This window comes from Helianthus annuus, chromosome 2 (assembly GCF_002127325.2).
Source record: "Helianthus annuus cultivar XRQ/B chromosome 2, HanXRQr2.0-SUNRISE, whole genome shotgun sequence".
Classification (NCBI taxonomy): Eukaryota; Viridiplantae; Streptophyta; class Magnoliopsida; order Asterales; family Asteraceae; genus Helianthus; species Helianthus annuus.
In genome coordinates this window covers 4,445,806-4,517,894 of record NC_035434.2, presented here as the reverse complement: position 1 = coordinate 4,517,894, position 72,089 = coordinate 4,445,806, and the positions used below count along the sequence as shown (strand labels likewise).

The following is a 72,089-nucleotide window of genomic DNA, read 5'->3' as shown; positions in this document are numbered from 1 at the left end:
GCAGCAGCAGCAACAGCGGGGCAACAGGGGATGTTTTCAGTGTGGGGCCGAAGGTCATTTCAAGCGTGATTGCCCACAGTTAAACCAGAACCAGAATCGTAACAACAACAACAACCAAGGCAATGGTAACAACAACGGTGGGAACAATAACTGTAATGAAGCTAGGGGTCGTGCTTTTGTGCTAGGTCGAGGTGACGCAAGGAACGATCCTAACGTGGTCATGGGTAAGTTTCTTCTCGATGACATTTACGTTATTGTTTTGTTTGATTCGGGTGCGGATACAAGTTATGTGTCTCTTAAAGTTAGCCAAATGTTAAAACGTGCACCAACTCCCTTAAACACCAACCATGTCGTAGAGTTAGCTAATGGTAAAAATATAGAGGCCACACAAATAGTTCAGGGTTGTAATCTTATCCTCGTTGGTCAAGCTTTCTCTATCGACCTTATTCCTATAGTTCTGGGTAGTTTCGACATCGTCATTAGTATGGATTGGTTATCCAAGCAGCAAGCAGAGATCCTATGTAAAGAAAAGATCATTCGTATTCCCCGTTCTGGTCAAGAACCTCTCGAAGTTCAAGGCGACAAGAGGGGTGCTGTGGTTGGCATCATCTCCTTCCTGAAGGCCCAAAAGTGTTTACGAAAGGGGCACACTGCCATTTTGGCACCAGTTACTGATGCATCAGCAAAAGAGAAAAGAATAGAGGATATTCATGTGGTACGCGAATTTCCTCAAGTGTTTCCTGAAGATTTACCTGGTCTACCGCCTCATCGCCAGGACGAGTTTCAAATCGAGCTAGCTCCAGGAGCAGCACCTATAGCTCGCGCACCGTATCGTTTAGCTCCAACTGAACTGGAAGAACTGTCTAAGCAACTACAAGAGCTTTTGGATAAGGGCTTTATTCGTCCTAGCTCTTCGCCTTGGGGAGCTCCAGTACTATTCGTGAAAAAAAAGGATGGCACATTTAGAATAGACTACCGCGAACTGAACAAGGTGACAGTGAAGAACCGCTATCCTCTTCCTCGTATTGACGACTTATTCGACCAGTTGCAAGGGTTGAGTTACTACTCCAAGATAGACTTTAGGTCAAGGTATCATCAGCTGAGAGTCCGGGATGAGGACGTCTCCAAAACCGCATTCAGAACTCGCTACGGCCACTACGAGTTTCTTATCATGCCATTTGGGTTAACGAACGCGCCTGTCGTATTTATGGATCTAATGAACAGGGTATGCAAGCCCTACTTAGACAAGTTCGTGATTGTTTTCATCGACGATATTCTGATCTACTCCAAGAGCCAGGAGGAACACGAGCAGCACTTACGTCTTATCTTGGAACTTCTTCGAAAAGAACAACTGTACGCCAAGTTTTCAAAATGCGACTTCTGGCTTCGTGAAGTCCACTTTCTAGGCCATGTGGTGAACAAGGATGAGATTCATGTCGATCCTTCCAAGGTAGATTCGATCAGGAACTGGCCTGCACCGCGTACACCAACGGAAATACGCCAATTCTTGGGTTTGGCGGGTTACTACAGACGATTCATCAAAGACTTCTCAAAGATCGCATAGCCGCTTACAATGTTGACACAGAAAGGTGTTACCTATCATTGGGGTAATACACAAGAAACGGCTTTTCAGTACCTGAAGGATAGACTATGCTGTGCACCTATTCTCTCATTGCCAGAGGGCACAGATGATTTTGTGGTCTATTGTGACGCATCGATACAGGAGCTTGGTTGTGTATTGATGCAGCATGATAAAGTTATTGCCTACGCTTCGCGACAACTCAAAGTTCATGAACGGAACTACACGACGCACGATTTAGAGCTGGAAGCTGTTGTTTTCGCGCTTAAGATATGACGACACTACTTGTACGGTACCAAGTGCACTATTTACACCGATCACAGGAGTCTCGAGCATATCTTCAAGCAGAAGGAATTGAACATGCGACAACGACGATGGGTCGAGTTACTTAATGATTACGAATGCGCCATCAAGTACCATCCAGGCAAGGCCAATGTTGTGGCTGACGCTCTCAGTCGAAAAGACACTCTACCTAGGCGTGTACGGGCCTTACAGCTCACTATTCAGTCTGATCTTCCTGCACAAATACGAGATGCTCAGGTGGAAGCATTGAAACCAGAAAACGTCAAGGCTGGAGCCTTACGCGGATCAAGGCAACGATTAGAACAGAAGGAAGACGGCGCCTACTATGTAACAGGATGTATTTGGGTTCCACTATATGGCGGTTTATGGGAACTTGTGATGTATGAAGCTCATAAGTCTCGCTACTCAGTACATCCAGGTTCGGATAAAATGTACCACGATCTTAAAACTACATATTGGTGGCCTAGCATGAAGGCCCACATAGCAACTTACGTCGGCAAGTGTTTGACTTGTGCGAGAGTCAAGACAGAGTACCAGAAACCCTCAGGCCTACTTCAGCAACCAAAGATACCGCAGTGGAAATGGGAAGAAATTTCCATGGATTTTGTTACTGGCCTGATTAGATCCCAGCGTGGGAATGATACTATTTGGGTGATCGTAGATCGACTCACAAAGTCTGCTCATTTCTTGGCTATCAAAGAAACGGATAAGTTCTCTACGTTAGCAGACGTCTACTTGAAGGAAGTTGTTTCGAGGCACGGAGTGCCAACTTCTATTATTTCGGATCGAGATGCACGATTCACTTCAGAACTATGGCAAGCAATGCACAAAGCTTTTGGCTCTCGGTTAGACATGAGCACAGCTTACCATCCTCAGACAGATGGGCAGTCTGAGCGCACGATCCAAACCCTAGAAGACATGCTTTGAGCATGTGTTATCGATTTCGGCAACAGCTGGGAAAAACACCTCCCTTTAGTGGAGTTCTCGTACAATAACAGTTACCACACCAGCATTCAAGCCGCTCCATTCGAGGCATTGTACGGACGTAAATGTCGGTCACCTCTCTGTTGGGCAGAGGTGGGGGATAGTCAGATTACAGGTCCAGAAATGGTAGTTGATGCTACTGAACGAATTGCTCAAATACGACAACGCATGGCGGCAGCTCGTGATCGCCAGAAAAGCTACGCTGATAAACGCAGAAAACCGCTCGAGTTCCAAGTTGGGGATCGAGTGCTACTCAAAGTCTCACCCTGGAAAGGTGTGGTTCGTTTTGGTAAACGAGGCAAGCTCAATCCACGGTACGTTGGACCATTCGAAATCACTGAAAGAATAGGCAAAGTGGCCTACAGGCTAAATCTACCAGCTGAACTCGGTGCAGTTCACAACGTATTCCACGTGTCGAATCTGAAGAAGTGTCTGTCAGATGAGACCCTCATAGTGCCTTTCAAGGAACTCACTATCGACTAGCGGTTGCAGTTCGTCGAGGAACCAGTTGAAATCACGGACCGGGATGTCAAGGTCCTCAAGAACACTAGAATACCTCTTGTACGAGTTCGTTGGAACTCCCGTCGTGGCCTAGAGTATACCTGGGAACGAGAAGATCAAATGGAACTCAAGTATCCCCAGTTATTCGAAAACCGTGCAACCACTACTGAGGCTGAAGCTACTACTTCAGAATTTCGGGACGAAATTCCAAATCAACAGGGGGATGATGTGACACCCCAGGAAAACCAGTAAACGATACAACTCACCTAGCTTCCTCAGTAACCGCATGCTAAATTTCAGGACGAAATTTCTTTCAAGTTAGGGATAATGTGACATGTAATGCCCATAAAATTTAAAATCATTATTCTAGAAATAAAAAGAATAATAGTAATTATAAACCACTAGAAAACCCTAATTAAGACACCCAAGCATGTCAATCAAGCAAGTAGGTAGGCATGTCAATCAAGCAAGTAGGTAGGCATGTCAATCAAGCAGGTAGGTAGGCATGTCAATCAAGCAAGTAGGTAGGCATGTCAAGCAGGTAGGTAGGCATGTCAATCAGGTAGGTAGGCATGTCAATCAAGCAGGTAGGTAGGCATGTCAATCAAGCAGGTAGGTAGGCATGTCAAGTAGGTAGGTAGGCATGTCAAGCAGGTAGGTAGGCATGTCAATCAAGCAGTTAGGTAGGCATGTCAAGCAGGTAGGTAAGCATGTCCCAAAAATTAGTATAAATAGAGGACATTGGGACTTGATCTGGGAAGTTGAAACGACGCTCATAAGTTCTGTGTACGTCGAGTTATAGTTAAATCAGTCCACAACACACACTAATTCACGAAGTGCTGCCGCAATCAGGGTAATAACTCGATCGCTATTACGATTCATTGTCCGATCAATCAATATATCCAATGGATGTTTAAGTGCTGCCCACATTAGGGTTATACTTTGTCTTTCGTCGTTAATTCGATGGATGAGTTTAAGTATCGTACTTTGTCGTTCGTCGTTAATTCGATGGATGAGTTTAAGTATCGTACTTTGTCGTTCGTCGTTAATTCGATGGATGTTTAAGTATCGCACTTTGTCGTTCATTGTGAGAATTTGATCTCGTGAGTTATCGTAAATGCTGTATTAAGTTACTAACCTAGTTTGTGTGCATGTTATTTAAATTAGGTTAAAAGATTAATCAGTAGTCTAAACTCTGCCCATATAAATCTAAAAGATTAGCACAAGGTAGCTTCACTTTGGAGTTATTAAGGTACGGATCCTTACCCCACTCTTTATTGCTTCATATTCAAATTGTTATAAAACCACTAAATTACTATATCTGTTAAAAACTCCTCACGTCTTTGATTATCGATTCATTTGACAGTCCGTTCGATTCCTATCCTAATCATTTGATTTAGCTTTCATGTCATGCGATAGTATTATGTTATACTCATTATCGCATGTTCCAATATATGTTCCGTTTTGTTATGAAAATAAGTTTTATAAGTTATGTAAATAAGACCATTTGTACTCTGATACCCTGAGTATCGCTTCTCGTGGAGTGTCCCACGAGCATGTTGTTGCGGCATCGACATCATGTGCTCCTTCCGTGACGGAGAGATCAGTTCACGGCGTCTCTTAAGTACAAGTGTGGTACATAAGGCTATTAGGAGGCGTATGGATCGATCCTAGGATTTAAGTATAAGGAGGTGGATAACGGGTATGCCAATTCGCCATCTCATGTGATAATTATGCAGGAGTAGCTACCTGTGTATTGTCACGTTTTAAGTTTGCTCATGGGTACATCCGTAAGATATGATTATGAAATTATGTTCTTGCATCGTATCATTTTTGCATAAAGTTCCATCCGGATAAGATTTCATATAAAGCATTATCTGTTATTTATGCCTAAAATTCCGTACTGAGCATTCGGCTCATTCCGTAAACTTTTTGTATATACAGGTCCACAGGTTACTTTGGAAGGGGAAAAGAGAAAAGAATAAAGCCTAGGAATAAATATGAAGATGTTAGTTAATTAAGATGAATGTCTCCGCTTGTAAATTAATCTTAATTTTAATGGTCGTGTGGTTGTATCCTTATCAAATAAATAAATGGAATTATGACTTTTGGTTATGTTACCGTTATTGTGACACGTCAGCCCTTCCGGGTTGGGGTGTTACAGCTATGGTATCAGAGCAAAGGCTCTTTCCTGTAGAAAACTTGAAGATAGTAATTAAGACCTGTGAGGAATGGGTAGATATCTATGATAGGATTCAACTTGATCTCTTATTTGGTTTAACTCCTATGTCTATTCTTATAGATGCCTCCTCGTCGTCCGCCACGTAGGAGTACTCGTACTAACCATGAACGTAACAACACTTCTTCGAATGAGACTCCAGTTGATCCAAACATAATTAATGCTATCAACCAGGCTGTTGCTGGGTTGCTTCCAAACCTTGTTGCTCAAACAGCTGAGGCCGTTATTCAACAAACTCGTCATCCAGAACGCACTAACACTAATCCAACCTCTGGTGGTGAAATTCGTGAGAATACCACGAACAATATTACTTATAGTATAGACATATGGATTAGTAAATTCCAAAAACAAAAGCCGAAATCCTTTAGTCACACTACTAATCCAGTCGAAGCAAGAAACTGGATAGCTCATGTTGAAAAGATCTTCAGAGTTCTTGGAGTTCCGGAGCAATACAAAGTTAGACTGGCTACCTACAAATTTGAAGATGACGCACAAACTTGGTGGGAAGGATATAAGCAAGTCAAAGGAGGGTATGATTTTGACGCTAATCTTTCATGGGTCGACTTTCGTAATATCTTTTACGACAAGTATTTTTCGACCGCTGATAAAGAAGCTTATATCAGGGAGTATGCAATAATTCGACAGGGGAGTGATGAACCAGCCTCTGAGTTCATTACTCGATTTTCAAGGTTGGCTAGTATTGTAGGAGATGTTGCAGGATCAGCAGAAGTCCAGGCAGAAAAATGCAAGTGGGCAGTTAATGATCGAATTCGGAAGTCGATCATGTACATGAAATTTAAGGATATCACCGAAGTTGCTGATGCAATCAAAACTTTTGAATTCGAAAGGAAAGAATTCCTATCTCGAACTGGGGATAATAAAGAAGAGAAATAGGGAAGAATCAATTCGTTCCTCTATACCCTAATCTATTCTCGCAATAGAATTTTAGTAACGGTAAATCTTACTCTTTGATATATGTTCATTTTCTGTTTACGGTCATTTATGCTTTACCTTATGTGAATATATTTTAGCTATGACTAAGCATATCTATGTAGGAAATATCAGTACTAATAGTCACTCTAAGTATCTGTAAGTATCTATTGACTTTTCGTACGGTAAGATATTTTATTAAGATACGTTATAAAAGGACCATTAGGGCACATATATAAGGTAATTGACAAGTATAGTCATGACCATAGTTATGAATTTCAGATACACATGTATGGTTAGGAGATTCTGGTTATATAAGTTAGTAACTCTGCTATAAAAGTTTCGTTTCTGTTACTTATGCAATAGGTTATATTCTTATTTGAAAAATTTCGAGGACGAAATTTCTTTTAAGGGGGTAATAGTTGTAATGCCCATAAAATTTAAAATCATTATTCTAGAAATAAAAAGAATAATAGTAATTATAAACCACTAGAAAACCCTAATTAAGACACCCAAGCATGTCAATCAAGCAAGTAGGTAGGCATGTCAATCAAGCAAGTAGGTAGGCATGTCAATCAAGCAGGTAGGTAGGCATGTCAATCAAGCAAGTAGGTAGGCATGTCAAGCAGGTAGGTAGGCATGTCAATCAAGCAGGTAGGTAGGCATGTCAATCAAGCAGGTAGGTAGGCATGTCAAGCAAGTAGGTAGGCATGTCAATCAAGCAGGTAGGTAGGCATGTCAATCAAGCAGGTAGGTAGGCATGTCAAGCAGGTAGGTAGGCATGTCAAGCAGGTAGGTAGGCATGTCAATCAAGCAGGTAGATAGGCATGTCAAGCAGGTAGGTAAGCATGTCCCAAAAATTAGTATAAATAGAGGACATTGGGACTTGATCTGGGAAGTTGAAACGACGCTCATAAGTTCTGTGTACGTCGAGTTATAGTTAAATCAGTCCACAACACACACTAATTCACGAAGTGCTGCCACAATCAGGGTAATAACTCGATCGCTATTACGATTCATTGTCCGATCAATCAATATATCCAATGGATGTTTAAGTGCTGCCCACATTAGGGTTATACTTTGTCGTTCGTTGTAACAACTCTCATTAAAATTTATAATTAGAATGATAATTAGTCAATAAGGAAACCCTAATTGAGACACCCAAGTAATTCCGCACTAACCCTAAAATTTTCAGAACAATCAGAATTAGGATCAGGGCCCCTAAAACTCAGGGGGGGGGGGGGGTAAACCCTAATTGATAATTATCAATAAAATCCGTTGTCACAATTGAAATTCGAATTTTTGATGATTCATGCAAGCTAGTCCCGTTTCCAGCTAGTCTAGGTAAATAGACTGCACCCTTTACGGACCGTAAAGGAAAATGCCTTACGGACCGTAAGCATATGTGCTTCCCTTACGGACCGTAAGGGTTGAAGCATACGGTCCGTATGCGGGGCTATTTTCTGGCTATAAATAGCCGACTTCGGGACTTGAAATTGGGAGTTAAAACGTTGGCCAAAAGCCTTCTGTACGTCGTCTTACAGTTATTATAGTACAAATTAAACACACACTGCACTCAAATCGCTGCCGCAAAACAGGGTAATTACTCGATCGTTATTACGATTCATTTTCCGAGATCAATATATCCAAAGAATGTTTAAGTGCCGCCCACATTAGGGTTATACTTTTTCGTTCATCGTTAAATCGATGAATGTTTAAGTATTGCACTTTGTCGTTCATTGTGAGAATTTGATCTCGTGAGTTATCATGACTGCTGTATTGATCACTAACCCAGTTTTGTGTGCATTATTATTACTATTAGGTAAACAAGGCTAAATCATATTCTGTACGTATTAAATCTGCAATGTGAGTCATTCTCTTTTTATCAACTGTTTTACAATACTCCAAATTATTTTCAGAATTATAATTACAGTGATTAAGTTGATGTAATCACCAAATTACAGCCAGTATGTGGGGTATTGTGCACATTACTACAGTTTAAATCATTTTAGGTGGGCGAACCTAATTTTAATTGATTTACGTCATTCATTGGGGCAGCCAATGGTGATATGACCACTGTCACAGATCCGGTCGAGTGACAAATACTGTGGGTAGTTGGTTGATATCAGAAACATGCGTAAAAGATCTTAACACTGTGAATAATAATAAAGGTGTCATTTTCAGTAAAATGAATGATTCACTCAGTATTTCCCCGCTGACAAAACCTTTTTCAAACATGTTTCAGGTGATCTACTGTAATTCAGGAAAAGTGTCGAGGAGCATTTCAAGCTTACGATAGTGGCTCAATATAAAATAAAGAAATATGTTTTGAAATAAAGATTGTCAGAAAAATCTTATTATTGTAAATTATCGGGGTTTTGTCCCGAATTGTGAAATGAAATAACCGGAAAAAAAAATTTTAGCTCTAAAACGATCCTGACGTTAAAATTCCGCTGCTAAACTCAATTAAATAAATATCACGGGATTTCTGTCCCGCGGCTCCTGAAACGGGTTAAACCGGGTCGGGGGCCGTGACAGAAATAAGGTGGTATCAGAGCCACTGAGTTAAGCTAATTAAGTATTTAAAAGATACTTAATTTTTCCTGATTAACTATTATGTGATTATGTGTTTTATTAAATTGACTATTTGTTAGTTACAGTATGGGTAAGCAAAAGTTGCAAGATATCTATCTTAAGTTAGATAGGTCAGTCTATGAAGAGGAAAGTTCATCCAAAACTAAGTTTTCAAAGCTCCCTACAATTCCTGAAGAAGGAATATTTGTGCGAAAAGCACAATATGAGAAACCGCTTTCTCCTAGAAAAAGGAGTATGATTATTAAGAAAAGTAAAGAGCAAATCCGAGAAAAGAGGATTAAAAAGGAAACCCAGGAGTTAATCAATAAATCACCTTGGGAAGACAAGCTAAATGAGAAATGGGCAAATTTATATATGCTAGCCACTGTAGCAGAACATGCAAATCTTTAAATACCCTAAGTCTAGTAATAACACTTCTCAGTAAATAAATAAATAAATCTGAGTGTGTTCTTTTCTATTATTTTGTACAAATAGTGCGCAATAAAACTTCGATGTTTATTTGTTAAACTTTGTTCCAAAGTTTTAACTTAGCATTTTTGTGCATTTTGCATATATGCTACACAGCATGAGCGAGATATCTGAAGCTTTTCAGAACCTCAATCTTTACCCGGTGAATATAGAAGTTTCCCAAGAGTTTACTTGAGACTTTGCTGATGTGGACCAAACTGTAGAATTCCATGCTCCACCTTTGACAAAGCCAAAACGAAAGAAAAAGAAGAATTACGTGTGGGGACATCGTATCCGTAGGAAAAAGCCAGTCCCGAAACTTCCTAAAATAAACAATCCTTTAGAAATAGCAAAAGAAACTGGTAAACAGCCGGAAATGGAAACTGAAGTCGAGAAAGATTCTAGGCAAATGGAGATACAGTTTGAGGAATATTCTAAAGAAATAGAAATGGAAGTAGGACAAGGTTCTAGACCAACTCAGGTAGAAATCGGAGAGAGCTCTAATCAAAACCAAAACCAGGGAATAACTTTTCAGGATGAAATAGATTTTCTATTAGCTAACTGTGAAACTATTCAGCCTGTCAATACGAATGTTTTTACCTATCCTAGTGAAAATCCACTCCCTATGAATTTTACACCAGCAATCCCAGAACCAATAGTCCACGCCCAACCTGTAGAAATGGAAGAATGGTGGACGAATGATTGGCAATTTCAAAATATTGTCAACTACCCTTATTCCTTCCTTCCGCAATTCGATCCAGAACCCCTACCTAATCCACCAATGAGCCATGAGAATATGGCTGAACTGCGCCATTTCGGTGAAGAATTGATGGATGCAGGGAACAGAATCAAGGAGATAGGGGGACAGATTGCCTGGAAATATGACGAAAGGGAACTTCGTTTCTAGATGACGAGTAACGAGGGATAGGAGGATGGTAAAACTATAGTTGTGTAATAGTAAAAGTAAATAGCAAAATCAGTCTGTAACATAACAAATAAAACATTGTAAAATATTGGTGTGTATTGATGCATACTATAACTAATATAAAATCGATAGTTTTGACTTTACATGCATTATGAATTTTCTGATTGTTTGTGTATAAATTGCTATTTATCAAGATACTAATTAATATATATTATCAGATGGCTAATAGTGGTAATGAAACGGTAAATGAAGCTAATCAGTCAGAGCAACATCCAGGGGATCAATATATGACTAGACAAGATATTGAAAATATTGTTGCTCAAGGGATAGCTAATGTTATTCCAGCATTTGTTGCTGCTGTGAAAAATCCAGTCGAACCGCAACATATTATTCCTAGTAAACATACTATTGAGGATAACTTCAGTAATAGTATAAACGGGGGTAATAATCATGCTAATCATGATAATGAATCCCAGCACACGCCACTCCCTAAGAAACGAAAGGCCGCAGCACCTGGTTGCACTTTCAAGGAATTTCTTGCTTGTAAACCCACTGAATTTGCAGGCAACGAAGGGGCAACTGCATCGCTGTGTTGGTTCGAGAAAACCGAAGCAGTAATTGCAATAAGTAAGTGTGCCAAAGATGATCAGGTCATGTACGCATCGAATCTGTTTAAAGAAGGAGCACTCGAATGGTGGAACACGGTGTTACAAGCTAAAGGAAGAAACAGGGCTTATGCTATGACTTGGGAAGAATTCAAGAATCTGGTAGAAAGAAAATTCTGTCCTGAGTATGAAAAGGAACAAATGGCAAATAAGTTCCTAACTCATCGGATGTTAGGTGTGGATTGTCGTGGTTATACTTCGACATTCTCTGAATATGCTAGAGTGGTACCTAACCTGGCTTCGCTAGAACCGGTACTCATTTCTCGCTATATTTGGGGATTAATTAGCGAAATTCAAAATATCGTTAAGGCTGCGAGACCTCGCACTATTGACGATGCAGTAGAATTAGCTAACACCCTAACTGATGAACTGATACGCACAAGGGATGAAGATAGGAAAAAGGAACTAGCTCAGAAAATTACCCAAGGATTTAGGATGGGTAATAGTAGTAATTTCAAGAAGAGAGGAACAGGGCAATCTTCAACTGTGCCATTCTGCAAAATTTGCCGGAAGAACCATTTTGGAAAATGTAATAGAATTTGCAACTTTTGCAAGACAACAGGACATCGTGAAGAAAACTGTAGAAAAAGATCCATAATTTGTTACAATTGTGGAGAAGCCGGACATTTCAAAACAGAATGTCCTAAGTTAGCCAACCCAGTAGATAACAAACCCAAGGCAGCCGAAGGAGCTACTAAGAAGAATGCCAGAGCATTCCAGCTAACTACTCAAGAAGCAGAGCTCATTCCGGATGTCATAGCCGGTACGTTTTTACTTCACAACGTTTATGCAAAAGTATTATTTGACTCTGGTGCAAACCAAAGTTTTATAAATACTTCATTCTGTCAAGCTCTTCAGTTACCCTTAACTACCGTTAGGCAGATTTTTACAGTCGAAACCGCAGATGGGAATTCAGTAAAAATCAATCAGGTTTTGCAAAAAGTAGAAATAGAACTCTCAGGTCATAAATTTGTTGCAAACCTATTGCCTATGAAATTAGCTGAGTTCGATATTGTGTTAGGAATCGATTGGTTAATAGCCAACCATGCTCAAATCATTTGTGATAGAAACTCTATAGAAATTCAAGCACCTACTGGAGAGGTAATTAAGATTTCAGGAGATAAACCTCGGAAGCCACTGAAGTTCATATCAGTAATGAAAGTTGCTAATTATGAAGGAAACAAGGAATAGTATATATGATTTCAGTAATCATTTGTACTAAAGGTAAGGAACTTAAGGAAATTCCTGTAGTCTCAGAATACCCAGATGTATTTCCGGAAGATTTACCAGGGTTACCACCAGATAGGGAGGTAGAATTTAGGATTCATCTAATTCCAGGAACTACACGATAGCCAAGGCACCCTATCGATTAGCTCCTACCGAAATGTTAGAATTAAAGAAGCAATTAGATGAATTACTAAGCAAAGGATTTATACAACCTAGTTCATCCCCTTGGGGTGCACCAGTGTTGTTTGTGAAAAAGAAAGATGGATCGATGAGAATGTGTATCGATTATAGAGAATTGAATAAGATTACAATTAAGAATCGATACCCATTACCTAGGATTGATGATCTTTTCGATCAATTACAAGGCGCTAAATACTTTTCTAAAATAGACTTGCGCTCCGCATATCATCAATTAAAGGTTCAAGAAGAAGACATACCTAAAACTGCTTTTAGAACTAGGTATGGACATTACGAGTTTACAGTCATGCCCATTGGATTAACAAATGCACCTGCAGCATTTATGGACATGATGAATAGAATCTGTAAACCATATTTGGATAAATTTGTAATTGTTTTCATAGACGATATACTTATTTATTCAAAAAGTCAGGTCGAACATTGTCAGCACTTGCATACACTCTTAACTTTGTTAAGAAAAGAAAAGTTGTACGCTAAATTCTCGAAGTGTGAATTTTGGCTACAAGAAGTGCAATTCTTAGGACACATGGTGAATCACGAAGGTATTCACGTAGATCCTGCTAAGATAGAAGCAATTACCAATTGGAAGGTTCCGCAAACGGCAATGGAAATTAGAAGTTTTATAGGATTAGCTGGATATTATAGACGGTTTATTAAGGATTTTTCCAAAATAGCTGTACCATTAACTAAGCTAACCTGTAAAGCCACTAAGTTTGAGTGGGGACCTAAACAAGAAGAAGCCTTCAGAATTTTAAAGCAGAAATTAACCAATGCTCCAATCTTAGCCTTACCAGAAGGAACAGAAGATTTTGAGGTATATTGTGATGCTTCAAAATTAGGATACGGATGTGTGTTGATGCAACGCAAGAAGGTAATTGCGTATGCTTCCAGACAATTGAAGAAGCACGAGGAAAACTATACGACTCATGATTTAGAATTAGGAGCTATAGTTTTTGCCCTTAAGATATGGAGACATTATCTGTATGGAAGTAAGTTTACTGTTTATACAGATCATAAGAGTTTAAGGTATATATTTGGGCAAAAAGAGTTAAACATGAGGCAAAGAAGATGGATGGAAATCCTAAGTGATTACGACTGTGATATTCAATATCACGAAGGAAAGGCAAACGTAGTCGCTGACGCCTTAAGTCGTAAGTATCATGAGAAGCAAAGGCGAGTCCGTGCCCTTAGAATAACTCTACAAGTAGATTTAATGGAACAATTAAAGGAAATTCAGGAAACGGCCATCAAGGACGATGCCGAAGGAATGAAAGGTTACCTAAAATAATTGGAACAAGGAAATGATGGAATTTGGAAATTCCACAAAAGCAGAATTTAGGTACCTAAACAGGGAAATTTAAGATCAGAGATTTTAGACGAAGCTCATAAATCTAGGTATACTGTACATCCAGGAAACAATAAGATGTACCAAGATTTAAGAAAGAATTTCTGGTGGATAGGAATGAAGAAGGATATAGCCGAATACGTATCTAAGTGTCTAACTTGTTTACAAGTTAAAGCCGAACATCAGAAACCTTCAGGTCTGCTACAACAGTTAGAAATGCCTGTATGGAAATGGGAACTCATAACAATGGACTTTGTTACTAAGTTACCCAAAACCAGAAAAGGTAATGATGCCATTTGGGTGATCGTAGACCGATTAACCAAATCCGCTCATTTTCTACCAATAAAGGAAACCTTTAACATGGAAAGGTTAGCCAAGTTGTACGTAGATGAAATAGTATCCTTACATGGAGTTCCACTCTCCATTGTATCGGATAGAGATAGTCGTTTCACTTCCCGTTTCTGGACAAGTTTCCAAGAATCAATGGGAACCCAACTCAATTTAAGTACTGCATATCATCCACAAACAGACGGACAAAGTGAAAGGACGATCCAAACTCTAGAAGACATGCTCAGAGCATGTGTAATTGACTTTGGTGGTAATTGGGATAACCATTTACCATTAATCGAATTCTCCTACAATAATAGTTATCACTCAAGCATTGAAGCCGCTCCATTCGAAGCACTGTATGGACGCAAGTGCAGAACTCCAGTATGTTGGGCAGAAATAGGAGAAAGTCAATTATCAGGTCCAGAAATCGTACAAGAAACCACTGACAAGAAAACACAAATCAAGGAAAGACTAAAGACAGCTCGAGATCGCCAGAAGAGCTATGCAGACAATCGCCACAAGCCACTCGAATTCCAGATAGGAGACAAAGTACTTTTGAAAGTATCTCCTTGGAAAGGAGTAGTACGATTTGGTAAGAAAGGAAAACTGAGTCCAAGATATGTTGGACCATTCCCAGTGATTCAACGAATCAGACCAGTTGCTTATCGCTTACAACTACCAGAAGAACTAGCTGGAGTACATGATGTATTTCATGTATCCAATCTTAAGAAATGTCTATCAGACGAATCCCTGGTAGTACCTCTTCAAGATGTGGAGGTAAATGAAAAGCTGAAATTCATAGAGAAACCCTTACAAATAGAAGATAAGAAAATCAAGTTTCTCAAACACAAGCGACTAGTACTGGTGAAAGTCAAATGGAATTCAAAGAGAGGACCAGAATATACTTGGGAACTGGAGTCAGAAATGAAACGGAAATACCCTCATCTATTTCAATAAATCTCGAGGACGAGATTTTTTCTTAAGGTAGGGAGGATGTAACAACTCTCATTAAAATTTATAATTAGAATGATAATTAGTCCATAAGGAAACCCTAATTGAGACACCCAAGTAATTCCGCACTAACCCTAAAATTTTCAGAACAATCAGAATTAGGATCAGGGCCCCTAAAACTCGGGGGGGGGGGGGGGGTAAACCCTAATTGATAATTATCAATAAAATCCGTTGTCACAATTGAAATTCGAATTTTTGATGATTCATGCAAGCTTGTCCCGTTTCCAGCTAGTCTAGGTAAATAGACTGCACCCTTTACGGACCGTAAAGGAAAATGCCTTACGGACCGTAAGCATATGTGCTTCCCTTACGGACCGTAAGGGTTGAAGCATACGGTCCGTAAGCGGGGCTATTTTCTGGCTATAAATAGCCGACTTCGAGACTTGAAATTGGGAGTTAAAACGTTGGCCAAAAGCCTTATGTACGTCGTCTTACAATTATTATAGTACAAATTAAACACACACTGCACTCAAATCGCTGCCGCAAAACAGGGTAATTACTCGATCGCTATTACGATTCATTTTCCGAGATCAATATATCCAAAGAATGTTTAAGTGCCGCCCACATTAGGGTTATACTTTGTCGTTCATCGTTAAATCGATGAATGTTTAAGTATTGCACTTTGTCGTTCATTGTGAGAATTTGATCTCGTGAGTTATCGTGACTGCTGTATTGATCACTAACCCAGTTTTGTGTGCATTATTATTACTATTAGGTAAACAAGGCTAAATCATATTCTGTCCGTATTAAATCTGCAATGTGAGTCATTCTCTTTTTATCAACTGTTTTACAATACTCCAAATTATTTTCAGAATTATAATTACAGTGATTAAGTTGATGTAATCACCAAATTACAGCCAGTATGTGGGGTATTGTGCACATTACTACAGTTTAAATCATTTTAGGTGGGCGAACCTAATTTTAATTGATTTACGTCATTCATTGGGGCAGCCAATGGTGATATGACCACTGTCACAAATCCGGTCGAGTGACAAATACTGTGGGTAGTTGGTTGATATCAGAAACATGCGTAAAAGATCTTAACACTGTGAATAATAATAAAGGTGTCATTTCCAGTAAAATGAATGATTCACTCAGTATTTCCCCGCTGACAAAACCTTTTTCAAACATGTTTCAGGTGATCTACTGTAATTCAGGAAAAGTGCCGAGGAGCATTTCAAGCTTACGATAGTGGCTCAATATAAAATAAAGAAATATGTTTTGAAATAAAGATTGTCAGAAAAATCTTATTAATGTAAATTATCGGGGTTTTGTCCCGAATTGTGAAATGAAATAATCGGGAAAAAAATTTTAGCTTTAAAACGATCCTGACGTTAAAATTCCGCTGCTAAACTCAATTAAATAAATATCACGGGATTTCTGTCCCGCGGCTCCTGAAACGGGTTAAACCGGGTCGGGGGCCGTGACATTCGTTGTTAATTCGATGGATGAGTTTAAGTATCGTACTTTGTCGTTCGTCGTTAATTCGATGGATGAGTTTAAGTATCGTACTTTGTCGTTCGTCGTTAATTCGATGGATGTTTAAGTATCACACTTTGTCGTTCGTTGTGAGAATTTGATCTCGTGAGTTATCGTAAATGTTGTATTAAGTTACTAACCTAGTTTGTGTGCATGTTATTTAAATTAGGTTAAAAGATTAATCAGTAGTCTAAACTCTGCCCATATAAATCTAAAAGATTAGCACAAGGTAGCTTCACTTTGGAGTTATTAAGGTACGGATCCTTACCCCACTCTTTATTACTTCATATTCAAATTGTTATAAAACCACTAAATTACTATATCTGTTAAAAACTCCTCACGTCTTTGATTATCTATTCATTTGACAGTCCGTTCGATTCCTATCCTAATCATTTGATTTAGCTTTCATGTCATGCGATAGTATTATGTTATACTCATTATCGCATGTTCCAATATATGTTCCGTTTTGTTATGAAAATAAGTTTTATAAGTTATGTAAATAAGACCATTTGTACTATGATACCCTGAGTATCGCTTCTCGTGGAGTGTCCCACGAGCATGTTGTTGCGGCATCGACATCATGTGCTCCATCCGTGACGGAGAGATAAGTTCACGGCGTCTCTTAAGTACAAGTGTGGTACATAAGGCTATTAGGAGGCGTATGGATCGATCCTAGGATTTAAGTATAAGGAGGTGGATAACGGGTATGCCAATTCGCCATCTCATGTGATAATTATGCAGGAGTAGCTACCTGTGTATTGTCACGTTTTAAGTTTGCTCATGGGTACATCCGTAAGATATGATTATGAAATTATGTTCTTGCATCGTATCATTTTTGCATAAAGTTCCATCCGGATAAGATTTCATATAAAGCATTATCTGTTATTTGTGCCTAAAATTCCGTACTGAGCATTCGGCTCATTCCGTAAACTTTTTGTATATACAGGTCCACAGGTTACTTTGGAAGGGGAAAAGAGAAAAGAATAAAGCCTAGGAATAAATCTGAAGATGTTAGTTAATTAAGATGAATGTCTCCGCTTAATCTTAATTTTAATGGTCGTGTGGTTGTATCCTTATCAAATAAATAAATGGAATTATGACTTTTGGTTATGTTACCGTTATTGTGACACGTCAGCCCTTCCGGGTTGGGGTGTTACATGACAACTCGAGTTTCCAAGATTCCATTTTTGCATTTATTGCACGTTCACTGTTTGTTTAATCGTTTACTTGCACATTTAGTTTGCTGTGAAACTGTAACGTTTTGATTCAGTTAAGTATATTGTATTGAGTATGGTTATGTGTTACTTATGAAAGATTTGTCAAATGTATGAACTTGGTGGTGAAACTGTGAATTATTTTGAGATGGTGTACATATGTAAAAGATAATACTTGGGGATGTATAGAGTAATTAGTGAAATCCTAATGATTCTTAACCCTAATCATTCACTAATCACCACACAAAAACCAAAACACGTATTTGCATATTCTCTGATTATCTCTGGCAATCATCACCATCATCATTGGCACAAGATCTTCATCACTTTTGATTTCCTCTCTTTATCTAGAATCAATCCAAGGTAATTGTTTATTGATTATTTGATTGTTATCAATTCTTGACTCTTGTAATTCTTGTAAACCCTAGTTCTTCATATGATGGTTCTGTGTTTTTTATTGATGCTAATTATTGTGATATGATGATGATTAGTTGTGTAATTGTTTGCTTGTTGTCAAGATATGTCTGATATGATAAAAGTGTTCATTCTTGATTTGGTTTCAGTAATGCATAGCAATGAATTAGGGTTTTCTTAATCGTGAAAATGTGATAACGTAACTGATACAATCACAATGAACTGGAATATTCGTGTGTATGACTGATTGTTGTCTGAGTTTCTTGTTTGAGGTTATGGTCCGAATTCTTGTTAGTGTAAAAGTCCGAACTTTATGAACAATATGTAATCAGACCTTTGTTAATTAATATTACTAAGATCCTGTCCGACTTTTAACATATATATGTGGTCCGACCTTTTTACATGTGATATAAGGTCCGACTTTTAGAATAATTATCAAGGGTCCGACCTTTAAGCTCTCATGGTCCGAATTTTCATAACATACATTGAGAAGTCCGATTTTTATTTAAGTATCATGATGTCCGAATTTTGCAACATTGGACACAAGGTCCGAGCTTTGTATCAGGCATGTTTGGTCCGAGTTTCACCAAAACCTCCATGGTCCGAGTTTCATTGTAATGCTTGTTCGAGTTTTAAGGTAGGGAAGCCCCCCACCCTTAGTCCGACTTTTGAAGGGGAAGCCCCCTTGTTCCTGTCCGAGTTTTATGGCCCCAAACCCCTCCCCTTTTGTCCGAATTTTGTAAATGAAACCCTAGGAGGTCCGAATTTTAAAGGGGGAACATTTGTCAGAGTTTTGTTGAGGCTTCATGGGTCCGAATTTTAAAGGAGGGAACCCTGAGTCCGAATTTCTGGTCCTGGAACATTGTCTGACCTTTTATTGTGTTGTTATGTCCAACCTTTGTGAATTAAACATGATGTTACCTTGATTGCATGCTAATAGTCCGAACTTTACAAGTGCTGTGTGTATTAAAGCTTGCTGTATGATGCTATATATGATTGTATGCTACTGAATGCAACTGTATGTTCCTGTATGTGTGAACAATCTCTTCATATCATTCTGTACACAATGGACACACATAACACAATTGCTTGAATATCAAGGACTTGTAAACCCTACTTGAATGTAACACTTACATCGTATCATGTGCAATGTATCCTAGGTCGTGTGTAATGGACTTAGACATTTAATAAACCCTAGAAGCAATAACATACCGAGCAAACCAAGGTGAGTTCACACAGCCAAGGCATGGGGTTCCCAGGGTGGGAATGGGTTTTTGGATTATTTACTTGTACTTACCTAGCTTATGGAACTTAGTTATATGATCCTCGGGTGAGGAAGGGTTATTGATAAGATACGACTAGACTAGTGATACTTATAGAACTGATCTTCGCACACACGACGGGGTTGGCCGCGATATTATGACTAATCTTCGCACACATGCCTAGGAAGGCTGCGAACTATACACTAAACTTCGCACATGTGCCGGGTGGTCGCGATACAAATATACCTAGTCTAGAATACTTGAGAACTTTCCTTAATCTTCGCATACATGCCTAGAGGGCCGCGATACGAACTAATACGATACATGACATAATGAACGAACACAAGGCTTACTATACTGTTACAATTACTGAACTATTAACTGTGAACTCGCTCAACTAGTTGTTGACTCTCTGCTGCATGCCTTGCAGGACCTTAGGTACATATGGAGCTTGCACAGGGAGGAGCAGGTCGTTGTGGAGCATGGATCGTGGATGTTATGTTAAACTTTATAACACTTGAACTTATTACATATATTGGGTTTTCATAATATGCTTCCGCTACTTAAACTATGTTTGTTTTGAACATCAATTGTATTGAATTGAGTTTTACGAACTACTTCGATTATTAATTACATGTTCAATATGATTGGTGGCTTGATCCTGGTCAGTCACGCCTCCAAGCGGTGGTAGTCCGCGTGTGGATTTTGGGGGTGTGACATTGACCAAGTAAACTGTCTGCCGAGCAACCCAAGGTAAGTTCACAACTATTAAAGCATGCGTTCCCAGTGGTTTGGGAAACGAAACTCAAACAACGCTATTCCTTTGTAAGGGATACAAACCTACTTTTCTCCCCTTGTATGGGACCCTTAGTTAATTACTATTTATATTGGATGCAACAAGCAATACTAAACGCAACTCTATCACTAAAGTCCCTACTACTTAATACCGATTAGTCGTCGGGGCCTGGAGAACGGGTTATTAGTTGATAGCGCTATTTAGGTCTTACCAGCCTCACACCGTGCCCGTGTATGGGATCGGGAGTGAACTAATAGACTCTGGCAAACCGTCGATGATGATAGAACATTGCCAAATAGGGCACTTTACGGAAACGTGCGGTCACATAGTATTCGGTATTGTAAAACCAGTTTAGTAGCTTACTTAAGGGCAAGCTCCCCTTGGTATAATATAAATGAGTAAATTTACTATTGAAACAAGTTTTTGGAATTAAAAACTGGACAAACTCGTGAACTCGCCAACATTAGGTTGATACCCTACTGCATGCTTTGCAGGTACCTAGTGACTCAGGAGCTTGCAGCTTGGGGATGTGTAGTGGTCGTCTTAACCCGTGTGTTGGGTTCTTTAATAAACTTAAACCATGAACTTTGTTTGAACTGTTTTGCCTATGCTTCCGCTACTTACCTAAACTACTATTCGAACTTAAAATTTATGAACTTTAATTATGATATTTGCTAACCCTGTAATTGGTAAATATTACTTCTGTTATTAATTAAATTGCTCAGTATAATTGGTGGCTGGATCCTGGTAAGTCACACGCCTCGCGGTAGTACTCCGTGTGTGGTTTTGAGGGTGTGACACGCACAACTCCTCCGCCACCTCTCTCTCTCTCTCTCTCTCTCTCATCGAGTTTCTCTCTCCCTATCCCTTCTCTGTCTGGTCGCTGCACGCCGCCTCTCACCACCACCGGATGGTGGTAGTCGCTCCAACTGTCACAAAACCCAACCACTGTTCACGAAGATGGGGGACTGAAACGAGATGGGGGAACAATTCCAAGCTCCAATTTGGGGGTAGTGAGCTTCGATTTGATGTTGTGGTGGTGGTGGCGGTTCGACGGCTGGGTGATGGTCGGCGGTGGTTGGTCGGCGGCGGTGGTTCTACGGTTACGGTGGTGGTTGGTCGGCGGCAGTGGTTCTAACAGTGGGTTAGTGGCTGGTGATTCTTCTAGTGATTCTTGGCCTGTGTTATTTTGATATGTGTTCTTGATATGTGTTCTTGAATGATGATGATGATGATACCGATGGTATTTTTGGTATGTGTTCTTGATTTTTCTGGGTTTACTTGATTCTTCTTGTGATTCTTTGGCCTGTGTTCTTGATGTGTGTTTCTTGAATGATGATGATGATACCGATGGTATTTTGGTATGTTGGCATTTTGATATCTGTTTTGATTTGTTTGGATTTGGTATGTTGGGGATTTTGATCTGTGGGTTTTGATATGGTCAGTTTTTGGATGGCGATGATGAAAAAAAACGTAGATTTAGATGACGATGGCGCGGCAAGGACGACGGAAGGTAGGTTTTTTGAACCTGCAACCCCACTTTGCAGCCTTCTGATTATCGCAAAATCTGAGCCAAACCCCGTTTTCATTCGAGGTGCACTTTGTTTTGATGTTGTTGTTTTTTTATTTTTCCCCCCTAGTCGATGATGATAACGATATATCTGAGACACCTCCCGAGTTTGCGATTTCTGAGTGCGTTCATTTTTGTGTAAAAAAGTTTTTGTAAAAAAACGTTAAACCGTAAACCTTTTTTTATGTAATCCGTAAACTTTTTTAACGTAAACCGTAAACTTTTAATTGTAAAAACGTAAAACGTAAAATGTAAAAATTTTAACGTAAAACGTAAAAATTTTAACGTAAAATGTAAATTTTTTTACATAATAAAACGTAAAAAGTTAAACAGAAAACTTAAAACGTAAAGTTTTTTAACGTAATTGACGGCGCGTAACGCAAAACGTAAAGCTTTTAACGTAAATGACGGCGCATTTAAAAAAACGACGCCTGAAAAAGCCGGGCGTAAAAAAAAACGGCTCTTCAAAACGTTTTTTTAAACAAATCTTAAAAAAATTATAATAAAAATTTGATTTCAAAAATTGTTTAACAAAAAAATATGTTTATAAATAAAAAATATTTAAATCAAAAAAGTAATTAATGAATATGAAAAAAAGGTAATTTAAAATTAATATATATAAAAAGACAAAAAAGACAATTTTACTTATATACCCTTTAAGAATAAAATATTAAAAACATAATAAGCAAAAAGTTTTTAATATTAATTTTAACTACTTTTAATCTCATCCATCCATCATCTTGATCTAATGGCCAGAAAGTGGTTCTCGTGATTTTTACAACTGGATGTGGTTTTCATTTTAGCGGTATATATATATTATAGGACAAAGATCCGTTAGGAACCACCCTTTATTGCGAGAACCGCGAGAACCAGTGTGAACACAAACAGTAATATCTAAAAAAATTTAAAAAACACCCAAAAATATTTTTTATTTTTTTAATATTTTTTATATAAAAATCGCTACTTTTAGTAGCAAAAAAAATTTTTTTTTGCTACTAAAAGTAGCGATTTGAACATAAAAAATAGTAAAAAAATAAAAAAAAAAAGTAGATTTTTTTTTATTTTTTTAGATTTTTTAGATTTTTTAGGTTTTTTGGGGGTTTAGTTTTTAGCATTTTAGCTTGGGGGGGGGGGGGGGGTGGGGGGGTTGGGTTTTTTTTAGGTTTTTTGGGGGTTTTAGTTTTTAGCATTTAGCTTTGGGGGGGGGGGGAGGGTTAGGTTTTTTTTTGGGGGGTGGGGGGTTTAGGTTTTTGGGGGGTTGGGGTTAGGTTTTTTTAGCTATTTTAGGTTGTATTCACATTGGTTCTCGCGGTTCTCGCAATAAGGTGGTTCTCGCATGAACCTTACCCTATATATTCGAGAACCACCTCTTATTGCGAGAATCGCGAGAACCAATGTGAACACAACCAAAAATGCCTAAAAATAGCTAAAAATCACCCAAATTTTTTTTAATATTTTTTATATAAAAACTGCTACTTTTCGAAGCCAAAAAAAATTAAAAAAAATTTATTTTTTTAAAAATTGTTTTTTTTTTTAATTTTTGGCCACTAAAAGTAGCGATTTGAGCATAACAAATATTAAAAAAAATTACATTTTTTTTTTGATTTTTTTAGATTTTTTTAGGTTTTTTGGGGGTTTAGTTTTTAACATTTTAGCTGGGGGTGGGGAGGAGGGGGTTTAGGTTTTGGTGGGGGGGGGGGGGTTAGTTTTTTTTAGGTTTTTTTGGGGGTTTTAGTTTTTAGCATTTAGCTTGGAGGGGGGGGGGGGCGGTTAGGTTTTTTTAGCTATTTTAGGTTGTGTTCACATTGGTTCTCGCGGTTCTCACAATAAGGGTGGTTCTCGCTTGAGCCCCTCCCTATATATATAGAGTAGGGTTTGCACGGAAAGTGTGTTTTTCCGAGAAAGTCTAGGAAGCGATCTGGTCCATCCGTTTGGTGTGTTTAAGGGTTGAGATTAAATCAATGGCAATCTTGTAATATTTGAGTTTAATTAATTGATTGTTTTAAATGAGTAGGGGCAATTTTGTCAATGACCGTGTTTTAAATCAATTAGGTAACCGCCCAGTTCCTAAATTCAAGCGATTTTCCCCCTCTCTCTCCAAACCCATCTTGGAAACCCAAATCCCTACCAAAAACAACTACAATCATGGAAGAAGATAACTTTAGAAACGATGGAGAGCACCGGATCAAATTAAAACACTTCTCCATCTCCACCATCTCCGATTTCATCATCACCATTCAAATATTGTTCTTATCATCTCCGTTTTCTTGACGATGTGTTTTAACAGCAAGCAAATTAATACAGTTGTGTTTTAGCAGCAAGCAGATTCATACAGTTGTGGTTTAGCATCCAGATTCATACAGATGTGTTTTAACAGCAAGCAGATTCATACAGTTGTGTTTTAGCATTCAGATTCATACAGTTGTGTTTTAACAGCAAACAGATTCATACAGTTGTGTTTTAACAGCAAGCAGATTCATACACTTGTGTTTTGGCATTCAGATTCATACAGTTGTGTTTTAATAGCAATCAGATTCATACAGTTGTGTTTTAGCATTCAGAATCATACAATTGTGTTTTAACAGCAATCAGATTCATACACTGTGTTTTACCATCTTTATATTGTGGGATCTATAAAAAAAATTGACTTTAGCCCTGTAAACTGTTAAAACACAACACCAAGAACATGCTGATAAATTTCAGTTCTTCTGAACAATGGAATATGCGATGTAATGTGACATGGAATTTTAGTTAATGAACACATTGACTTCCAGATTTGAATTCGAAAATAAAAAAAAATTCCGAAAATCATTGAATTTTAGTTAATGAAGATACATTCCAAAAATAAAATAAAAATGTGAAATTACATGATAGCCCTTGTACTTAAAATCCCTCAATGACACATGTACAATTCTTATTCCTTCCTAGACTTTCTAGGAAAAATAGACTTTCCACCCAACTCCTACTCTATATATATATATATGTGTGTGTGTGTGTGTGTGTGTGTGTGTGTGTGTGATTGCGCTAAAATAAGAACCATATCGAATTGTAAGAACCGTAAGAACTTTTTGATCCGGGCCGAGGTGGACCATTTTTTTTTTTTCATAAACGTGGATACGTGTATTATAAACACATTTGTAAAAAAAATTCAAAATAAAAAAATGTTGTGTGTGTAGTTTTGAGCACCACAAGTTTGTGTTTACGGTACCCGTAAATTTTACGGTTAGATTTACGGTACCCGTAAACACAAACTTGTGGTGCTCAAAACTACACCCACGACATTTTTTTTTTGAATTTTTTTTACAATTGTGTTTATAATACACGCAACTACGTTTATGAAAAAATATTTGGTCCGCCTCGCCCCGCACGGTATAGTTCTCACGGTTTTTAAAACTCGAACTGGTTCTTATTTTAGCGGTCCCCTATACATACATACATATATAAAATAAGTGTTCTAGTTTAGGTAAACCAATCCTAAGTCTTTATATATATTTATATAAAATAAGTCCGCTCACAACTTTCAGTTGGAAACACGAACACCCGCCCCCTATCTACACAAAACAAACTTTAGATGAAGTTCTCGATGATGAAGAAGGTGCTGCTGTCTATGGCAATTTCTTTTCTTTTGTACTCCAGTTTCGTGATGACACAATCAGCAAAGCTCGATCCGGGAGAGGGTAGGTGGTCATTTTGTGTTTTGATAGGGAACGAGGGAAGGACTGATTGTTTTTTTTTTTTTTTTTTTTTTTTTTGCAGCCATAACAATGAAAGAAATTTGGGGAAAGTTACAGCTAGCTGGGAGGTTAAAATTGGACGAGGATTTATGCAGTGCCGAGCCGATTGTTTACGTCATACTATGCAATTGCTCTTTCGTAAATAACACTGTGTGCCGTATCACTCACCTGTGAGTGTTCCCGATCATCTTATTTTGGAACTAAGAGGAATTTTGATGTTCCTAGCTTGGGGAAACCAAACCATTAAAAAAAATTGATGTTTGTTTCTTTCTTTCACAATCCAGGGCACTATCATCGTTGAATATTACAACAAATCTGCCATTAGAATTTGTCAAGTTTCGGCACCTGCAGTATTTGTAAGAACAATCTCTCTCTTCTTCTATAGGACATTAATCAAACTTTTTTTTTTAATTATATGTGTAATGATAATCATATTGCATTGCAGAGATTTGAGTCGTAATTACTTCAATGGAACTGTACCATCTGAATGGTCTACCATGCGCCTAAGCCTTATGTAGGGACAACTGTCTGTCTTTGCATCTTTGCCTGCCTTCTAATTAACATATATGTTGTGTTTATGCATGCAGCTCACTCTTGGGAAATCGGTTATCCGGGCCATTTCCAATCCCTCTCACTGGAATTACCACCCTTGAAGATTTGTAAGCCACATCATTCATTCACCACTTGTTGTTAGAAGAATATATATATATAAACATGATGCAGCTAGCTTTACTCAAATCTGATTGTGAATTCATTCATTTTCTTGTAGGGATATCTCGACCAACAATTTCTCAGGACCCATACCACAAGAAATTGCAAAACTCACTCAATTGAGGCTGCTGTACTATTTGCTTGTTACCTTTTTAGCTTCTGCTAGTCTCAAATTAAGGGCATGTTTGGCCAAGTTTTTCAAAATTAGCTTTTTGTAAAAGTTAGTATTGAGTGACTTATTGACTTATTGGTTTTTTCTCCTCACATACACCCTCATTGCCAAACATCATTTTGGAGCTTATGACTTATCAAAAAGCCAATAAGTTGTTTCAAAAAGCTTAGCCAAACATGGCCTAATTAGAGTAGAAATACTCACAATAGTTATAGCTTACAAAGATTACTGTATGTATTTGAGTAAACCACAAACAAGCATAGTAATAATTAAAGGGAAATAAATGAGTTAAATGCTTGGTTGGTCCCTGTGGTTTGCAAATATTGCAGATTTGGTCCTAGTGGTTTAATAATTACACACTTGGTCCCAGTGTTTGTAATTTTTGCACTCGAGTGGTCCTTATCATTAACCTAAGTTATATTTTATAGTTAAGTGTATGTGAAATGACATATTTGCCCCTCAACAATTAAGAAAACTAAAAATACATAAATTATAATTATTAATAAATTCAAGTGGGGGTGGGGGGTGGGTAGGGGTAGGAAATGGGACCCACCACTTGAATTTATTAATAATTATAATTTATGTATTTTTAGTTTTCTTAATTGTTGAGGCCAAATATGTCATTTCACATACACTTAACTATAAAATATAACTTAGGTTAATGATAAGGACCACCCTAGTGCAAAAATTACAAACACTAGGACCAAGTGTGTAATTATTAAACTACTAGGACCAAGTCTGCAATATTTACAAACCACAGAGATCAACCAAGCATTTAACTCGGAAATAAATACTATATGAGAACTCACTTCTTACATGGATCCAAGACTTATACACAGAACTAACATGAGTGGGTCTAGGATCATCATTCTAGCTATTTTAAATCTCATACAAATGCCCGCCCATGACATTTATGCCCATAATAGATCATCACTTTTTTCCTCTTTGTATTCCCAGGGACTTATCGTCCAATCGTTTCAGTGGACCATTGCCTGCTGCACTTGCAAAACTAACGAACTTCACGTTACTGTGAGTACAAAACTGTTAAAATATCCATAAAGAGAGAGAGGTGATTTTTACATATCTACACAATACCAAAATATCTTTTTCACTCTTTTGGCCCTTAAAGATGTTTAATCTCTCTTGTAGCAAAGTGGTCAAAAACAATGTATGTTGGTAGTGTACAAATCACCTCCCTTGCTAATTTAAACTATTTTTTTTTTAACTTTTGCGAGCTTGTTTTCTAGGAAGCTAAGCGATAACAACTTCACTGGGACGATACCAAAATTTATTAGCCAGCTTACACAGATAGAGACATTGTAAGAACCAACTTGTAGGGTAAATTACATAAAAAGGTAATGCATTTTTGGCGATTTCTATTTTAACCATTGAACTTTTAAGAAATTTTGATTTAAGGTAATCGAATTTCCAAAGTTTTAGTTACGTTTTCATCCATATATGTTGGTATTTTTTACCATGTGGACTTGATACCTTAAATCAAATAGTTTATATGTGGAGATGGAAATCCTTGTATGGTGCATTGGCTTTTTATTTATCGATGGAACTTGCTAACCATGTATTATCTAAAACCTGCGGTTCGATCATGATGCATGCAGGCATATACAAGGTTGTTCTTTTGAGGGACCCTTTCCTTCTAGCATCTCTGACTTAACACAACTAATTGATTTGTATGCCTTTTTCCACTAAGATTTTTCTTTCTTCTTTTTCTTGGCACTAATTAACATCTTTCTCTCTCTATTTATCCAGGCGAATCAGTGACTTGAAAGGTGATGCAGTTTCTCCTTTCCCGCAATTAATGAACACGTACCAAATTGTGCAGTTGTAAGCCTTTTTTTGTATGATGATTCCCTAGGGCTCTTTAGTACTCAAGTGAAGATATTAAATACAATCATCTTGGAATTATGCAGGGTACTTAGAAATTGTCACATCAATGGGACAATTCCCGACTACATTGGGGGACATACAAGTCTACGAAAAATGTTAGTAACTCACAACATGTTCCTAGCTAGCTTATCTTATGATTATCATCAAAGGTTTTCATTTTATAAATATAAATTAGTTTTGGCATTTTTCAACTTTTGAAAGCCAGAACACAAAAAGTTGGATGCCACTGTTAGCCTAATTATGATTAATCCTAAGTTAGTATTATATTACTTATAACATAAGTTAGAAATATTAGTTATATTATTATCTTATATCCTAAGTTTAGATTCCTTGTTCCCCAAGTAATCCCAACCTATAAATACCATATGTATGTTGAATGTAATGCAAGTATGAAGTTTGTATGAATTCTCTCTAAATCCCTGAATGATTATAACCCCGCAACCACTAACACTCACTGCTTGGGATTGAACCCAAAACCTTCCACTATGAAACAAGAGTCTCTACCAAGTGAGCTAGCCTTACATTGGTGTTAATTACAGTCTTGCAAGGATGTTTCTTTGTAATAGGCATTTTATGGATTTGTTTGTTTCTTCTGAAATATGGATTTGATCCCCCTTTTTGTCAAAGGGTAACACATTATCAATAATAGACATTAAAGGTATGGGGAAATTGGATTTTAATAATCCAAACTTTGACCCGTTATCCGACAATAATCTCAACTTAAGAAGTTCCCCATGACAGTCCCAACTTTCCTACTATTTTCCTCCCCTGAGACTTTTCTAACTGTGGTCTCAGTTAGTTTTTGGTGACGTGGAAGGTGATGTGAAAATTTCTACCCATTATATATATATATATATAATATACACACACGTTTGGTGACGTGGAAGGTGATGTGAAAATTTCTACCCATTATATATATATAATATACACACACAGGGACCTTTTCTTCTCTCTCTACTCTTTATCTTCACCACCCCACCCCCACCGCACAACCACCATCTTCAACCCCCTGTAGCACCTGCCATCGCCATTGGTCTCACTACCACAACCACCCACCTCACACTGCACTTCACCACCTCATCACTACCATTGCCTCGTTCCACATCAACCCTAACCCCCAAAATCGCATATGAACTCAACCCTGGCCCTGATTCGGTGGTGATGACATGACGGTGGTTTCTAGTTGGGTTTAGTTTCAGAAGAAAGATAGGGGAGGGTGGTGGTTGTGACTTCAATGGAAACCAAGGTGGTGACGGTTGGTGTGGTGGTGGTGCTTGTTAATGGTGGTGGTTTCTGGTTGGGTTTAGTTTCAGAAGAGAGGGTATAGAGATGACATGTGGCACTACTAGTATTAATGGAATCAAAGAACATTTTGGTCATAAAACACAAACTCTCATTCTTTTGTTTTTTCAAAATACAACACAAAAAAGTCCAAGTACAAAAAAATCTAGTGTAAAAACATATAGGACAAAACATGTAGTACAAATAATCTAGCACAAAAATGCTAATACAACACAACTTTTTGGGTTTTTTTAGTTGCCATATTTTATATAGCAATATGGAACTCAAATTAAAGATTAAAAGATGTTCGATTTTATGGTTCAATTTTTCTTAAAAAAAATAATGTCGTAAAAAAAGTCACGAACCTTTTAAAAATGGGGGAATATACATGTCTTGCATATAGAAATAAAAAGTCAACAAATAAGCGATTCCAAAAATACCCTTACATCCCACTTTTTTCCTACATTTTCATATTAGCCATTCATTTGAAAAACGAAAAATTAAGATCTCTTCTTATCCTACTTAGACAAAATCAACTTTTTATTTAATCCTATATATATATATATATATAGGATTCGGTTCAATTAAGAACCACCACGAGTTGTGAGAACCATGAGAACTCCTACTTCTCGCGTGAGTTGGGCCACATTTTTTTTACACAAACGTACATGAAAATGTTAAACACACATCTGGAAAAACAAAAAAAAATGTCGAGTCGGAAGTTACGTCCGATGTAAATTTTATTTACACCTAATGTAAAATTTCTTTACTGCTATTTAATTTTTTTTACATCCGAAGTAAATTTTTACATGCGACATCTTTTTTGCTTGAACAAGTGATTTTTTAAAAATAATTTGAAAAAAAACTTTTTGAACGCCTAGTTCTTATGGTTCTCACAACTCAAGTTAGCTTTCATTTTACCATTTCCCTATATATAAAGGGAAAAAGAGGGGTGTAAATTTATTTTTTGAATAACCTGTTTGTTGATCTTCTCTCTCTACAAGCAAGGAACATGCATACTCTCTATCTCCCCCCCATATTTTTAAACGTTCATAACTTTTTTTATACGAATTAGTTTAATAAAGAATTGCACCATGAAATTGAGAATCTTTTTATCTTTAATTTTAGTACGGTATTACTAGGAATATTTGATTTTAATAATCTAAACTATTCGAAAAAAGAGGGGTGTAAAGTTATTTTTGGAATAACGTGTTTGTTGATCTTCTCTCTCCACAAGGAAGGAACATGCATACTCTCCTCCTCCCCCCATATTTTTTAAAAGTTCATAACTTTTTTTATGTGACATTAGTTAGATGACAAGTTAGATGCCAAAGCAAAGAAGTACACGCTCGTTGGATATGGGTCTGATAAAATGGGATACATGGTTTGGGATCATGAAAGCAGGAAGCTAGTCAGAAGCAAGCATGTTGAATTCAATGAATCAGAGCTATACAAAGACAGGAATTTGGAGAAGTCAGAGGTTCAGAAAGAAGTGGTTGAGTTTGACACTGACGGTCAAAAGAATGAACCAGTTATAGAACCTGAATCAGATTCTGAAGATGATACAGCACCAGCGTTTGAAGGTGGATATAAAGAGACAGGAGAAGTCTCTGACAGTGGGAGCTCAGAGCATGAAGAAGAACAGCCTCCACATCAGCCTGGCCCGTCAGAAAATTGGGTCAGGAGATCCACCCGAGTTAGTAAACCGCCTAATAAATATAATCCTTCAGTTAATTATTTTCTCTTGACAGAAAATGGTGAACCAGAAAGCTACTCTGAGGCAGTCAAGATTAAAGATTTTCTCCAGTGGGAGCATGCAATGAAGGATGAGATGAGCTCTTTAGATAAAAACAAGACTTGGGTCTTAGTAAAGCTTCCGCTAGATAAAAGAGCTTTACAAAATAAATGGGTCTTCAGGGTAAAAGAAGAACACCATGGTTCTAAACGGTACAAAGTCCGTTTAGTAGTCAAGGGGTTTCAGCAGAAGGAGGGAGTTGATTATGATGAGATTTTCTCTCCGGTGGTGAAGATGACTACCATCAGGTTGGTTCTTAGTATTGTAGCCGCATAAAAGTTGCATCTAGAGCAGTTAGATGGGAAAAAACTTTTCTACATGATGACCTAGATGAAGACATTTATATGGCACAACATGAGGGATTCAAGGTTGTTGGGAAAGAGAATTGGATCTGCAAATTGAAGAAGAGTTTGTATGGTCTTAAACAGGCACCCAGACAGTGGTACATGAATTTTGATAACTTCATAGAGAGGTCAGGGTACAAGAGATGTCAGATGGACCATTACTGATATTTGAAGAAGTTCAACAACTCTTATATCATATTGTTACTTTACATTGACGATATGTTAATTGAAGGTTCCGATATGAAAGAAATAAGCAGGTTAAAGAAGCAAATGACCAAAGAATTTGAGATGAAGGATTTGGGTCCAGCCAGACAGATACTCGGGATGAGTATAACCAGAAGCAAGAAAGATGGCTCAGTGACATTATGCCAAGAGAAGTACATCGGGAAAGTGTTAGAGAGATTTGGTATGAACAGTGAGAAGACCAAGCCTAGAAACACGCCTTTAGGAAGTCACCTCAAGCTTACTAAAGAACAGTGTCCCAGAACAGAAGAAGAAAAAGCTGATATGGCTAGAGTTCCATATGCATCTGCTGTAGGAAGTCTAATGTATGCTATGGTATGCACGAGACCTGACATAGCACACGCAGTTGGAGTTGTCAGTCGCTTTATGTCAAATCCGGGAAGAGAACATTGGGAAGCAGTTAAATGGGTGCTTCGTTATTTGAAAGGTACATCAAAGATGGGGTTGTGTTTTAAAGGAAAGGATGTGGTTCTCAAGGGTTATACAGATGCTGACCTGGGTGGCTGTAAAGAGACATTTAAAAGCACTGCATGATATGTCTTTACAGTGGGATGAACAGCAGTGAGTTGGATGTCCAAACTTCAGAAAAGTGTGGCTTTATCTACTACAGAAGCTGAATACATGGCAGCAACTGAGGCCAGTAATGAAGTAGTATGGTTGAAAGCTTTTCTGAAAGAGTTAGGGAAGAATCAAGCTGACTACCTGTTGTATTGTGACAATGAAAGTGCAGTGAAACTTGCAAAGAATCATGTTTATCATGGGAAGACGAAGCACATAGGGATGAGGTATCATTTTGTCAGAGGATTGATCAGTGAAGGATCAATCAGTTTGAAGAATGTCCCAGGTGCTAAGAATCCAGCAGATATGTTTACCAAGGTTGTGGTGTTGGATAAGCTGAATAGCTTCAGCTGGCTTTCAGGAATAATGCTGAGAAGGTGGGGTAACTAGGGAGATTTGAAGATCAAGGGGGATTTTCATTTACAGAAGTACAGAAGAGATGGTGCAGTTCGAGGTCTGAAGACACCAAGTGGGAGATTGTTGGAGATGTTGTCTTCAGCCCAGCCCATTAAGGCTAGCCAAGAATTAGAGAGAAGAAGGGAAAGGGTTCGGCCGACCCTAACTCTAATGGCCTTAAAGTGTTTTAGGCCCAGATGTTTAGTTACTTGTTTAGCAAGGGACTAACCCTAATTCTAGCCTATAAATATATCTCTTGTACTTGTAATCATCATCACTCAATAAAATATAAACCCTAGTTACCCCCGTGGACGTAGGTTACACACTGTGACCGAACCACGTAAATCTATTGTCTATTTTTTCTTATTGTTTTTGTTTATTGATCGTGTGTGTGATCTAAATCCTAACATGGGTGGGGGTGAGGGGTTATGTTTTTAGGTTTTTTGTGGGTTGGGGTGGGAGTGTTTAGGTTTTTGGGTTGTGGTGGCGTGGGGTGGGGTGGGGGTGGGTGTTTTGGTTTTTGGTGATGGTAGGATGGGTTTATTTTATTGTGTTCACATTGATTCTCGTGGTTTTTACAATAAAAATGGTTTTCGCATTAATCTTAACCCCCCCCCCCCTCTATCTCTCTCTCTCTCTATATATATATATATATATATATATATATAGGATTAGGATCATGCGTGGACAACTTTTTAAGAGTGAACTGAGTAAACTAATCTTGACCCTTGATCATTTTTTAGATTAAAAGGGTAAGATTGACATTAGCCAAATACTTTTAATTAAAATCCCTTAATTTTCCGATCTCTTAACTCTCTCTCTCTCATTTTTAATTATTTCTCCATTATTAATTAATTATAAGATATTGAAGGGATAATGTTTCTTTTAAATAAACTCTTATGTTTCTTTTAAAATTAAATATTAAACCTAATTAAATTATGTTTTTTAACATATGTGTATACAGGTCAGTATATACAAGACTTATACACTTGTGTATTATTAAATCTTGTTTCCATGGGTAGGTATAATCCATATTTATACACTTATGTATTATTCAAGTACATATGTGTATACAGGTTAGTATACAGTTGTGTATTATTCAAGTACATAGCGTATACATGTCAATATATACCAGACTTATACACTTGTGTATTACTACATATTGTTTCCACTATACATCTTTTCATCAAACATTGATCTAACACATATATGTATAGAGAATGTAATTAAATATTGTTAGTCATCTTTTAGATGGAACAATATTTAATAATGTTTGTATTTTTTTTTAAATTATCAAATATTAAATTAGGTAATATGTGAGATAAAAAAATATAGAGAATGTAATTAAATATTCTTTTAATTGGAAAGAGAAATCAGGAAAAAGAAAAAAAATCAATTAATTAAATGAAGATAGAAAAATACCATTGTACCCTTGTGTCTATTAAAATACATGTAAGTTACAAAAAATAACTAAAATCTTGCCACTAAAGAAAAAATCCGGATCTACAAAATCAATGGTCAGGATAAGTTCATTTTGTTCACAAATAATATATATATATATATATATATATATATATATATATATATATATATATATATAGAGAGAGAGAGAGAGAGAGAGAGAATAATGTACAAAAGCCCTAATCATACTTCACGTAGGCGACTATCCTGACCGTCAGATCTTTTTTTATTAAAGCGTGATTATCCATGCGTAATTTTTAAGTTGATTATCCATGCGTGATTAAGTACCCATGCGTGATAAGTTGATACATGCGTAATTTTTAAGCCATGCGTGATTATCTCTGATCTAACGGTCAGGATTGTCCCGTACATTAAGTACGATTACTCATAATGTATGTTAACCGCGCTATATATATATAGGGGAAGGTTCATTTGAGAAGAAAAGTTAATTGAGAAGAAAAAAAAACAAAGGGTACAATTGTAAAACATTAAATACTTTTTCACTTATCTCATTTATTATTATCTTTGACTAATTAATTAGTCATAAAAACTATCATCCTTCACACTAATGTTTTTTAAGTACACACATCAAAAGTTATCCTACACCTTTCGAAAATTTACCCTACACATGTTAAAATTTATCCTACACAACCCGTAATTTATCATATACACATTGTAATTTATCCTACACTCTAAATTATTTTATTTTTATTTATTTTTTTTTTTGAAAAAATTATATAATTTGAAGATAAATTACAAATTTTAATATAGTTAGCTATTAAAGAGGAATCTACTAATTAATGATCTTTATAGTTTTACCATATTACCATTATAGTAATATTAAATACTTATATTAAATAAAGTAAAATAAAGCATTTTTATTGGTTAAAATTTCTTTTTACAAAAAGTTTCTTCTCATTTGAACTCTTCACTATATATATATATATATATATATATATATATATATATATATATATATATATATATATAGGGAGAGGATCATGAGAAAACTAGATATAAATGAGAAAACTAGAAAACTAACTAAAATCCACTAAAAGGGAGAGGGAGGGAGACTTTTAATGAAGGAGGGGGGACTTTTAATGAAGGAGGGGTAAAATTGGAACAAAAAATATATAAATTTTCAAACATTTCCCATTTCTCCATACGTTATCATTTTAAAACAAAAATGGCACCATAAGATCACAAATTTTCTTATCTTTCATTCAAGTATATTCGAGCATATTTTTTATGACATAAAAAAAGATTTATGGTGTCGTCTTGTTTTCTCCACTATTATTATAGTAGTGCACATGTGCAATGTAACATGTACTACAATTGCATTACATGCTTAAAATTAGCTTTTTGAGTCTAGTTTAGCTTTTAGGGTTAGTTTTTTTGGAGGTTTAGGATTAGGATTAGGTTTTTGGGTGTGGGGGGAGGGGGGAGGGGGGGTTTAGGTTTTTTTTGGGGGTGGGGGGGGGTGGGGGGTTTAGGTTTTTTTTTCGGGTTTATGTTTAGTGTTTAGTTTTAGGTTTTTGGGGGGTGGGGGGTGGGGGTTTAGGTTTTTGGGGGTGGGGGGTGGGGGGTTTAGGTTTTTGGGGGGTGGGGGGTGGGGGAGGGGGTTTAGGTTTTTTTGGGGGGGGGGGGGGTGGGGGGTTTAGGTTTTTTTCGGGTTTATGTTTAGGGTTTAGTTTTAGGTTTTTGGGGGGTGGGGGGTGGGGGGGGGGGGTTTAGGTTTTTTGGGGGGTGGGGGTGGGGGGGTTAGGCTTTTGGTGGGAGGGTGAATTTAGGTTTTAGGGGTGGGGGTGGGGGGGGGGGGGGTTTAGGTTTTTGGGGGGTGTCGGTGGGTGGTGGGTTAAGTGGTTTAGTCTTTCCGTATTAGTGCACATGTGCAGTACAACAAAAAAATTTTTTTTTTTTGAAAATTTTTTTCCATACATATAAAGTAGCGATTTTTTATTAAAAAATTGTAAAAAAAAAAAAAAAATTTTTGGTATTTTTTTTGGTTTTTTTTAGGTTTTTTTAGTTAGTTTTTTGGTTTTCTCATTTAAACTAGTTTTCTCATGATCCATCCCCTATATATATATATATATATATATATATATATATTCACTTTATGACTTTTGGGACTTAGAACCCACCATCCTTAAAAGAGAAAGCCTCTACAGGGTATAATACATCAACTTAAAAAGTATCGAACGTGTTTGGCATATATCAAATTTACACTATCTTGCGACTTATATTTGATATATGTTATTATGCAGAGATTTGAGTTTTAATAATTTGACCGGTGAGATCCCATCATCTTTTTCCAGTTTGAGTCATGCCGACATGTATGTGAATTATCTTCAGCTATATTTTCTCTACTTCTATTTAACAACTTAGATGGTTTCTCTTAAAAGGTGAGTATTTAATAGTTATTTTTTTTATTTAATAGTTACTTAACAGCAAATAATCTTACTGGAGCTTTGCCTGAGTGGGTCGTGTCAAGCTCCAAAATTTTGTAAGGAAAATCATTCCCCTGTAACTACCATTTCACTACATGATTTACATAATCAAATGATAAAAAATGTTACTTATAAATTATAGGTGATTGGAATGTTAATTAAAATAAAAACGACATGTAATGAAACCACATTAGACTCAATGTTTTGGGTCATAGATTACCACGTAGGAACGTTATTAATAACTACACTGCCACCCTTATTACTGAACGAGTTTTCTTGTTTGTGATTGTTCATAAAGGAAATGAATATGTTCGTGAACTGTTTGTGAGCACTTATAGAATGCAAATGAAAACAAGAACGCATGAACCTACATCAAAACAAACAATACAAACAGACATATAACATATATTCATTTTAGAATAAAATATGCATTTCTCATCACAAAGAATACAAAGATTCAACCAAAAATAAATAAGTACTTAACATGATTATCTGAACATTGTTGATATAATTGTCATGAACATAACTAACACAAGTTTTCCAAATTTTAACATAAACTGAAATTGAAACGGTCAAATAATAGATGTTGGCGGAGGCGTATAGTATAACTCGGGTTTCAAATTATATATAAAACCAAAACTAATAAAATAAAAATATAACTGTAGGTCCCTCTCGGAGGATCGAGAACAAACCTAAACCTTGTTATACTAACCCACTAGCGAGTGCGGAATCCAAGCTAGTAGGCAAACCGGGATGAGACAAGTATAAACACAAACACACAAAGATTCACCGATTAACACTAGTCGTATTAATGCAAATGAAGGTTTCGGTTACAAGCACAATGTTTACAAATCTAAGTTGTAAACTCTCAAAGTGTGTGTGTGAGTTTCCGGGCAGAATGCTCTCAAGCTTATCTCTCGGAAGTGTGTGTTCTATCTAACAAGTCTCACACTAACTCAACACATGCATGGGTATTTATACCCAAACACATCAGGTCTGCTCGAAGGATCCGATAGATGGTCCGAAGGATCATCTATCGATCACAACATGTTCGAAAGATGAGCATTGACCTCGAAGGATGATCCTTCGAGGTCTAATATTCGAAGCATATCTTTCGAGCACCTCGAAGGATCAACAGTATCCTTCGAGGCTATCCTTCGATACAGACAGATATCTTTCAACTTATTGGCCAAGTCAAACTAGGAGGATAGTTGACTTGGTCAACTTACAGACTACCAAGGACATCGTTTACATACAGACCGAATACAGACAAAGTACAGACACAAGTGCACTAACAAACTCCCCCTTGGCTGTAGCTTTGTCTTGATCTTCTAAAAATGTAGACTCGTCTTGAACTTCGACGGTCTTTGGTCTTCAAGTCTTCAAGACTCTGATGTCCTTTTAAGTCTTCAATGTCGGAGGATCTTCAAAGTCTTCACGTCTTGAAAGTAGAAAGTGTATCAACAAACTACCCGTATCATGTAGGAAGTGTGTTGACAAACTCCCCCTTAACATAAGCTCCCCCTTGAGTTATGCTCGTGAAAAGACTTTATCTTTATGAAGTGAGATCCTTGTGGTGTTGATGATGGCCAGCGGCAACTCGATCATCTTCATCTTTTGAGCGCCTTCTCGTCGTGTCTTCATTCCAATGCTTGTCATCGACCATGTTCTCCTAGCCTTTAGAATCTGCACATGCAAGAAATCTAAACGCATAATGAGAACAACTGCTTGGAATATAGTATAAACAAATGACACACGAATGACCATGTCACAATCAAACACCGTCCGACAGTTTGAAAGTTTAAATTTGTCAACTTTAGTTTTTAACTTTCAAACATGCAAATTTTTGACCGTTTATGAAGATTTAGTCAGTTCGGTTTTCAGTCAGGTTTCAGGTAACGAAGGCTTGAGCTCCAACATCGTACGATCGAAAATAAAGCAGAAATAAAATCTTTTTGGCTTTTATAAAGTTTATATTAAAACACTCCTAAAATCTTTTTGGTATTTTTGAATGAATTAAAAGGAAACAATTTTAATATCCTTTGAGTGTTATCAAACGACATCACCGCTAATGTCGTGCTGATATGCACCAAACGACGAAACTGTTTAAAAGAAAAAACAATAAAAGTTAAGCAGTAAATAAATATATACAGACATTCTTTTTGCGAGTTTCGAGGGTAAGAGAATCATATCAGTGTACGGTCATGCCATAACGCTCTTGTTGTTCAATTAGTTAACATTAAGATAAGCATTCTATAACGATTATCGGTATTGTTGTCCACTTAAGCTCAACTTATCAGATGTAATCATGTTTAGGAGATACGTTAATGTATGATTTATACTTACCGACCGGTGTTCATCCACATCACGACACATTCCCGTATCAAGGTATGCACGAGGGTTCATCTTACCGGTGAGTATACCGATTATCATCTGTTTGACCGTATATAGATGTGAGATTCTCACTTATTTTGATTTGAAAACAAGCCCTTTGTGATATAATCACTTATTGAGGAACTTGATTTTCATATGCATGAGGGCACAGGTGCAAGTCCGTGAACAGGTCAGTACTTCCATACAGCAAAGAGACGAACTTGACACCCGGATAAATGTGATATTTTATCACTTATTTGATTTGGACATGTGATTGTTTATCACTTATTGAGGTCGAATGCAGTATGTAATATGTACACGTATGTATAGTATCATGGAAGATCTAGACTTGCGTCCCCGTTATTTTTCGGTAAAAGATGCAACCATGATACCCAGATGATAAGCAGCATAAAGACCGAATATCTCAGAACCTCGGCAATCTATCAAACGAAATTTCGGTACTAAGACCATATGCCAATGAATGGTTCCCACCTGGTCTTCAGTCGATTAAGATTTATATCACCCTGCACACTTTAAAATGATTGTGAGCCTACCGATACATCTTATATAGAGCTGCTTATCGTTTTTCATTTAAGGTTTAAAGAGGTTTGGATAGACCACTGATGTACTATCATTTTCTCTTTTGCTCGCCAGGAAACTCATTTTTGTTTTTCTATTGTTGTTTTTTTTTTTTTTTTTTTTTTTGAATTTTTCGATGTTTTTGGATTTTCAGATTTTTGGATTTACTCCCCCTAAAATCAATAAACTAAGACAAATTTAAAACACAAAGGTATTTACAAAAATGATTTTCCGATGTTGATTTTACTCTTGCTTGACCTTAATGCCGTTTACCAATAATAAGAAATCAAATCTAGATTTGTCAAAAGCTTTGGTAAATAAGTCGGCACGTTGGTCATCGGTGTGGACCTTAACAACATCGATTAGCCTTTTCTCAAAGCAATCACGTATGAAGTGATATTTGATTTCGATGTGTTTGGTCTTTGAGTGCTGCACAGGATTTCTAGTGATATCTAAAGCAGCAGAATTATCAACGTAAATAGGAGTAGTTAGGAATTCAAAACCGTAGTCCCGCATTTGTTGTTGAATCCAAAGAACTTGGGAGCAACAACTTGAGGCAGCAATGTATTCAGCTTCGCATGTTGATGTAGCTACACACGTCTGCTTCTTGCACTGCCATGTGACTAGGCGATTTCCTAAGAACTGACATCCAGCCGTTGTGGATTTACCGTCGATTTTGCATCCGCCAAAATCAGAATCACTGAAAGCTACCAATTCAAAGTTATTATCCCTAGGGTACCACAGACCGGTGTCAGGGTACGCCTTCAAATAACGAAAAATCCTTTTAACAGCAGCAAGATGTGAGGCCTTCGGGTTAACTTGATATCTGGCAAGCAGGCACGTTGGGTACATTATGTCTGTCCTTGATGCTGTGAGGTACATAAGAGATCCGATCATAGCGCGATAGTTTGAGGGACTAACAGCTTCTCCCTTCAAATCTGGAGTAATTCCGTGATTAGTTGGCAATGGGGTACCAATGGGCGTTGCATCAGACATCTGGAACCGGCTCAAGATGTCACCAACATATTTAGTCTGATGAATGAATATCCCAGACTCCGTTTGTTGCACTTGTAGACCCAAGAAGAAGGTCATTTCCCCCATAGCACTCATCTCGAATTTATCCTGCATGATGCGCTCGAATTCCCTACACAAGACATCATTAGTAGAACCAAAAATAATGTCATCAACGTATACCTGTACCAGAAGAAGATCTCCATCTTGTTCCTTGATGAAAAGAGTACAGTCGATAAGACCTCTACGAAAACCGTTCTCCAGCAGATAGTGAGATAAGGTTGCATACCAAGCTCGCGGTGCTTGATGAAGACCATAAAGAGCTTTGTTGAGCAACCAAACCCGATCGGGATGGATAGGATCTTCAAAACCTGGAGGCTGTTCGACATACACCTCTTCTTCAACCACACCATGTAAGAATGCACTTTTCACGTCCATCTGATAGACCTTGAATCCTTTGTAGGACGCATAGGCTAGAAAGATTCGAATTGCTTCGAGACGTACCACTGGTGCATAGACTTCGTTGTAGTCGATCCCTTCAATCTGACGAAAACCCTGAACGACTAAACGTGCTTTGTTTCGGATAACAACTCCGCGGTCATCCTTTTTGCATTTGAAAACCCAACGGGTACCAATCTTCTTGTATCCAGCAGGTTTCTCCACGAGCTTCCAGACACCCAGCTTCTGGAATTGTTGCAGTTCTTCCTGCATTGCTTCAACCCAAGCATTATCTTTCAAGGCTTCTTTCCACGTTCTTGGTTCTTCCTGTGAGACATAACACGCGAAGGACCAGTCGTTTTGTTGCCCGGATTCTCGAATAGCTGCATACAAGCCTGCATTGTTGTTGTTTCGCAACATGTTTCTTGTTTGAACGCCACTTTGCACATTTCCAATGATGTTTTGTTGAGGATGGGTATTATGAATCCTTGTTTCTGGATTCTCTGGAACTGGAACATTTATACCCAGGTTGTCAAGATTAAGATCAACAATCAATTCAAGACCCGGAATTGACGAAGAGGATGATGCAGTAGCCTTAGCTGTTCTATGGGCATCTACTGGAGGATACCCTCTGAAGTACCATGAACTGCTGTTGTAGGAGCTTCCTGATCTGCATCTAGAAATTCATCATCCTCTGAAGATTCGTTCAACTCGTTTGCATCATGAAAATCCTCATTGTTGAGAGTATTATTGTTCACCGAAGAAGATGGTTCTTGATTAACAAGAATTGGACGAACCACCGGTGAAACTGTTGCATTGTCACTCTCGAAAAACATCCTAGCCGCAGCATTTTCTTCAACGGCTTCAACATTGATCGAATTGAAAAAGTCATCGTACTCAAACATCCAAGGTTGACCCGGATTTTTGACTGGCAAAGTGTGCCTTTGTACTCTGACCTCAGACCATTCCTCGACCCTTTTAGTCTCTAGATTCCAGACTCGTAAGTTAGGGGTGGCATACCCAAGAAAGTATCCATCAATTGCTCTTGCCCCAAACTTTCCATTAGGATCGATGATAGTGCATGGAGCTCCAAACGGTTCGAGATAAGACAAATCTGGTTTCCGTTTTTGTAGAAGCTCAAAGCAGGTCTTGTTGTGTCTTTTGACTGTAAGGACTCTGTTCAATGTGTAACATGCAGAGGCCACAGCTTCAGTCCAGAATGGAATGGGTAGCTGCGACTCTACCAACATTGTCCTAGCAGTCTCGATCAATGTGCGGTTCTTACGTTCAGCGACACCATTCTGTTGAGGAGTATAAGCTGCACTAAACTCATGAAGAATACCCTTTGAAGTGCAGAACTCCGCCATGGAATGATTTTTAAATTCAGTACCATTGTCGCTACGTATCCGCCTAACCTTCAACTTATACAAATTCTCAATCTGAATGATCAAGTTTTTGATGATGCCAAAGGTTTCACTCTTGTGTGCCATGAACGCAACCCAAGAAAATCTAGAATAATCATCAGTAACCACGAGGCAGTATTGATCACCTCGAATACTCTTGTGCTTGACAGGACCGAACAAATCCATGTGCAAGCGTTCAAGAGGAACTGCCACCGTGTTGATCTTCTTTGTAGGGTGCTTCTTCTTTGTTTGCTTTCCTTTCTGGCACGAAACACAGATGTCTTGAAGATGGAAATTTTTGAGGGGAACACCATTCACCAATTCATTTGAAACCAAATGATTCATTTTGCGTAAGTGAATGTGACCCATTCGTCTGTGCCAAGAGATAGTGTCTTTTTCTGTGGCTTTAGAAACGAAACAAGTTGCTTGTGCAGACGTAGTAATAGCTTGGCTCATGTCAAGGACATACAAATCATTTATCCTTGGAGCCGACAAGAGAATCCATTCTTTTGGAATTTTGAAGCCGGGTTTCAGCACATAACATCCATTAGCATCAAAGTGTACTGAAAATTTCTTGTCACAGATTTGAGAAACACTGAGAAGATTGTGGTCAAGCTGCTGCACAAAGTTGATCTTGTCAAAGCTGACAATCCCGTTAGATATCATTCCTTCACCCGTTATATATCCACCCTTATCTCCAACAAAAGCAACATAACCTCCTCTAATAGATTTAACGTCGTAGAGAAGCTTCATGTCGCCTGTCATGTGCCTGGATGCTCCACTATCAACAATCCAATGACTACTGATAGTTCCTCCTGAAGCACCCTGCACATGAACTCAAATGAATTAGTTGGAGATGGGGACCCAAGCCATTGTGGTCTTGGGTCTTCCATTTTCATCAATGACAATAACTTCTTGTCTTTGATGGTTGGTGAATTGTGATGGTCCCCCTGATTCAACAACCGTTTTTGGTTTCCAAGTCTGTTTGGTTTCACCAGTGTTTTTCTTTAAAATTTTAACTTCTTGATGATTTGAAGTTTTAGAATTGTCTGGTTTTACAACAACAGATTGTTTTTGAACCACATCGGTTTTAATCGCTTTTTCAATCTTTTTGACCTGTTGGCGTTTCTGTTTCTTTTCCCTTTCTTTTACAAGGCGGGGATCTTGTTTTGTGGGAACAGTTGGCTTACGGTCAGTTTTGCCACGGGGATCATCAACCTTTCCTTTCTGCTTATGAAGATATGGGCAGTTTCTAATAATGTGCCCAATGGTTCCACACTCAAAACATGATCTTCGTTCTACAAACCCCGAAGAATCATGTGATCGTCTAGCCGATGATGTCGAACTTTGTGAACCCGAGGTACTAGGCTTTGAACTGCTTGGTTCATTTCTTTTCTCGACAATTGTTTTCTTGACAAAATCTAAGTTAGATTGATTTTCAAACTTTTCAATTTTGTCTGTTCCCGTCGATTTCACAAAGTTAACATTCTTCTTCTTCTTTTGGTTCGGCTTCTTGTTAGCTTGAGCCGGTGTTTTACCTTTGGGTTTGGTGTGATTTTGCTGTGTTGGCACTGTTGGTAATTTCTTGTTACCAAATTGTTTTCGAATTTCAGCCTTTGGAATAGGAGGGCACTGTGTAACTGTAACACGTGGTCCTGTCTTTCCCAAAAACTTACTTGTCGAATTTTCAAAGACTTTGCAGATTAAGGATTGATTAACATTCTTAATGGGAAAATCTTTGTCTGAGTAAATTTTATCATCACCAACTAGAGTGTACAGCAAATTCACACTCTCCGGCTCTTCTGCAGATGAGGACTCAGTTGCAATAGTCTTAGCGGGTTGTACAGGGGGATCACATAGAATGTGATTCTCAAGAGGTATGTCCTCATTTTTTACTACCGCATCAGACTTTGCTGGGACAGTATCATCAGATTCATCATCAGACGAATCAGCATCCTCAATCACAACTGGAGGATCTTGATTCTGTTCAGCACTCACAAATGTATCTGCTGACACATCTGAATCTGAGGATACTTCCTTTTGGTATCCGAGTCCTGCAGCAAACTCCTTAACATCTAGAGGCACAGAAGGTTCAAAGAAAACCCTGTCCTCTTCATCAGGCATGGCATCATAATTATGTCTCACTGGTGGTGGACACTTCTTGTAGCCTATGCATGTGACATCTCTCTTTTCCTTCTGAACATCAATGATGTGATCTAACACATAGCTAGAGCTCAAATAACTGTCTAGCTTGAGTTGGATTGCATCACTTTCGGTTTTCACACAAGCCATCTCTTTTTGCATACTCTCAAGGCGAGATATATACAAATTAATATCAGTTTGTTTTCTTGAAACCATTTTAGTCAGTTCAGTTTTATCCTTCTTTAATGTTTCAATTACTGACTTAAATTCTTTTTCATGGTTTTCATAAAACATGTTGGCTTCTGTGCATTTAGAGAGATCCACAGTCAACTTCTGATTGTGGATGAATGTCACATCATATTTCTCTTGCAAAGCCTCATGCTTGCTTTGCAAGTCACACCAATCAGCACTCAAGGAACTATGTTTGTCTTGCAAGTCAAACAAACTAGCTTGTAAAGCATCATGTTTGGCTTGCAACTCAGACATGTTTCCTTCCAAATCAGCACACCTAGCATGCAATCTATCACATTCATCACAGTTAATAGCAGTGGGTTCATCGACACATACCTGACTTGATGAACTGTCGACATTAGCCATAAAGGCTGAATGGAGAGAAGACGAAGAGTAAGCAGCCTGATCCACCAGAATAGATCTTCTTTGAGTTTCTGCTACAGCTTCCCCCAAGAGTTCATCAATGTCAATATCATCCGAAACATTAGATGTCTCACCCACATGATCATCACCAGAGTTGGATGATTCTTCATCAACACTCCTGCTGTATCCAGAGGAGTCTTCATCTTCAGACGATTCATCACCACTGGCAGAAGATTCTCCACCACTGGTGTGAACTAGCTCCTTCACAATCTGAGCAAAACATGCTGTTCCATCAGGAGCATCACCACCCAACTGGATTGACCAGTCACAACCTTCATCCACCTGAACTGCAAGTGCTCGGTTGGTTTGGTTATTGACAGGCACCAATGTACGATCATTGTTTCTGTTCTGCTGGTTGCCTTGGTTTCTGAAGGGGTTTTGATTCCCGTGCTGGGCTGGCTTTGTGCACTCCCTTTTGAAGTGACCCCGTTCACCACAGTTGAAGCACTTTACAGCTTGCTTATCGAACCCATACTTGGTGTCTCGCTTACTTTCCAAGCTGGTTCTGCCAGTACTTTCCATCCAATCCTTTGCTCTTCTCACAGCACTCGCAAAGGCCCACTTGATGTCCATCAAGTCCATCTCTTCCTTATCAATCTGCCTGTAATCTTCTTGTGTCAGATTAATGTTTCCAATCTGACCTTCTATCAACCCACAGTACGCGCTCACTACAGTGTTAAGCAGCTCCATGTGTTCCTTAGCTACTTCTACACTGATTTTAGAGAAGCTTGACGTGTCGAGCTGTACTGTACTTGACTTTGATTGTTGACCTGCAGCAGATGATGTTCCTCCATAACACGCATATTTTGGTTGTTGAGCAGGAGGAGGAGGAGGTGGTTGTATTGGATTTCCATACAGATCTGTGGTTGGAGGCGGCTTTACAGGAACTTGCACTGGATTGCCATACATATCCGTGCTTGTGACAAACGCCGTTTGAAGTGGAGCATGTGAACCGGCTTTTGCAGATGAAGAAGTGGAGGTGCCATAATACATCTCTGGATTCTGTGGCACTGCAACTCTCTTTGCCTTCAACGTTTCTTCCTGATCCTTGTTCTCCAGAAGTTGCACGAAATCGTTGATATTTGTAGTTTTCAACGTTCCGTTGTACTTCAAGATTTCCAGGAAGTTATTCCATTGAGGAGGCAATGCATCGGCAAACTTCTTTACCACCTCTGTTGGAGTCGTTGTGACTTCAAAGTTGGTCAGCTCAGTAAGTAGGTGATAGAAACGGCTTGTCATATCTCCCAAGGACTCTTTATCCATACATGTGAAGCCATCGAATTCTTTCTTCAGTAGATCTCGTCGCAGTTGACGTGTGGCTTCATTACCTACTCCTCTTGTCTTCAATGCATCCCACAGCTTCTTCGTAGTCTTGAAACTGACGAACTGATGATAAATATCCTTGCTCAATGCTTGAGTGAGAATCGCGTATGCTTTCTTTTCTAAGTCATACGTCTTCTTTTGATCATCAGGAAGATCGGCAAATGTAGCTGTCGAAGAAGCAGCAACCTCGATAGATTGATCGAATTCCGTAGTGAACCGCAACCACAACTCTGTATTTTGACCAAGAATGTATGTATGGAAACGGTCAACCCATCCCGGATATTCATTAAGATGCATCAACTTTGGAGGCCTGTTCAAACTTCCGGTTTCACTTTCGCTTAGTAGAAGACTTTGAATACTCGGAGTTTGATTTGAAACAAACGCCCATTGACCAGCTGGAGTGGCATTTGTTTGTGAGGATGTAGATGCCGGAGATTCGGCCCATGATGGAGATTGACTGGTATTCATGTATTTTCCACTGTCTGGAACCGGATTTCCCCACCAACTCGGATTCATCTTTGACAAGAAAAATAAATTCTATGTCCAAGTCACGAAAGATGATGAGCCCCCGAAAGATCACACACAGTCGAAGGACCCTAGTTCGAAAGATCTAAAAAGAAAACAGAAACTTGTTAGCAATAAAAGACCACACTTCGAAAGATCAAATCTTGTTCGAAGGATCAACAGTGCTCGAAAGATCACTGTTGAATCTCGAACAATGATTTCGAAAGATTCAAGAACACGAAAGATTCCCTTTTGAAAGATCCTTATCTTTCGTGTTAAATCCTTATCTTTCGAACAACAGATCTCGAAAGATTCACCAATACGAAAGATCCTTATCTTTCGGACACTGGTCTTTCGAAAAGATTCCTTTCTCGAAGGATATGTTTCAGACTTCGAAGGATGGGTTGAAGGATGGTAATCTTTCGAGCCTTCCTTGATCGAAAGATGGTCTTTCGAAGTCGAAAGATATCTTTCGAGACCTCTGACACAAACTGATCTGATGTGAAAGGTTGGTGAAAAGGTGACAGGTTGGTAAGTCAACTTTCGACAAGATGGTATGTGCAGGCTGTCCTTTCACCACCAACTTTGAAAATTTTGCCAAAAATGATCAACCTTATCTTCAAACCAGTCACCGGAAGTTTAACCGGAGCTTTCGCCGGAAAACACAAAGTTACTCAAAAACAAGTTTTCAAGTTACCCAACCCCACTTTAAACACTCCCGGTTAGTTTAGACACGTTTTTTACTCAAAGAAAATGCAAGAAACTCAGTAAAAACAGGTGCAAAACCAAGTGTTTCAACACACCAAAACTTGTAAAAACCCGGTTTTAAACAAGGTAAAGAGCCAAGCTCTGATACCACTTGTAGGTCCCTCTCGAAGGATCGAGAACAAACCTAAACCTTGTTATACTAACCCACTAGCGAGTGCGGAATCCAAGCTAGTAGGCAAACCGGGATGAGACAAGTATAAACACAAACACACAAAGATTCACCGATTAACACTAGTCGTATTAATGCAAATGAAGGTTTCGGTTACAAGCACAATGTTTACAAATCTAAGTTGTAAACTCTCAAAGTGTGTGTGTGAGTTTCCGGGCAGAATGCTCTCAAGCTTATCTCTCGGAAGTGTGTGTTCTATCTAACAAGTCTCACACTAACTCAACACATGCATGGGTATTTATACCCAAACACATCAGGTCTGCTCGAAGGATCCGATAGATGGTCCGAAGGATCATCTATCGATCACAACATGTTCGAAAGATGAGCATTGACCTCGAAGGATGATCCTTCGAGGTCTAATATTCGAAGCATATCTTTCGAGCACCTCGAAGGATCAACAGTATCCTTCGAGGCTATCCTTCGATACAGACAGATATCTTTCAACTTATTGGCCAAGTCAAACTAGGAGGATAGTTGACTTGGTCAACTTACAGACTACCAAGGACATCGTTTACATACAGACCGAATACAGACAAAGTACAGACACAAGTGCACTAACAATAACATATAAAACCTTTAACGTAACAAACACAAAAATATAACATATAAAAACCTTTAAGGTAACAAACACAAATGAACATAAAAGAGCGAACATAAATGAACACATTATCAAACGATCATCATGAACATAAACAAACGAAAGCATCTTGTTCTTGTTCATTAGTTTAGCTTAATGAACGAAAGTTCTTGTTTGTGTTCAACGAACGTACATCAACAAACTTCATGCCAAACGGTTCACGAACTATTCATTGAACGTTTGGCTCATTTACAACCCTAATGATAATGATTAATTTACAAAATGGTCCCTTAACTTTGATTTATATGTAAAAGAGCTCGGTTAGAAAGACTCAGTTGAGCAAAATAATTTGAAATACAGGACTGTTCTAAGAGTTTTTTCCCAAACTAGTGTAGTTGCAAAAATTATTTACCTTTTTGGTACTTTGAAAAATATTTACCAAAATGGGTAATTTCCTTTATCTCTTTTAATTTTCTTGAAAACTTATTTGTCGTTCTCTCTTCTAATCTAATTGGACAAAACCTAAATTAATGATAACATAGTATTGCTATTTAATAGACTTATATTTTTGTAAAAAAAATTATCTTACGTTATGTTTTGAATTTGTAATAAAAAAACCTCAACTTTAAAAAACTAATATAATCATTTACTCAATTTATTAATAGAGTAATCGTGTTCTATTTATTCTTTTATATATGCTATAGATTACATAATTATGCACTAAACTAAAAACAAATAATTTGTTCATAAAGTGAATCAAACAACAATTAAGTTGAACAACTATACACTAAGTTAAAAAGCACAATTACAAAAACATAAAAGCATATACATATTTTTGCAAAAACGTGAAATAAAAACAATATAACAATTTACGTTGAGCAATTATGTTTGGAATATTATAGATTAAATGATTATACAGAGATATATTATTCTTAAAATAAAAGCCAAACTAAATACATGAATTTTTACTTTTAAACTTGATGTATTTTTATTACAAATTAAAAACAGATATATAAATTAAAAAATGGAACATAAAAATAATAAATACATAAACATAATAATTTTATTTAACAATACTATGTTATCATTAATTTAGGTTTTGTCCAATTAGATTAAGAAAATAAACATTTTTTTAAGAAAAATAAAAGAGAAAGAAAAGTAACTATTTTGGTAAATATTTTTTAAAGTAACCAAAATAGTAAATACTTTTTGTAACTACACTAGTTTGGGAAAAACTCATTGTTCTAAAGAATATCTTAAGTTGGGACTCATGTTCTAAAATATTAAAGAGTAAACTTCAATTTTCGTCCTTGTGGTTTGCTAATTTTAACACTTCCAGTCCAATAGTTTAAACATTGCATTTATCATCCATTAGGTTTCCTGATTTTAACAGTTTCAGTCCATTTAAAATCAGGAAACTAATGGTTGATAAATGTAATTTATAAACTATTGGACTGAAAATGTTAAAATCAGCAAACCACAGGGACGAAAATTGAGGTTTACTCAAAATTAAAAGATATATAGTCTAATATGATGACAAGTGTCTAAAAAATTGTTTCTTTTATTATATAGTATAGATGTAGATTATAAAACTTAGTTTATGCACATGTTATAAAATTCAGGCATGATATGCCAAGAAAAAGATGAAATTCTTGTGGATAGAACCTGTTTATCAGCCCAATTAACAGTAAAATGCTTATAAAAAAGAACTATTAGAATTGAGAGATCGTATCATAAGTCTATTAAAATTAGAAGTTAAAACCCAAAATTAATTAAATAAAATAAAAAGTAGTACTATTCACAATTCTGGATTGTTAGCATAGTTATGAAAAGCGATCGCTTTTCCCGCCTAGGCGAGATTTCTGGGCGATGCGCACAACTAGCGCTTCTTATTCCTAGGCAATTAAATCGCTGTCAATGTTAATTGATCCAGGTTTTTTTGTTCGGTTGTTAAAAACTTCCACCAAATAAGAGAATTAAAGAGCTATTAATTTGCAATTAAAATTTTTTAATCCAATGTTTTATTTGTTTGGTTGTTAAAAACTTCCACCATATACGGCAATTAAAATTAAAAGAGCTATTAATTTACAATTAATATTGATTAATCCAGGTTTTTTCTTCTGTTGTCAAATACATCCCCGTCTATTTATTTATTTTTTATTGAATTTACCCAAATTTAATTGATAAATTCATGTTTTGGACTTTCATTAAGTTTTGTTTATCTGATTTGAAGAAAGTATTATTTATCGATACATCATAATATATTATAAATATTTTACATTTAATAATGGCGCGGCTTAATTCTTCCCATGCATAATTAATGATTTATGTTTTTTATTTTTTTTAATTGATAATTTCCACTTTTTTCTGCAGTATTTCTAGGGCTTTAAGTTTAAACATATGATATCAGTTTATTATCACATTTTTCAGTTCGAATTATCAAATTATTCAGTTCCAATTATCAAAATTATTCAGTTCTTTTGGCTTTCAAGTTTCACTCATTATTACTTTAGTGAACCTTTTGTTTTCGAGTTTGAACATTTTGGTTTCAGGTATTTTGTTATCTGAGACTTTTTAAGTGCTATGAACATTTTGGTTTTAAGTATTTTGTTATCTGAGACTTTTTAAGTGCTAGTATGAACATTATTGTTTTGGTTTATTCCCTTAATGAACTTTTTAATTTTTTTATTTAAGTGCGCTTTTTTTTCTCGGGCCCACGCATTTTTTGCGCCTATCGCCTAGGCCCTGATCGGAGCCTATGCGCCTAGAGTGCACTTCGCGCCTTTAATAACTATGATTGTTAGTATACTAGTATTATGCGCCGCCCGCGTTGCGGGGCGCTAAACCGAATATTTTTTAGTTTAATAGCATATACGCGTTTATTTCGGTTACTTGCTACTTGTAACACGATCTCAAAAAAAAAAACATCGAGTCAACCAATTAAGCCAAAACACTACCGTAGTTTTGCCAAAAAAAAAATAACTAAAACGATGGCAAGCATGTAATTTATAGCTTGGGGCAAAACAATAATTTGTTAGGACCAATTAGCGAGTGCTCGACAGCTGTTTGGCACAAATAAAAACTACACTGAGTCAACCAAGTAAAATAAAACACTACCATGGTTTTGTAAAAAAAAAAACGATGGCAAGATTGCAATTTTTAACTGGGGTAAAATCGTAATTTTGAAATTGAGGCAAAATCATATTTTGAACTGAGGGCAAAACCATAATATTATTTTTAACTGGGGGCAAAATCGTATTTTTTAACTGAGGGCAAAATCATAATTTTAAGCTGCGGGCAAAACCAAAATTTTATTTTTAACTGGGGCGAAGTCGTAATTTTAAACCAGGGATAAAATTGTAATTTGGCAGGATCATAGCTGGGGCAAAACCATAACTTTATTTTGAGCTAGGGGTAAAATCGTAATTTTTAACTGAGGGCAAAATCGTAATTTTAAGCTGAGGGCAAAACCAAAATTTTATTTTGAATTTGAGACAAAATCGTAATTATAACTATTATATGCTAACTTAAAAAAAAAAAAAAAAAAAACCTTTGTTGGTTTTCGCCATCTTTGGCCAACCGGAAAACACAACTATTCCCCATCAGGGAAAATGTAAATGGAGTAAATACATTATTAAAATTAAAGGATAAAAATGTAAAATAAAAAACAGTAATATCAGATATATATATATAGGCTTTGGTTCAAATGAGAAACACCACGAGTTGCGAGAACCGCGAGAACTAGGCTATCCAAAAAGGCTTTTCGAATTTTTTTTTCACAAAAGTCGTAAAAATAATCACTTGTTTCAGCAAAATAAGAAAAATTGAAAAAAAAACGGTCGCACACCCACATTTACATGAGAGGTAAAAAAATATATTTATCTTCTTTCAAAATTTACGTCTGTCGTAAAAAAAAACTTGCATGAGTCAAAACTATCGACTCGACAACTTTTTTTTTTAATTTTTTTTACAGATTTGTTTATATTTTTTTCATCTACATTTGTGTAAAAAAAATTTGGCCCAAATCGTGCCAGATCAAATAGTTCTCGCGGTTCTCACAAGTCAAAGTGGTTCTCATTTTAACCTTTCCCTATATATATAGACACACACACACCCACCCACCAATCACTACAAAGAATTTTCGCAATAGTGGCGACTTTTGTCGTCGCTAAAGGCTTTACTAATAAAAAAGTACTACTATTCACGATTTCAATTGTTAGTATATACAAAATTTTAGTGTTGGGTTCTCTTTATATGAATATGTTTTAAACATGCCTTTACATGCATATATCTTTTGTAGTGATGTTTCATTCAATCAATTTACATGGAATGCTGCCTCTGGTCCAAAAAAGTGCGAACAAGACCCAGCGTAAGTTGTTTTTCATGATCATTGTAAAAGGGTATCGTAAGTAAGATTTGGGTTTGGTTTTATGTTTGTCATTTAAACTTTTCACTATTTGACTCAGGCACGTGGTGGAGAGCTATTCTTCGTCAACAAATAAACAGTAAGACACATGATATTTACTTCTTCATCTAAGGTCACATTAACTACAATGAATGTTAACTTAGTCCTAACAAGGCCTAGGCTCGACCCTAAGGTAGTTGCTAAAGGGCTAACGCTCCGTCATAGAGGTGCAATTGTGTTTTTTTTTTATAACCGAACAAGTTTCAAACTAGTTTTTCTATCCACGGGTTCCTAGTGAAAATTTCGGGTTAAAACCAGTTTGGTTTTGCATAGGTTTGGCCAGCTTGAAAGACTGATTTCAGTTCGCTTCCTAAACTAGTTCGTACGTGCACATTTATTTTTTTAAGACAATTTTTTACCTAATATTCAACGTTTATTAATTTTTATGGTTTTCAAACTAGAAAATAGAAAAATCAAATAAAAAAAACATAATTATAAAAATTACAAATATTAATAATGCATTTTCTAATTTCGTTTTTGGTGTTTATTCTTCACCTGAAATATTGTTTATGCGAATTGATGCATCGTATGCGAGTTCATCCTCAGATAGGGGTTTCACTGGGTTGGAGAAAACTTCCACACCTTCTACAACGAGCCTTTTGAGTGTCATTTGACATTAGACATAAATCGAACAACCGATTTTATTGTCTGAAAAATTTTGGGGTTCCGAGTCGTTTCCAAAAGGCTCACAATGGTTGGCTCGTCTGAGGAACCGACCCCTACATATGTTTGTAATTTAGCACTTCGTGAATCCATAACTAATAAGAAAATAAGTAAAATGAATATAAGTGAGTTTATATGAGAATTGTTTTTTTGTGTTTACGAGTGCATATTTGCTTTATCGAGTGTGCATTTGCGTTTACGAGTGTTGTGATCAACCCAACACATCAAAAATCTATTTATACCAACTGATCAGGGGGCAAAATGGTGCTTTTTGGTTGAGAAAAACGGTCCAAAATGGCCAGATAACGACTACATAGCCGTTTCTGAACGTTCAAAAATTCCCAACGTTTCAAACCAGTTCTTTACATAGGTTTCAAAATGGTTGTCCCCAAAAACTGGTCCAATTCGGTTTTTCATGCAGGGGAAGGGGACTTGTCTCGAACCTACGGTCTATAAAACCAATTTGGTTTGGGGTATCGCTTTGGAACCAAAACCGGTTTGGATCAGTTTGGTCGATTTCGATTCCCCTAACCGATTTTTCTGTGTACCTCTACCCCATCATATGTTTGCAAAAATAAAATGAATTGGGTTGGGCCTGTCTCAATGGTTCTAAAATTTTTATAATTTTCCCAATATTGTTTATCTATATATAAAGTTATACTATAGAGTAAACTAGAGGGTCCCCTAGCGCTTTGCGGCGGGCATTCAGTCTTTGTTCGATAAAAAGTGGGATCAAATACAAACGAAATGTAGAGAAAACCCACTCAAACGAACTCTCGTTGAACTCATTCCAGCGGTGTTGGAACTGGCTCGTCGAACCCTAAATAAATATATCTAGGGTTTAGCCTTTAAGGTTTTGGGTTAAGAGTTAGAGTTTCTGGCTAGGGTTCGATGAGCTAGTTCCAACACCGTTGGAATGAAACACATTGGTTGGTGTACCGAAACATACGTTGTGTGTGTGTAGGAAGGGATATATTACTTTGAGGCTCAACCGGGCCATGCTATTTAGGCCAGAGGACCAAGACCCACTTTGGGCTCACACAAACCACATGTAGCGTTGTGTAAGCATCAAAAATGACTTGTATGCGTTATGTTTCTTGTGCAGAAATGATATGAATCCATGTTTGAGGAAAGATTTCCCATGCACAAAAAAAAAGTCTGAACGTAAGTAAAGTTTCTAAGTATTACATACAGCAGTTACACAGTGACCTCCTCTAATTATATTGCAACTGAAATGCAATATTTCTTATCAGAATACTATTCTCTACATATCAACTGTGGGGACGAGGAAGTAAATATCAACAAAACCAAATACGAAGCAGACACACTGAGAAGGCATGCATTCCACAACGAAGGAAACTGGGCGTTCAGTAGCACAGGAAACTTCCTTGACGGTGACCGTGAGAGCGAACTCTATACTCTTTCCAACACATCTAATCTCCACATCTCCACGGAAGATGTGAAGTTGTATCAAAAAGCACGAACGTCTTCTATTTTGCTGACTTATTATGGATTGTGTCTGATGAATGGGCTATATACTGTCAAACTACACTTTGCGGAGATTGTTTTCACTGATGACAACTCATTTAATAGCCTCGGGAAGCGTGTGTTCGATGTTTATGTTCAGGTAGGTGATTCAAGTTTTGAATATAATAGGGTAACTGCACAAAGATGCGACCAACTTTTGCATGATTTCTATTTAAGGTTACCTACCTTAAACATGAAGGACTTTTGTAACTAATTAAAGCAAGAGGTAGTGAATGAATCAAAGAGGTTGTTGGTTGCTTTTTTATGCAATTAGCCCTAACATAATGGATACAAATGCAACTGTGAAAGGTATATTAACATCTTTCAGAATTTCTTTTTTTTTTTTTTTATAGGGAGAGTTAAAACTAAAGGATTTTGATATAGTAAAAGAGGCTGGGGGTGCTGGTATTGCAGTTATAAAGATGTATCCTGTTAAAGTGAAGAATAACACACTCAAGGTTCAACTTTACTGGGCTGGAAAAGGCACCACAGCAATTCCGTCTGACGGAAGTTATGGACCGATTATATCAGCTATATCAGTTGATCCACGTAAGTGATTATCCATTTGCCACGGCCCACATTTAATTAATATGGTATCTGTTCGCATTCCAGAAGCTGTAATCTGGTGTCTTTTCTTTTGGTTTTGGAGAACAACTTTGCAAGGCTTGCTTAGGATATTCAATGCCTTGGAAGTGACTTAACAACCGTGGTCTTCAAAATAAACATGGCTTTGATCCCTTACTTGTTTATTGCCTCGCTCGTAGTCGTATCATTCCTTGGCTGTAACCTCCCATAGATCTTGACCTTGTAGGTACACGTAGATCATGCGTTATAATTCTGGTTGTTAACGGAGCCCACCGAACCCGTAATCAACCGAATCAAATTAATATTTTTCCTGGAAAGAGCGGCATCAATATTAACGATTTGTTTCCAAGTGCCTGCTAATGATAACTTCCTTGGGATAAAAACCCAAGACCGAGACCCACTATGGATTGCCCAAATGACATTTCTCCAAAGCGCCACTTGCTCCGTTTTGAACCTCCACCACCATATATATAGCTAGCGAGCATCGCTAGATTAGCATCACTTAGCGACCCGAGCCCAACTCCACCTTGATCCAAAGAAGGATCACCTTGTCCCAAGCTACCCAACCCATTTTGTCTTTATCCTCACAACCACCCCAGCCTTAAACTCTCTAGACGCTTGATGACTTTAGCCAAATTTAACCGTGGCGGTGATGGTTGGTCAGGGCTCCCTTAAAAACTCATTCCTTCATTCATCTTGGATTAACCAAAAACTCCATTTTCTCTTTTTCCTAAGACACAATCAACATCTATCCTTTCCTAAGACACAATCAACATCTATCCTCTTTTTGTTTGTATTTTTTAAAGTAGTGTTTAATGTCATTCAAAAGATAGTACAATGTTTTAACATCACTTAAGTGTTGCCTTCATTACCTTGTTTTGTACAGGATTTAAGCCTAGGAAGTTTACAAAAAAGAATAAGATTGGTTTAATAGCTGGGACGGTAGGTGGAGGGATCCTTTTTCTTTCTATAATCGTCATTTTTATATTGTGGAGAAAAGGCTACATTTTCGTTCCAGAAGAAACAGCTGGTAATCTTAATTTCATTATCTTATTATGATATGATGGTACTTACGTTGTGGGTGGCAATGGAGTCGTTAGATTTAGAGTTGCTGGTCACATCAAAAGCTTTAGCTAAAAAAAAAAAAAAAAACCATATATATGTAATCAATGCCTGCAGTCATTTCTAACTAATTATGGTGTCTCAAATCTTTATTAATGCGTCGTTGACCCTTTATAATTTAAAAAAAAAAAAAATCAGACAAAAAGTGTCACCTAGCCCTTTTTACCCCTACCATAGTGACTCAATCCAATCTGTTACCCATCTTGCCACTTCTAATTTTGATTTCTATGTATCTCATATAAGTAAGTATTACAACAACTAGAAACAACATTTTTTGTTTAACAGAAGAACTCCAAGGTATAGATCTACAAACTGGCAAGTTTACCCAAAGAAAACTTGCGTACGCAACGAACAACTTTGATCCATCAAACAAGCTTGGAGAAGGTGGTTTTGGTGCTGTGTACCAGGTGGTGTTGATATGCCAATTGATCATAACACAAGCCCACACAGACTCAAAACATTGCATTACTAATAAAACGTGTGTTATGCAGGGTCGATTGTCGGATGGAACAATAATTGCAGTAAAACAACTGTCATCAACGTCTAGACAAGGAGCCCGTGAATTTGTCAATGAAATCGGCGTGATTACTGCACTACGACACCCAAATCTTGTCAGACTTTATGGATGTTGTGTAGAAGGGAACTCCAAGTCTTTGGTCTATGAGTACATGGAAAATAACAGCCTAACTCACACCCTTTTAGGTGAGCTAAACTCATATACCAAGATGGACAGGTCAAAACAAAATACAGTTGTTTTTAGTTCAAGAATTTTTAACATAGATACATATCATTACAACACTAATTTAGATATTTGAATAAAACGTTTTAAGAAGAAGGGTTTGGGTGACTTTACCACTTCCCCATTTAGCTATTTGACCAGTTTGAGATAAGCACAACTGTTCCATTAATCATCATATTATATATATAACATTTCTTAAAATGTTTTCCACTGTACCATCTGTCACATCAAGTGTGTTTTTTTTTTTTTTCTTCTTTTCTTTTGTCTTCTTTTTTTTTTTCTACCCTCGATATTTAATATTGTCACTTACACCCCTTTGTTTTATAAAAACTTTGTAAAATGTCATTTTGAACGCCTTTGAGTTTTACGTGCTTACATTGATGTATGTGGGTTAAATATAATACGTTTTAGAGCTTATTTTATGTATGTTTTCGGTTGGTCTATGTTTTGTCAATACGTTTTCATGCTTACTTTTATGTATATTTTCAGTTGGTCTACGTTTTGTCATATATAACACGTTTCACTAGGCGATATATAAGTTCGACTTACTTTACGTTTCAAAGCCGCCACAACGTGCGGTACCATTATTTAACTTACAAAATACTATTTTTCTTAAGTGCTTTATTTAAGTATGTTTTGGTTTAAATCCAAGTTGGCTTATATTTTGACGTAAATTTTTCTCTGTAATGAGTCAGGTCAAATGTGATATGTTTTCGTGCTTATTTTATGTTTGTTTTTAGTTGTTCTATATTTTATGTAAGTTTTGTTTTAATGCGAACGAATCGGCCAAATATTTGATGGTATAACTTCATGTTACTTTTAGTTTTGACGCCCCCGCAACGCGCGGCGGGTAAAATACTAGTTTATTTTAATTAAGAAACGATCATGTTCACAATAATGTTGGAAGTTCAAGTTGTCGTTATATTTTTCAGGGGACGATCAAGTTAAAAAGTCTATGCTAACATGGCCCGTGAGGTTTAATATACTTATAGGAATAGCTCGAGGATTGACTTATCTTCATGAAGAGTCCGATCTGAGAATCATACATAGAGATGTCAAGGCGAGCAATATTTTGCTTGATGAAAATTTCAATGCGAAAATATCTGATTTTGGTTTAGCAAAGCTTAATGATGATGGAAATACCCATATCAACACTCGGATTGTGGGAACGAAGTATGTTCTCTAATTACCCTTATTTCTACAAGTCAAAATTGATTAGGGTTGAAATGGGTTGTTCGGTTTCCCCACAAACACTTCTTTGCCCGTTTTGTTTAAAAAGATAATAAATAATTAATGCGTTCATTATGATAAAAAAAAGAATATCGTATACAACAAATACTTAAATCTTCAAATAAAAACAGTTCAAGAGATTAGCATGTTTGACACGTTCCACTTTTAGCTAATTTTTTAGTTTGGCTTATTTGACTCGTTTGAGATAAAACACAACCCAAATTCGCTCATTCCTAAGTAACTTTCTGACTACACATATTTATTAACTTTTTTTTTTGGTTCTTAAGGGGTTATATAGCTTATTTATTTACTTTTTTTTTTTTGTTCTTAAGGGGTTATATGGCTCCAGAATATGCCATGCGTGGTCACTTGACTCCTAAGGCAGATGTTTTTAGTTTTGGAATTCTGGCACTAGAAATTGTTAGCGGAATAAGCTGCAACAAATACTTCAGCTACGAGACTGAAACATCTATTAACGTTTTTGATTGGGTGAGCTAAACCAATATATTTTAGTTCATCATCTTTTTGGAGGAGTTTGTATCTGACTATTGCATTTATGGATGGCAATGGAATGGGTATGGGTAATCAAGTCTCACACCAGATTTTAAAACCAGTCCGGTTAAGTTACACATATGCGTGTTAGTTTGTAAAAGCTATCCATTGGGATTCGCAATACATCTTTAACTATTATAATATCTGTATTACTTTATTATTACCCAAGAAAATTAAAAATTATGAAAACTAAAAATTAGTGATTTATAATGTTGTCGTGGACAAAAGAAAATATAAAGATGTTTACGGTATGGTTGGGGTAAACATGTATGTATGAATGAATCATCACAAACATCTGCCAAACTGTAACATTGTTTGTTCTGCTGCAGGCATGGCTATTGCATCAAAAAGGAAATCTATTAGAACTTGTTGATCCAGACTTAAGACCCGAGTATTCATCAGAAGAAGCATTGAGAGTTATACGCATTGCCTTTTTATGCACCAAAACGTCAGCTTTCGCTAGACCAACCATGTCTCAAACCTTGAGCGTGCTAGAGGGTCGAACCAACATTCAAGATTTGGAAAACCAATTGCGTCCTTCAACTAGTGAACAGGATTACAGGACCTTAAGAAGAGAACTTTGGCCAGACTACAATGAAACCCGCCCAACGAGTGGTGAACCACCTACCACCGAATCCTTGGTCACCGAGTCCTTCGTCACGGAGTCCTTCATCGTGGAGTCATCGTGACAACACACTACTGTTGTCGGAAATAATTATCAATCTTGTTAGTGCGTTAGTTTAGTTAGAAAACTCAGTTTGTGTCTATTCTAGTAGATTTAGGCATTTCTTTTTTGTAAGCATTTTGATGGGACAAACAGATTTATTTAAGCATCATCAAAGGGTGAGTTTTGGGTCTTCTTTCTGTATCCATATATCCAACGTAGAATTACAGTTTTGATCCAATTTATGTTACCGGTTCAAATACTATTACAGGTTAATGCATCATTTGTAACAACATTTTTTTTTTGTTTAACCGAGTTTGATCCATCAAACAAGCTTGGAGAAGGGTGATGTTGTGTTAACTTGTTTGCAAAAGTGGCAAACAAAAGAAGGTTTAAGGAAACCCTTTTAAGAACATACTTTTTTTGGTATGTGTGTGAAATCTGGAAGGATCTTTGTCTTAGAGTATTCACATCCATGGTATCAAATTATGTGTGTGGTGTTTTTAAAATATAAAGAGTATAAAAAGTGGTTGTGAGTGGAGGATGATATGTGCCATGTTCGAGTCCATTTTTACAAGTCATTTTCTCACGTTGCAATTACTTCATGTGTTTCCATTGTTTCCTATTTTTATGGTTATTATTAGTTAGTGTTCAGAAGAGTGGGTTAGTGGTTTTTATTTTGTAAGCCTATAAAAGCCATTCATGGTTTCCTTATGATTATGAATGAAAAATGAATTAAAATGTTCTCTGCTTCTTTCTTATATGTTCTTGATCTGGTCTCTTCAACCTCCATTTCTAGTTCAAGTTATCACAATTCCAATTGGTACCTAACAATCATTTGGTATCAGAGCGGTCTTGATCCCCTCATGGACGCTCACGAATGGAACAAGTCGTTGAATCGAATCATATCAACGATTGCTGAGATGATCGATCATCTCAAAAACGAGTCCCGGAGATGGACAACTTCACCCATTTTTTCTACACCGCTACCGTCACCCGCTACCGCATCACCACCACCAACTTCCGCTACCGAACCACCATCACCCGCTTCCACAATAATAACACCACCTCCTACAATCGCCACTCCCAAACCAACCCTAAAACCCATAACAACCCCTTTGGCACCAAAACATGCACTGACATCACTGCAAAAATCCAAACCAAACTTAACACCATCTTCGATTCCGACATCAAGGGTTATTTCCAGGTTGAGGAAGGCCGTGAATACAAGAACGACGGAGAAGCAAGTGACAAAAATTAACGGAGCAACCCCAAAACGAGATTGGCGTCCACCATGGGGCTTCACAAAAAATTCTTCGATTGCAGAAGAGAGAACCGAGTGGCGCCCACCATGGTGTGTCCTAGAGGCCTGTTTCGGTTTCATCCTTGAGGACAAGGATGTTTTGACCGGGCGGGATTATTACGTGGCTGGTTCATACAAGCAAATATCAAGCTGCTTATTTATAAAAAGAGATTTATCATGCATTCACCTTACTTTGTTTTATTTTCCTATTAATATTTTAATGTTTTTATTTTAGCATGTGGTCAAATAATGGGGATGCCCATGATGAGACGAACTAACATGTAAAGTAGTGGAATGGAAAAGGATGGTAGCCCACCCAGGACAGCACATAGAGTAAGGTTGGCTCTATGCGAGAGAGGAAAACCGCATGGACACTGCTCCTTTTGGATAGATCGTCAAGAATTTACCCATATAGTTCTTATCGCGAGGGTGAAATACAATCCATTACATCTGGATTTCAACATGAGAACCTCGAGAACCATATAAAGATAGAAGCTATCTAACAATTTGAATAGAATATGAATAGGAACAGCCTTCAGAGAAAAGAGACATAGACAATGTACCCGCTAAGCATCCATGGCTGAATGATTAAAGCACCCAACTCATAATTGGCGAATTCGTAGGTTCAATTCCTACTGGATGCACGCCAATGGAACCCTCCAATAAGTCTAAGTTAGTCATAGTTTTAGGAGTTTGTTGGTTGAGTGGTTACGTATTCTTGCCATCCTTAAAAGGAGGCTTTTGTTTATTTGAGGAATCATGAATTGAAATATTAATTATCCCAGTCTACATCTTGCTAATTTCTTTTGAGTTTGATTCACTCAACGGATTATTTATCCCAATCGATTGGTTCGTATCAATTGGTATCAGACGGTCTTGTTCCCCTCATGGACGCTCACGAATGGAACGAATCATTGGATCGAATCATATCAACGATTGTTGAGATGATCGATCTTCTCAAAAACGAGTCCCGGAGATGGGCAACTTCACCCATTTTTTCTACACCGCTACCGTCACCCGCTGCCGCATCACCACCACCAACTTCCGCTCACGTAACTACACTTCCACCACCCGTTTCCGCCACTGCACCAACAACTTCAGCAACACCGAAACCAGTCGCTCGCATAGCCCTTTTGCCACCAAAAAGTGCACCATTCACAGTCATAAAACCCACAACCCCACCTACCAGTTATCCTCGTGAAGACACTTTCTTGCAAGATCTCAAAATCTCATACAAAGCTTCCGCCACCACACCATCAAAAACGATGACTATGATTTTAGCTACGAAAAAATGAAATTCGTATCATTCAACACGGCAAACGGAAGACGCGAATGGTGCCCACCATGGCGACCCGTTGAGACATCACCAAATGCAACTAGAAGAATCGAATGGCGACGACCGTGGCAAACTGTTTTCGTTCTTGAGGACAAGAACGTTTTGAAGCGCTGGGGAATGATATGTGCCATGTTCGATTCCATTTTTACAAGCCATTTTCTCACGTTGCAATTACTTCATGTGTTTCCATTGTTTCCTATTTTTATGGTTATTATTAGTTAGTGTTTAGAAGAGTGGGTTAGTGGTGTTAGTGGTTTATTTTTCTTTTATTTTGTAAGCCTATAAAAGCCATTCATGGTTTCCTTGTGATTATGAATGAAAAATAAATTAAAATGTTCTCTGCTTCTCTCTTATTGGTACATAACAGAGGAGAGAGAAAATGTTACTGTTCATCTGTATATTTGGGGGGACACTGTTCACCCCCTATAATTTTTTAATATATTCTGAAAGTGGTTGTGAGTGGATGAGAGAGAAATGGTAATGATAAAGTATAAAAAAATATTATTTAATTGAAAAGGAGAGAGAAAATGTAGTGTTTTTTAGTGTAATTTAGAGTGAAAATATGGTGGGATGGATGTCAATGCTCTTAGGAATTGGTACAAATATTTTGTCCATGGCTGACTTTATAGAAAGTGACAGCACGTCCACACGGCCCCGTGTCTGGGAGGCATGGCCCCGTGTCGTAGTAACGAGTCAGAGAATGTTGTCTGCTATTGAGCACGGGCCATGCCAAGGAAGGCACGGCCCCGTGTTTGTCTAACACGCCCCATGTTTGGAGACCGGATGAAGCATGACCCCGTGTTTGGTGAGCACCGCTGTAACACCCCGTGTTTTCCAAAAGTCAAAGTCAAAGACAAGTGTTGACTGTGATTGGAATTAAAGATAAATGAAGATTATTTTTATTTTAGTTTCATTTTGATTTTCATATTTTGTTGAGTAAGTGTTGTATAATCAAGCTAATCGATCGACCATTTAACCGCGAATCAATGACCGACAGTGAATAGTAGGAAGTAACAATGCAATAAAGCTAATCAATCAATAATCAAGGCTAATCAAATCAATCATCGAACTCAAGTGTGGGGATTTTAGTACTTTTATACGTGTGCGTGTGCCTTACGTGTTAATTGTGCATGTTTACTTTTATGTTAAAGTGTGTGGTGAATCAATCAAATCAATCGAGACTCGAAGGATAATCAAACTCAATCGAAACCGACTTTGAAAATAGGTTGTAAGGATGCTTGTATGTTAGATATAGTAGTTGGAACTAAAAGTAATTTGAATAGAAACTCTATCCTACTCTACTCCTCATCCATCGAAATCGAAATATCGAAAATCGTCGCGAAACGCTCAAAACAGGAGACTCTGATCGAACAGGGCAACCTGATCGAGCAGGCTAGCCGATCGAACAGGCTGTTCGATCGAGCAGCCCACTCGATCAGGAATGCTGCTCGATCAGGAGACCCTTTCCTCTTTTGGAAGCCTATAAATAGGGCTGTCTTTGTCAAACTTTCCACTTTTGGAAAAGCTCTGACCGACCAGCCTCATCTTCTCACTAAATCTCAGATTTCTCTCAATCCGGTAAGTGTTTCACTCAAATTCTTGTACGTTTTTGTTCAATAATCGATTCTACACCTTTCTATCTTTCAAAACTTGGATTTCGACCGTGAAATCACCAAGATCTAGGAGTTCTTGGGTGATGTCATCATGGTGTTCTTCAAGAACACTAAGTTTTGACATCATTCCACTATGAAAAGTTTAGATCTAACCGATTTCCACATAAATAACCTAAAATCTACCAAAGATCTTAACATTTCACGGTGGAAAAGGATTGGAAGATGGATTTCCATTTATCTTTCAACTCTTTTACACTCAAACTGGTGAAAACGAAGCTTGAACCGATTTATAAATCGTTCTAAGCAAACACATGGTTCAAGATTCGGATTCTACCACGAGATTTACCGATTTCGGGTTAAACGTTAGACTTAGGTTCTGAAACACCCACTGACCGGACTTGGGTGATTCCTGCCCGAGTCAGTGAGTCAAGTAAGGACTAAGGCTTTATGGTTCAACCCGTAATCAAACTATCTCCAAAATCACACCAAGTAACGGGAATAACCAAGTGTTAAGAGATAGGCTAACCAGGTCAGAATGCTGGCCGAACGGTTAGGCTGTCCGATCGGACAGCCCAACCGAACGAACTATACCAGCCGATCGACCGGGCTAACCGATCGACTAACACCTGGGCCCACAAACTCACAAGTGTAATATTGACGAAGTGATGTTCGACCAATCGAGCCACTCAATTGTAAACATTACTCATCGAATCATGAGATATTACACTTTAACACTTAACCTTTTCGAAACATTGGAATGTCACCCGATCGAGCATGCCACCCGATCGAGTGACACCTGTCAAGTCCTTAATGCTAACCGATCGGTTGGGCCAACCGATCGAACGAACTGTTCGATCGGCCAACTTGAAAGGTAATGCTGCAAAAACTTCAAAAGTTCAAGCCATCATACACAAACACATCCTTCTCATTAAAGGAAGAAACAATCCACTTGAAATAACCAGCTGATCGAGCCAGCCGGCCGATCGAATGGGGATGTTCAAACGGACTTTCAAACCAGTCGAACAGCTCATCCGATCGAACCAGCCGTCCGATCGAATGGTCTACTCGATCCAATACCCACTGTTTACTTTTCCGCGTTACTCATCGTTATGTTATCGAACTATTCAGGCTAACCTATTCTCAGTGCTCCCTTCAATCCACATCAATCACTGTGAGTATACTCGATCCCTTTTTGCTTTCAGCACTTTTGGGTGTTACATACGTAAACTATCAAAATCACAATCAACACAAACTATTTGAACGCTAACCTATTTGCATGTGCTACTTGTCTAAATGATTGCTGTTTATTATGTTTACACGTGGAGTGCTATCTACCTGCTTTAGCAACGTAGTACTATAGGTTGGACTCAGCACCCGTTCACACGGGGGTTGCTAAGGACAATTACTTGCATGGATTACGGTGGTAATCATGTATTGCGAACTGTCTCGGACAGTCAACCCGCAGTCGTTGGTACCGATGGTCCCATGTCGATAATTTACATGCGTCGTTTTCCCTTGTGTACGTGCTTGGTTATGCGTAAACTATTCGAATTCTATATGCTATATCAAACTTGTGTACTCACCTTTACATTATATGTATTGACTTTTATTTTAACGTATGTGACAGGTGTTTAATGTTTTAGCTTGCTAGGGAAGCGAGGCATTAATAAGCTTCTAGGAGCCCGCAACCTATGACCCGTGTCCACGAACCTGATCCGGGGTTATAGTTATCTGTAGATCTTGCCACTGGCACCTGTAGCCAGAGGGGTCCACAAATAGGGGTCTTAGAAACATCAAAACAATATTTAATTCGGTTTGTACTAAGTAAAATCTGAGTTGTCGGAACAGTGCTACTTGTTTAGTTGTTTTCTATAATGATTAATTTAGATATTTGGGATACGGTATGGGACGTATCTATAACTGAATATTACGAATAGTTGTTGTGGAAACTCCTGAACAATCTGTTTCGCTCAGTGCCGCGCCCCGATGATTCCGCCATCGGTTGGGGTGTGACAGATTGGTATCAGAGCCATAACTATAGGGAATTAGGTTAGACACGATCTAGTCCGGATCGCTGTCTTAGAGACCTAGACTATAGCTAAGAACCACGAGACCAAGTTTATGTGTTTATTCATGATTGCTCATTCTATACTATCATTGCATTCGAACTCCAAGCCAAAATCTGCAGTTTGGACGGGATTAGGTGTGAAAGCCGTAAATTCCTGCCTAAATTGCTAAATTTTGTCCATCATTTACATGTAATTTTCTATCAACAAATGGGAAAAATTTTACCAAATCAGGGCTGAAAACCCGCAATTTGATGCAAATTTTCCTCTGAAATTTTCTTAAAACAAGGAAGAAATTGCTAAGCTAGGGGTGAAACTCTAACCTTGACAATTATTCCGACCTTATTTCATCTCGCCAAGGCAATTGACGGACTCCAACGACCTGAACGCACGAGTATGGCCTAGGATACGCGTGCATGATGCCCGAGGACTGAGGCAGAAACACGACCCCTAGAGCCGAAAGTGACGACAAGTCTACTGTGAATAGTTGAATTGCCATGGTTAGTCAAAGTCTAGTAGCCACAGACAATCTACCTTTCGATTTTAAGTGTTGCTTCGCTGATTTTATATGTTTTACCTGTTCACGTGTTTTATGATTTCGTTGGTTACTCGATTTGTTATCAATCTGCGCAACCTTTGGTGCTACCCTGTCTCGACCCAATTCTCAGTTGATGTGATCTAGACGAAACCAATATACTATGCTACGCTATACGACTAAGTTAGACGATACAATGTGATGCTACTCGATATACAATACGAACGACACTCGACTCATGACTGATAGGTTTCTGTTTTCTGATTACTCTGTGCTAAAATACGTATATGTTTGGGAAAATATGTGCTTTGATTGCCTATATGCTTATGTGCCTCTGTGATTACATGGATTTTGTGTAATTTGTGCTTATATGCTTATATGTGTTGCGTGATGTGAGATGCGACGTGATTCTAAGCTTTAGTAATCTAAGACGTGTGAGGTGAGATTCGATTTCGTTGTGTTGAGCCCTGTGGCGATGTCTATTGCAGACCATGTCGTCATCATCAATGTCTCACCGACGTCTTACTCGCCAAGAAAAGAGGGACAAACGCCTTGCTGCAATCATCGCTAAGCAAGTGGCTAAGGCTGTAAGCGAAGTGTATGAGAATGCAAGCAAATCTTCGGAGGAGTCCAGAATCGACGCTCCCAAAGACTCCAGCAAAGCTCCTTTCAGCTTCAAACAATTTAAGGCTTGTGGACCAAAGGAGTTCACCGGTGAAGAAGGCCCTACAGGCTTGTTTCATTGGTTTGACTCGGTAGAGGTTACCCTTCGACAAAGCGGATGTCCAGATCATCTCCGTACTCTCAATGCTACCGGTGTCTTCCAGTCGCGTGCTTTGGACTGGTGGACCGCCGAAAGGAACAAGCGCGGGAACGACGCTGCATACGAGCTAACGTGGGAGGAATTGAAAGCGATCATGATGGACGAGTTCTGTCCTCCCCACGAGCGCCAAAAGTTGGAGGATGAATTCTGGAGCATCAAACAGAAAGAAGGCGACAACGCTGGTCTCACTGCCCGTTTCAAGCAGTTGAGTACTATATGTCCCGACCAGGTCAAGACTCCTGACATGACCATCAAGAAATACATCTGTGCTCTCCCAGATTGTGTTGCAGATTTCGTTCACGCCTCCAAGCCCGCAACAATCGAGGAAACCTACCTGCTCGCCGCTGAGATTAATGACAAGCGGGTGAAGGCTGGTTTCTGGGATAAGCAATCCAAGCCCTGCATCAAGTCACTACCGCATCAACCGACAACACAACTGCTCAAGCCTCCAAGTCTTCAAGAAGAAGAAAGAAGAACAAGAGTTGCGCTGCCGCAACCACTGCTGCTCCCATTCAGTCTGTACCAGCACAGCAGCAGCAACCACAGCGCACCGCTCCAGTGATCAATGCGCCGCCAGCTAAGCGTGCGTACACCGGCCCCCACCCACTCTGTGCTACGTGTTCTTATCATCATCCAGCGGGTGTGGCCTGCCGATTCTGCGCACACTGCAACGTCTACGGGCATTTCACTGCGAGTTGTCGCTATGGTCCCCGTCAAGCCCAAGCTCAAGCCGCTATCAACCAGGCTCTGCTCCCTGCTCCTCAAGCTCAACAAGCCGCTCAGGCCCCAGCAACCAATGTTCGGACCTGCTTTGCATGTGGTGACCCAAACCACTTTGCGAACCGATGCCCGAACAGGGTGGTAAAGCAAGAAACCCAACAGCCCCAGCAACAACAACAGCCTCAATAGCAAGCAGCTCACGCCAGAACCTTCAACATCAACGCACGTCAGGCTCAAGCTGACAACAACGTGGTCAATGGTACGTTCCTTGTGAATGGTATATATGCATCATGTTTGTTTGATACTGGAGCCGATAACTGCTTTGTGTCATTTGAATTTGAGAAGCTTCTTAGTCGTAAGCGCTCTTATCTTTCGTCGTCATTCGAAGTTGAAGTCGCTACCGGAAGAACCATCGCTGTAAATTCTGTGCTCTGTGATTGTACTCTTGAGCTCAACAATCATATCTTCCCAATCAATCTCATTCCGATGCAGCTCGGATGTTTCGATGTCATAGTAGGCATGGACTTTCTTCGTGAAAACCATGCTGAAGTTGTGTGCTTCGATAAAATGATTCGATTTGTGTTAGCTAGCGGTGATATTCTATGTGTGTATGGTGAAACTACTGCGAAAGGTCTCAAGCTCATGTCATGTCTCAAAGCCAGCAAATATCTCCGCAAGGAATATCGAGCCTTCTTGGCCAATATTGTAGTAGCGGAGGAGGAAAAGAAAAAGAAAGTTGAAGTCAAGGACGTCCCAGTTGTCCGAAAGTTTCTTCAGGTATTCCCTGACGATCTTCCCGGATTACCTCCAAGTCGTGATATCGACTTTCGAATTGACCTTATTCCTGGAGCCAACCCTGTTGCCAAAGCTCCTTACCGACTCGCTCCCTCCGAGATGTGAGAACTCTCGAACCAACTCCAAGAATTACTTGAAAAAGGCTTTATTCGCCCGAGCACTTCTCCTTGTGGCGCGCCAGTCCTTTTTGTCAAAAAGAAGGACGGGTCGTTCCGGATGTGCATCGATTACCGGGAGTTGAACAAGCTGACTATCAAGAACCGATACCCCTTGCCCAGAATCGATGATTTGTTTGACCAGTTACAAGGTGCTCAATGCTTCTCAAAGATAGATCTACGCTCAGGTTATCATCAGTTGCGGATTCAGGAGGAAGACATACCCAAAACCGCTTTTCGAACCCGATATGGCCATTACGAATTCGTTGTCATGCCTTTTGGTTTGACAAACGCACCCGCGGTCTTCATGGATCTGATGAATCGCGTGTGTAAGCCATTCCTAGACCGCTTCGTCATTGTATTTATCGACGATGTCTTGATCTATTCCAGATCGAGGGCCGAACATGCGCAGCATCTGCGACTAGTTCTCGAGTTACTTCAGGGGAATCAACTCTACGCCAAGTTCTCCAAGTGTGAATTCTGGTTGGAGGAGGTTCAATTTCTGGGTCACATTGTGAATAGTCAGGGTATACACGTTGATCCTGCAAAGATCGAGGCAGTTAAAGGCTGGATTACGCCCAAGAATCCGTCAGAAGTTCGCTCTTTTCTCGGATTAGCCGGTTACTACCGACGATTCATCGGAGGATTCTCGAAGATTGCTGTGCCGCTTACCTCCCTTACTCATAAAGACAAGCCTTTTGTGTGGGGAACCGCACAAGAGACTGCTTTCCAAACCCTCAAACATATGATGTGCCATGCACCGATTCTTACACTGCCCGACGGAAGCGACGACTTCGTTGTCTACTGTGATGCTTCAAACCTTGGTCTTGGCTGTGTCCTCATGCAACGAGACAAGGTTATAGCTTACGCTTCTCGACAGCTCAAGATCCACGAGAAGAACTATACAACCCATGACCTCGAGCTAGGCGCTGTTGTCTTTGCATTAAAGATTTGGCGACACTACCTGTACGGTACAAAGTGTACGATCTTCACCGATCACAAAAGCCTACAACACATCTTTAACCAGAGAGAACTCAACATGCGTCAACGCCGATGGGTAGAACTTCTCAACGATTACGACTGCGAGATCCGTTACCACCCAGGCAAGGCGAATGTAGTTGCAGACGCCCTCAGCAGGAAGAATTACGTGATAGGTGTTCGAAACATCCAGGCGCAATATAACCTCGAAGCTCTCATCCGTGAAGCACAACACGCTTGCTTTAACGAGCGTACGTTGAAGAAGGAGAGAATCTATCACGATGGAGCTCATCTCGTAAGCAAAGCCAATGGGATATTCTACTATCTGGACCGAATCTGGGTTCCGAGGAGGACAGATTTGCGAAAGATCATCATGATCGAAGCCCACAAATCCCGATATTCCATTCATCCCGGTGCAGAAAAGATGTACCAGGATCTTCGCTACAAGTACTGGTGGCCTGGGATGAAACGGGATATCGCTCTATACGTTGGTAGCTGCCTAACTTGTGCAAGAGTCAAGGCTGAACATCAAAGACCTTCCGGCTTACTCGAACAACCGCCGATACCCGTATGGAAGTGGGAGAGCATAGCTATGGATTTCATAACTAAGCTTCCGACCACGCCATCAGGTCACGACAGTATTTGGGTTATAGTCGACCGTCTTACCAAATCAGCCCACTTTCTGCCTATACGAGAAGACTATAAGGTGGCCAAGCTAGCCCAAATCTACACCGACGAGATCATTAAGAATCATGGTACGCCTCGAGACATCATCTCTGATCGTGACGCGCGGTTTACCTCGAGGTTGTGGGAAACATTTCAAGCGGCTCTTGGTACGACGCTGAATTTGAGTACCGCATTCCACCCGCAAACCGACGGACAGACTGAAAGAACGATCCGTACTATTGAAGACATGCTCCGTGCGTGTGTTATCGATTTTGGTGGTAGTTGGAGCAAACACCTGCCATTGGTCTAATTCTCGTACAATAATAGCTACCACTCCAGCATCGAAATGGCACCTTTCGAAGCCTTGTATGGTAGGAGATGTCGCTCGCCTATTGTATGGCACGAGGTCGGTCATTCCCAATTAACCGGTCCCGAGATCTTGCAAGAAACGACTGACAAGATCCACCAGATCAGGGAAAACTTGGTAAAGGCCCGGGATAGACAAAAGATGTACGCCGATAAACGACGCAAGCCCCGCGAATTTGCAGTT

The 72,089-nt window shown here is 38.2% G+C and overlaps 1 protein-coding gene across 2 annotated transcripts; it reads left to right on the top strand.

Annotated features, from left to right (window-relative positions):
- Positions 1 to 25,520: 25,520 nt before the first annotated feature.
- LOC110908876 (probable LRR receptor-like serine/threonine-protein kinase At1g07650) lies at positions 25,521 to 60,743 on the top strand. 2 transcript variants are annotated; one of them, XM_022153872.2, is made up of 24 exons: positions 25,521 to 25,691; positions 25,771 to 25,918; positions 26,033 to 26,104; positions 26,194 to 26,262; positions 26,336 to 26,407; positions 26,518 to 26,589; positions 27,589 to 27,660; positions 27,879 to 27,950; positions 28,248 to 28,319; positions 28,399 to 28,473; positions 28,560 to 28,631; positions 36,879 to 36,947; positions 37,052 to 37,117; positions 53,303 to 53,371; positions 53,469 to 53,507; positions 55,236 to 55,294; positions 55,384 to 55,757; positions 56,011 to 56,206; positions 57,129 to 57,272; positions 57,650 to 57,771; positions 57,856 to 58,066; positions 59,036 to 59,276; positions 59,666 to 59,822; positions 60,215 to 60,743. In XM_022153872.2, exons 1-24 carry the CDS (start codon positions 25,586 to 25,588, stop codon positions 60,572 to 60,574), a joined length of 3,009 nt encoding a protein of 1,002 aa, XP_022009564.1. In that variant the 5' UTR covers positions 25,521 to 25,585; the 3' UTR covers positions 60,575 to 60,743. The 2 variants fall into 2 exon arrangements, with proteins under 2 accessions (XP_022009564.1, XP_022009573.1); XM_022153881.2 differs by lacking the exon at positions 28,248 to 28,319.
- Positions 60,744 to 72,089: the final 11,346 nt, after the last annotated feature.

What these genes read in the sequence shown, in the direction of transcription:
- LOC110908876 (XM_022153872.2), top strand. Translation starts at nt 25,586, where the DNA reads ATGAAGTTCTCGATGATGAAGAAGGTGCTGCTGTCTATGGCAATTTCT. An exon ending in AGTTTGAGTCATGCCGACAT is followed by an intron (nt 36,948 to 37,051) that starts GTATGTGAATTA and finishes TTTATTTAATAG; the next exon opens with TTACTTAACAGCAAATAATC. An exon ending in CGTTCCAGAAGAAACAGCTG is followed by an intron (nt 57,273 to 57,649) that starts GTAATCTTAATT and finishes TTTGTTTAACAG; the next exon opens with AAGAACTCCAAGGTATAGAT.